General features: G+C 32.2%; 1 protein-coding gene across 2 annotated transcripts; it reads left to right on the top strand.

Annotated features, from left to right (window-relative positions):
• Positions 1 to 6,347: 6,347 nt before the first annotated feature.
• LOC127709662 (multiple epidermal growth factor-like domains protein 10) lies at positions 6,348 to 44,918 on the top strand. 2 transcript variants are annotated; one of them, XM_052215279.1, is made up of 14 exons: positions 6,348 to 6,438; positions 15,374 to 15,479; positions 25,538 to 25,747; positions 27,693 to 27,923; positions 30,126 to 30,326; positions 30,824 to 30,997; positions 34,599 to 34,796; positions 37,000 to 37,134; positions 37,773 to 37,910; positions 38,547 to 38,690; positions 40,098 to 40,235; positions 40,573 to 40,713; positions 42,731 to 42,761; positions 43,640 to 44,918. In XM_052215279.1, the coding sequence occupies exons 2-14, from the start codon at positions 15,404 to 15,406 to the stop codon at positions 43,758 to 43,760; spliced, it is 1,938 nt and encodes a 645-aa protein (XP_052071239.1). In that variant the 5' UTR covers positions 6,348 to 6,438; positions 15,374 to 15,403; the 3' UTR covers positions 43,761 to 44,918. The 2 variants fall into 2 exon arrangements, with proteins under 2 accessions (XP_052071239.1, XP_052071238.1); XM_052215278.1 differs by lacking the exon at positions 15,374 to 15,479.
• The last annotated feature ends 21,999 nt before the right edge of the window (positions 44,919 to 66,917 follow it).

Raw genomic sequence — 66,917 nt, 5'->3', positions numbered from 1 at the left:
CCTGACCCAGGTCTGCCAAACATCATACAAACTATTCCTTGTAATCAACTTGGAAAATATGTCATATATTACGATAATAAAGGATCCGAGGAGAGAGTACGAAATTCCACTCGCTACGATGGACTGTAGTTGAACTGTTCTACGTTTCCATTAATGGTAGGTTATTGTCATTGTGTAAGGTGCTTTCATTTTCATTATGCAAGCTTCAGTCTTAATGTGCCAATAACTAAACCTTTAAATTGCTTTGTTGCTTAGGTTCGATCTTGTATAAAGAAATATTCAAAACAACAATCTAACAGACTATTTTGACCACAATATGTACAGCGTTTTTGATTCAAAACTTAGTGTTTTGTTACTTTCTTGGCATCTGACATTATGTTTACATAATGTGGTTTATTTCATGAACAAAAAAAATGTACATACGCAAAGAAATTGCTTCAATAACATCACATTTGTTGTATTTAATCATTTATAATAATAAAAAAGAAACTAATTTTTTAAACCGTTAAAATATTCGAAATTCGCGAATTTTATATAACAAAAATGTTTTTAAGTGAAATGAAGCTTAATTTTGAAGTTTAAACTGAATGTGTTGTAAGACTGTAAAATTCTAAACGTAATTGGTCGTTTTTGCAACCTTCAACTGGAGACAAATGCTGAATCCACGTGTCAAGGCCAACAATTTTGTTATGTTGAATTGTTTAAATCTGAAACAACCTATATCTTTACTCGACTGCACTAATTTTTACTCGACCAGTCTTTCCAGAGCATCTGAGTTCACTTATTGTTTTTGTAGGGTCCGTCTTGCTCAAACTTTAGTTTTATATATTGGGTTTTGTAGACAGTTGGTTGTTTTTCAGTCGTGTTTGATTTCTTGTCATGGCTTTGAAGTTAATAATCGACTAATGAATATTCCCTGTTATCTTCTGCCTGTCTTTTACGCTGCGGGTCATTAAGAGTATAACATAGCAAAACAATGAGTGTTGGTATAATTGCCAATGAAACAACCAACCACAATACACCAACATGCATTGCTGTGGGCAACAATAGGTCAAGACATTGCCTTTAATAATGAACAAATACGATACAGTATAGTTGGCTATAAACGATCAGGCATTATAAAATGTGATACAATTCAAATCAGAAAACAACTGAAATACTGGGTCCAGATTTTAGACAAGCACATAAAAAATAGCATGAATATGGCATCGTTTAACCTATGTGTCAGCACTCATGGATCAGTTTGTGTAACAGCACAAAAAGGAAGACACAGGATATCAAGGAGACAAACTTCAAGCGACGAAAAGTCAAAACACTAATTATAACTTATAAATCAATCATTAAAAACTTAACAAAAAACAAACCTTTTTAATGACTATTTTACATAAAAGGAATTATTAGACAATAGGAAAAAAAACCCCAACAAAATCCTTTGTTTTCGAAAATATTTAGATACACGAAATGCGTACTATATAGGCAACGGTCTCACTACTATAATTGTGTAACAAGAACCCTAAATAAAATAACAAGTTTTCTTTGTTTTGTTTTTTTTTTCAGGTTGCCATACGAGCTTTTGGTGTAGTAACTGTGACAAGAACTGCTCCGAAAATTCATAGCCCAACATTGCTACCCTCGAAATGGTTCTTGTATTTGGGGTTGTAACACTAAAAATTGCTTAAATGATATTTGTGATTAATATACTGCAGTTTGCACTGATGGCTGTAAGCAAGGACGAACTGGAAACTATTGTAACAAGTGTAAGTAATTGTGCATATAATTACTTTGTAATGACATAAGATTTCCTTCTGCAACAATAGTAATTGATATTTAAAAGGTGATACAAAAATCTTTCTTCTGTGGGACGACATGACACACATAAGATAATATGTTAAAATCAATTAAATAAAAATCGAACCGTATCCAATCAAATTGGTTAATGACGTAATGGGTATTTTTTGCTGAACCTCATCCGTCGTGAAGAAAAACTACGAATTATTTATAGAATTAACTGTGCGTGGTCATTCTCAAAAGGGTGATATTTGTCTGTTTAACAATACGCAGTATAATATTTGATCGTTCTTGTGAAGGTGTATTATTTGCATGAATATATTACCTTATCAACTGCTGTATTTGACAAAACCTTTCAGAATTTTGGGTCCGCATTATCTTCAACTGCTTTATTTGGCATTTGTGACTTTTTTTATTCGAGCGTCACTGATGAGTCTTTTCTAGATGAAACGCGCGTAATACTTTTTATAATTCTATAATTTTTAAAAAGGATCAGATCTTAAAAAATCACAAGTTCTTCATGAATTCATTAAATATTCCATTGAGGAACAAATCTCAGGACATACAACTGTATTAGATATAACTCAACATAATAATAACCCCAATACCGTCCTTCTTTCCACGAATGTTACCTACCGTGTTAGAATTATCACTGGGCTTGTACTTACATGAGCAACACGGAGGATGCCTTATGCGTAGCAGGATCTACTTCATCTCCCGAAGCACTGAAATCAACTCTGTTTTGTTGGGGTTAATGTTGCTCAGTTTTTAGCTGTATATGTTGTTTTTGGTGTACTGTTGTTTGTCTTTACGTCGTTTTTCGTTTTTCGTCATGGCATTGTCAGTTTGAATATCTCTGTTGTATCTTTTGTCATTCTTTTCTTTTATCATGTTTATAATACAAATACGCATAACATTGAAGCAGAACATTGTTAATCTTTAAACGGTCAGTGTGCAAATGTTTGATAAGGTCTAGGAAATATATTTGAATTACAAACAAACTATATGCATACTACTATCTTAATGACACATGTTTTGTTTGGTTTTTTTTACTTCTAAATTTTGATGGTCGTTTTGGTATCTTCCGACTATTTGTCTAAACATTGGAAAACTGTGGAAATAATCAAAATATTCCCAAGATATAGGCAATCACTTTTCAAATTGGAACAATGTTGCAGAAAAGCTCCGCAATTACACATGACGAAACAGGATTAAGAGAGTTAAGCGGTTATGTACTTGGAATCGTCTATATTCATGAAGGTAAAACGTATGATGCAAATAATGATGTTCTCTGCTACTTCTGTTTTGTTCTTTCCTTTAAAAGTTAACACTACTTAGGCGATGACGTATGGAAAAAGTTTTCAAAAAGACGTTGATTGCTTCCCAAACTGTTTGCTTCGGTCGTTTTCAATAAGTGATTTTCTTTTCAGAAACATCTGTTGACGGTTTTGACATTTATACTGATGGTGGATTCGCATAAAGGTTGATAAATGCATTGCAGGAGACTTTTACCCAGTCGAAGGAATTCACGCGATTCCTACAGTTTTTTTTTTATCTTGATGTGCATTTGTTCTTTATAGATTTATGAGATTAAGAGTTCACCGTTCAACATTTTCAGATGAAATAAACACATATTATAATTAATCTGTATTAACAAAAAATATGTGTAGACAATTAATATCAATAATCTAATTGATATTTTACAGTCATGGTCATAAATATCATAACGATGAAAGAATGGAAAATATATCTACATTTTAGGATCTCATAAAAGTATCAACATCTAATGCAAATGTATTTACATATCAGGATCTCACTAGGGATTCTGTATCAAATGACTATGAACAGATACATACAACATACGTCAATAATTAAACAATTGACATATAACTCGTTTTAAAAATACAACTCTATATAAAAATAAGGAAATGTGGTATGATTGCCAATGAGACAACTATCCACCAAAGTTCAAATGAAGTGGATGTAAACAATTATAGGCAACCGTACGGCCTTCAACAATGGGAAAAACTCATACCGTATGGTCGGCTATAAAAGGCCTCGACATGAACAATATGAAACAATTCAATTGAGACAATTAACGGCCTAATTTATTACAAAACAATTTACGAAAAACAAATATGACAGACATGAACCAACGACAACCACTGAACTACAGGCTCCTATCTTGGGACAGACACATAAAGAATGTGGCGGGGTTAATATGAAAATAAGGAGATGTGGTGTGGTATCTAATGAGACAACTAACCACCAAAGTTCAAATGAAGTAGATGTAAACATGTTTATGAGCGCTCAAGCCTCCCCTAACCCTGGGACGTTGGTGTAACAGTACAACATATGAACAAACAATTAAGATCAGTTAAAAAAAGGCTTAACTCATCAGATGGATACAAATAGAAACACATCTAACGTAAACACAGAGTGGACGTGGACGGGTACGTATACATCCCCAAAGCCAATGACAACTAATAAACCAATCATGTATCTAAGACTAAAAAACAAATCAGTACACATCCAACATTCAATGGATTTAGTAGAAAGACGTCATTAACAGTCAGAGATAAACATGATCGTGTGCAATGCCAAACTATAGATATTGACATATTGTAGTACCGTGAAAGTACAAATGTGTAACATCTACATGATCTAGTATATATGGTTTTAATTTACTGATAACAAAATAAATGTGTATACCAATAAAAACAATATTCAAAGATTTAATTTCAGCGTTGAATAGGTAACTTTTCAGAATAAGTTTATCTAAAGGATTGATAAGTTTACCCGGATTGTATCTAAATTTCCGGACTAGGTTTACAACATCACCGTACGTTGTGCTATTCTGTTTGAAATGAGGTTTCTAGTTCATATCTTCAATTTTTTTATATACATGTATCTGTATAAAAAATTTAATAAGGATAGTGTATTTTTGTATTCAAGCATGATCATATCGTAGCTTGTACCTGTTGTCTTCGAGGGTATCACCAGCTCACTAGTGAATGGTTTCGCCATAACATGATTTATAATAATCCGTTCTCAAGAATATACTCAGGTCAGATTTATGAATGTTTATGAGATGTTTTTTCCTACAATACAGGGTAATATATTTTGCCCCCATATCACCCACTTTTCTTTTCATAGAAGACTTCAATAGCTCACAAAAAGGTCATTACCAACATTTAAGCAGATTCTAGATTTTTTTTCTTACGATTTGAGACCCAAAAAATGCTAATGCTAAATATAAGGTAAAAGTCTGAGTCAGCCTTTTCTCGCCATTTTTAAAGAATCAAAATTGCAAAAAGGAGTTCCATAACCCATCAGTATGTTTAGCTTATGTTGTTCCTTTACTAAATCTTAAAGTATCAAATTTAAATTCTATATTTTTTAAATTTCACCTAACCACATCCTTAAAGCTTTCCTTGATCAATTTATGAATGATTAAGAAACTGATATGCGAACAATAATTATAACGAGTACACTAAATACAGGCCGTGTAAAAAATATATTGATCAAATCACCAATTTACAGTGAAAAGTATGAATACGTGCCATGCAAGTTCCAAACAGGTATATGTATATAAAGGTAGATGATTGCCAATGAGACAACTATCACTAGTAAACAAATGTAAGCAACAATGCAAGCAGATTACCGAACATCAATGTTAAAATCCCTTATCAAATAGTCAGCTATTAAAAGCACAATAAAAGCAGAAGCGGACTTATTCAAATGAAAAATAAAAAACCTACGACTTCATTTCTATTGTCTCCGTTCGGTATTCTTTGCCCCTCTTTTGTATGACTACTGTGATTCTATCATTGTCCATTATTGACCGATACTTCACAGAACATCAAACATTATTCCATAATTTGAAGCACAGTTGTCTTTGCTTCGAATTATATATCACTCTTTCAAAAACATGCTACGATTTGATTATAATATGAAAAAATGAAAACAACACGTTATAAATTTGATGCGTCCGAAGCACTTTTCTGGATTTACCTTCATCAGGAACGTTCAAAGCCGAATATTTGAAAGTCAAGGATGTATAAAGACCGAAAACGTTGCAGAGCATAAACCAAAATGGATCTGAAAAATAGCCAAATCCATCCAAGGCCAACTTTGCTTGAGATAGAATAGAAATTAAAATAGAATTAAATAAAATGAAACGTTAATCTAAACATTGTTTTCATTTGAGAGATTCACTGAATACATCACTTTGATATACAATAAATAGATTATTTACCTAAATCGACAAGTGAAAAAGTGTAAAAGTTTAATTTGATGACAGGTAGACAATATTAAAAGATCCATATTCGTTTTAAAATAAGTTTTACGTCAACATAATTATCATTTTTTTCCATGGTGCTGTTTTTGGTGGTTTTTGTAGAGGAGACTCATGCTTAGATTTCTAACTTTATTTTAATTTGATAATAGCCCTATCCTAGTTCTCCTTCACACTTATGATGAATTTAGTGAAGTTTTAAAGGTGATATAAAAATGTATACGTGTTAGTAATGTATGAGTGACTAGGTTCCGGTTATACATTGATGCACTTTAACCGATTAAACTACGCATTAAACGTACAGATGCACTGCCTACTAATTTTGAATTGTGTTCATACAACATGTGCACAAGGTATGTCTTATTTTCCTTCTTTTGTTGCATTTAGCATATATTCAAACTTATACTATTTATTTGAATTCATCATGCCTGTAAACAACATATTTTGTATAGGTACATTGTATGTGTATAAATAGAAAAAGTAAATGAAAAATCATAATTACATATTGCTCTATAATTGTTGACATTGTCTGTTCTATACTTTCGGAAATACAAACGTCGGATTCAGTTGTCGTAAACACCTTCCTTTTCACCATCAATTTTATAATGTGTTATCATATCCTCGTTTTAATTGAAAAATATATTCGAACAGTTCATTATAAAAATGACGAGAAAAATATCAGTAATATTCAGTGATTATTGCTTATAATGGGATTATTGTCAACATGCGAGCAATAATTACACATCAACATCAAGATTCCTCACAGAATTAAAAAAAAATATATCAATTTCGTGCTGCCGAAAAGCTTTTGTGACTTTACTTTCACAAGGAACGTTCAAATCCAAAATTTAAAGTCTTAAATGTTAAAGGCCTCAACACGAAGAGCCATATGATCAAAAGTGACACACACATAGCCAAAATCATAAATATTGAACGATTGATAAAACTGAGAGAGTTATCAATATAACGATTTCACAAACAAATAATTTTATCAAAATCTAAAATCGTAAGTTTTTTTTGTGAAATCGTCTTAATTTTTGCGAAAAAAATGTATCGCATAAATGTGACCGTGACTGAAAAATGGATTCAGATGAGCTATATACATATTTTCAGTTTTTTTTTGCATTTTTTCAATGCTACTATTGTGCTTACCAAGAATTAAAAATTTGATGATGGTTTCTCAACTGGTATTGAAAATACAGCATGGTCTAATTCTGCATACATTTGCGTACACAATATTTGAACAGAAATATATAGAAATTCAAACAAAATTCTGACTTAATATTTTCTTTGGCAATTGGAATGCTTTAAACGAGTGTCACCTCAAAATTGTATTATCTATTAATAATCCAGATCCGAATATCTTTCTTGTTTTTTGTGGAATACATATGTGTTAAATACTTGGTTTCCATGGAAACAAAAGCAAGAAATATTCTAGAATGGCGGGTTTTTTTTCTTTCTCGAGATGTCTTAATTTTTACAGATTTTTTTCTGTGCTGTTTCTGGTGGTAATGTACTGTCTGTATGTCATTATTCCTTAATCTGCATTTTATCACATTGTAACTTTGAAATGAAGTGTCTTTTTTGAAGTTTTGGTTGGTTTTCTATGAGTTGCTTTTCGCTATCATGTTTATGGTATGTTTTGTTTTTATATGATATTAAAAAAAAAAGTATCAAAACTTCCATTTGATTTTTTTCCTCAAATAAAACGAAATAAAACCTTGAACTTAAGGGCATTATAACTGAATATACCAAGTGCAGGATATGCCAGTTTTCTGCCGTGTGGTCAATTTAGTTTCAATTGAAAAAGTTTTTAATTTTGTTGGTGACAATAACCTTGAGAATTTGATATTTTCAAATTAGTATTTCAAATTAGAATAGTAGACAAAAACAACTTTGGTATTTTATTTCATAAAACATATAAAAGGCTCCGTTCCTAATGGACATTATTGGTCATTGGATTCTCCTTCATCGGTCAAGTCAACAACAGTTTTGGCAATGGTTGGCTTTGGACAGACTATATCCTTATTAGTTTCATTTTAACACTATTCCCTGCTTTTTGTCATAGAGATACCATGGTCTTGCTGCATTTAAACCTTTGGGTGTTAAGGTATTTGGCATAATAGACAGTGAAATTATATTGTTCTTCTTTTTAAACATATTGATGATAAGATTCGGACTTCAGAGTCACATAATTCTTCACATATAACACATATGTGTTTTGATGAATCAATAATGAAGTGGTTATATGTGCTTATATGCTGCAGTATTCTAAAATACTGCTGAAGGTATTTCTTCCAATCATAATATAAGGCAGGTTTCTCCATATCCTGGACTAGTTAGGCAATAGTATGGCTATTCCTACTTGACTTAATGACACTATCTGCAAAATATATACCAAATAAATGATATTACACCACCAATAAATAATGTACATGCAGTATGTTTTAAATGTAGCCAGAGGAGACAACAAATTTCAAAAGGGTTAAGCATGTTTTTTTTCCTGCAATGGATATCGGATGCGTACATGTACAATCTTTGAATTGACTAATTATATTTCTATGGGTAATAAGTGCCACAGTGGTCAGACGCAGTGACGAATCAAGGGGTGTAGGGGGAGTGTGACCCTCACCTTAAGTGGTATTTAGGAACAGGGTCCGCCCCTGAAACTTAAAGTAGTCTGTAAAAGCAAGCACACTTGGGAATAAGATATGTTGTGATGATAAGAGAAAATAACCTTTCTTATCCTTGATCTATCTTCTTTTAATTCATTATTGTATTATCGTGATCATGCAAAAATATTTAAATATGTTTTTTTTCTAATGTACATGAGTTTTGACATTTTTGCATTTTTAAGTGTGTTGAAACCGTTAAGTTCTAGTACTTTTTATCAAAAAAAAAATGTCAATACAAAAATTAAACAAAAAGATTATCATGATGATATGAAATCTTAAACTTATAAGAAAACTTATGCGAATGTTAATTATTCGTAATATACATGTATGGACTCATTCTGGTTTTTATTAAGTATCTATATTGAAATCAAATTTTTTTATGAAAATAGAATTCTTGAAACTACAGGGAGCCTTATCTATATATATATAAACAATTGGCATAAAATCAACAAAAATGTTATATTTTGAATTTATATGCATAATATTATTATCATCTACACGTTCTTATAAAATGTACAAATTTATAAAATTCACTTTGCATTTTAGCTCACAAAATTTTATCTTATTAAACTCGACCTACATTTTCCTTTTAACTCAGTTGAGAAGGAAAAAAAAACACAAAAAAACACACAATTTAACAGAAGTTTGAAATTAATATCATTAAATTCATTTAGGCGAAAATGTCTTTAAACAGCTTTCCTGATAACACAAACAATATACCTTATATAAAAATGAGGATATGTGATATAAATGCCAATGCGACAAGCATCAAATAAGTTAAAATGAAGTGATCTAAAGCAATTAAAGGCACTGTACGGCCTTCAAAAATGAGGAAAACCCATACTGTATAGCAGTAATACCACCATTGTTTTTCCCCTATTAGTGTTTGTTAAATTTACACTTTTCCAAAAAATGTGCAGAATTTATCTTAATTTTAAATAAAGAAATACTTGGCATGAGTAAAGATTTACCCTGTCCAGTACTACAGACAAAAATTTTACATAACATTACATTGAAGTTAACCAATCAAATGTTCATCCCTTTATTTCCTGTGTACACACTTTAGTAACCATGTAGCCTGAAGATTCCAAAATATTCTATAGAAACACCCAATAAAAAAAATGGTGCTTTGAAACACCCGAGATACATGTTTATGACTCAGAATTTTTTTTACTGCAAATAGAATTTCAATAGCAATTGGCTTAACTCTCAACAGATCTGTAGGATGCACAAAATCACTAACATAAGAACTAAAGAAGAATAGAGTCAACATATATATCAAATTGGTTTTTTTCTCACTTAAATGTTACTTCTAGACTGAGTTAAAAGGACAATTTATAGGTTGAATTAAACAAGATGAAATTCTGTGAGTTAAAATACAAAGCGACTTCATAAATGTGTGCATCTTATAAGGACATGTATTATGACATAATGGTTTACTTTTATAAATTTGGACTTGGATGGAGAGTTGTCTCATTGGCACTTATACCACATCTTCTTATATCTATGAAGATGCTGGTATAATATGCATATGTAGATATACATATGATAGTCATGCTAATGTAATGTGTATATTCAGACTATAACATAAAGATGTAGTTTTCAGATTGGTGCTGTCGGTATAAACTGTCTATTAATTAAGTTCATAGGTGTTGTTAATTTAACGTTAAACATGTTGCTAAACATCTAGTGCAGCAATTTTCAGGAATATATTTATGATTGATCAATTTCAGAGTAAACTAGCTAACATCCTATTTTTAATATTAATACTAAACTACAATTTTTTGGTTTCATCATAAAAAGTCAATATGTACATGTTAAAAAATCATTTTGCAGTATGGTAAAAAGAAGTGCATTAAATTTATAAATGATTTAGAGTAAATAAAATTTCAATGTGTACATAGATTTTAGAAATATTTAACAAAATGAAAGTACATTTTAAATACATGTTATCAGAAGTCCATACTAGTAATGGACTTTTGATGTTATATACATGTCTTACATGTCTATGATGCATACATTGTAGTTCTAAATGAGTACATTTGTAAGTTGTCAGTCACATTTTGTATTTACTTAAGCGGTTTAGAGGGATACACAGCCTGGTTTATCACAAGATTTATTTTTTTACTATTTTAATATATAAACATGATAAACAAGATATATATAAACAGCGAATGTTGATATTCAAATAAGTAATTTTGTTGCTCACTTATCAGTTTGTTTTAATCTGATTTTAATTAATATTTCATATTATTACCTGTATCTTGGCTGTCACCTGGGAGTTTGGTATACTTTTTTTTACTCGAGGAGAATTAGTCCCTTTATTTTGTTGCTACCTGAACATGTACATATGTACTGTATTTTTTTAATAAATCATCAATTTAAAGTATTTCACTTCTGCGGCTTATGTTTCACACATTCACAAGTTTCTTCATTTCACGGATCAACTTGTATAAGCATACCATCTTGCTCTGACTTAATTGGAATCATCAGATTCACAACAGCTCTATCATCATCGTTGAGATTATCAAGTTGAGAACTTTCTATTTGGGCAAAATATAATTCATCAACAATCCATAGCTCCTCGATAAACTCTCAACCTGTTTATCTGTTAGTTCTGATGGGATACTTATGCAAAATGAAACAAAACAACAAAACTAGCTTTAGACTATTTCACTTTGCCAACTATCTTTTTCGGTAAGGGAATTAACTTATAATATGAATAGGCTAAAATACGGAATTGTGTTAAAAATAATTATTGCGGACTTTAAATATACAAGGATATTACAAAAAACGCCCACATGGTAAGCTGTATATGTGATATAGTTAGTGAAGTAATATTGTTTTTAGGCGGCGAACAAATATTTTGCACGTGCTCATCGACTTTATCTTTGCAACATCATAGTCAAATATACGTTTTACCGCTTCTGGGCCCATTTTGTCGGACGCCGTCACAAACTTCCATGACCACTAGTGTATGCTGAACAAAGTTGTTGAATCCATAAACACTTTTGAAACGACAGTATATCCATAGTCGCTTTTTATATACCGTTGCAATTATTCAACGATTACAAGTGAAAATGATGCGGTCGTATCATGCTGCTCTCAACTTAAACCATTATTTCCTCAAAAGATAAAACATATATGTTCCTCAGGTAGTATCTTATCTATACTTTCTATTTATGAAGATAAAAAGTTATTGTATGATTGCAAATGACACAACTCTCCACCACAGACCAAATGCAATAGAAGTTAACAATTAAAGGTCACACTAATGCCTTTAACAATGCGTGAAATTCATATCGCACATTACGCTATAAAAGGTTCCGAAATAACAAATGTTAAACATTCAAACGAGAAAACTAACGAAGTATGTACACAACAATAAGCGAAAAACAAATATGATATCCAGCAACACACGTGAACCACTGAATTACAGGCTTCGGACTTGGAATATTTCCGGGTTAAGCATGTTTGCTGGCACCAAACCTTCCTCCTAACATGGGACAGTGGTGTAACAGTCCACATCATAAGAACAACTATAAGAATCTGTCGAAATCGGCTTAACTCATCAGATCGATACAAAGCCCATTAAAACCCCAACAAAAACTCAGAAGACACTAAGTGTAGATCTGAGAATTGTCGCAGGTACTGAAAGCTAGTTCAAAGCAAATAACAAGTAAATAACAATTTTTTTTCTAAGACTAAAATATTAATCAGTACACATTCAACATCCAATCATGTATTCACCGTGTTCACAGAGTTATAAAATCATCTGCCTTCATTCATTATATGAACAACTAAGTATTGACTGCGGCTAATAAAGCTTTATCCGTTAAGTGTAGACCTGTTCCTGAGTACGAAGAAAGGAGTGAGTTAAAGCTTTTCCAAACAAATAACAAAAAAAAAAAATAAATAAAACAACACTAAACGATAACGTATAGAAAATGGTGAATGGCATGATGCAGTCCAATGCTCTAATATTGACAAAACAAAAGTCATAATTTTATATTACAATATGATACCTAGATAAGTACCATGTTTCCTTTCCATTTAAAATGAAATACATACTTGAATACGTTTCAAAAAAATTAAAGCAACTCTTGCAGTATACAAATATAAGAGGGCCTAAAAATACAATTTTTCATAGTTGCAAGAAATAGTTCATTTTTGGAGAAATATAACATTTACGTTCATCAAATCTACAGCATGGTACTATGGATCAAACAACTGATACTTTGTTTAACATTAACTATTATATCCACCAATATAGGCCATTGTATGACTATATCGGCATTTATGTTCACCGATTCATTCGACAGATCGTGTATAAATCTCAACGAGAGTTGAAACTTTTAACTGTTACTTATTAGATCCTTAATTTACCAAAAATGTATATATATATCAATGTAATTTGCACAAAATTCTCTTTCTTTCGATCGGTATATTTAGATTGAGATGTGGATTAAGTTTAGTCGCATTAAAAAATTGACTATTTGAAATTTTTTTCTTTTGGGTTTCTCCAATACAATCTATGTTATTTAATTGAAGGGTAATTCAGATACAGTGAAATGTTATGAGAGTGAGTTAAGCTTTAATGTCGACACTTTGCATACAATTGTCTTTCAATCGATTGTTTTAATTTTAGATTCGGATAAGGTTTAGTCGTGTCAAAGTTTAATTCAAAGTTGACTATTGTCAATCATTTTGAAAAACTTTTCTCTGTTTTTTTTTCAAGTATTTCTATAATTAATCACTATGCAAATTCTTTTTTTTTTCCAAAACAATCTATGTAATTTTAATTGAGGCTTCCCCAATCATGTACACAGTTTACGAGAGCCAGTGAACATTCTGAAAACTGTTGGCTTCAAGATTCACTTTCATATCTTTTTGACTTTATATCTCGTCCGTATGTATTCGAATTCTTTGTTGTTTGATTCTCTAGCTGCATTTTGTATCCATAATTTAATTCTTGCACTTAATCCGTTGGTTACCTAATTTGTTACTTACATCTATAAATTGACAATGTGGGTCGGTTTAGAATAAAAACTTTACAACAAAAGAGATGATTTCAGCTTCCTTATCGTGAAATTCTATGTAACAACATTCCAGCAGCGCCTGTACATGGAGTATATAACTCCCAGCTGATACGTTATTCCAGAGCTTGAATTTCCTATCAAAATGTTCCTGGTAGATGGTTGCTGCTTACAATGAATTTAGTAAAACAAAGAGTTTCAAGTTGTGAAGTAATCTCTACGAACATTTTACGAACGCCATTACGAGTTAGTTCAACGTAATGGAATATATGTTTTACAAATGACGACAAGTATGTTCCAATTGTAGTAACCACAACCCTGTCCTCTTTCCTCGAATGTGATATATCGAACTATACATTTCATCGGGTGTGTTCTTACATGAGCAACACAACGGGTGCCACATGTGGAACAGGATTTGAATACCCTCCCTGAGGACTTGAGAAAACAAACTGTTTTGGTTGGGTTCGTGTTGCCTAGCCTTAAGTTTTCTAGGTTGTGTTTTGTATACTTCTTTGTCTTCAGCTTTCGATTGATGAGTTTGGGCATCTATTTTTTATCTCTTACCTCTTTTCATGTGAAATATCCATTGAAATACTATGATATTTCAATTTTAAATAAATAAGTGTATTCATTTTCAAAACGCTTATGACAAAACCTGAGTTTAACTTTCTCGGATTAAATACGCTTGAAAATTGTTAATTTCCAATTCTTCTGTTCAATCAAAAGTTATATCGTTCTTTTTGCAAGTTCCCATATGATTAAAAATTGTTTATCGTAATGAGAAATACCTTGTCATTTCAGGTTAGTATATCCAATTGATATTTTTTCTGGCAGATGGTCATTCATACGATTGATTAACCAATGAAATATTGCGGAAAAGGACAGTGTAACAAGCAAAAAAAAAACCAAAACGAAAACAACTAACAAACAGCAAACAACAACCAAGAGAACAGTGTCAAACTTTGATTTTCAATATTTTGCTCTATATGTTTCTTTCTTTTTGTTGTATTTTATTTGTGAAAGGTTTAGCTAGCCATAAAACCAGGTTTAATCCACCATTTTCTAGATAAGGAAATGCCTGTACCACGTCAGGAATATGACAGTTGTTTTCCATTCGTTTGATGTGTTTGAGAGTTTGATTTTACCTTTTTGATAAGGGACTTTCCGATTTGAATTTTCATTGAAGTGCGGTATTTTTTAATTTTTTTATCCAGTGTTAAATATAATTTTAACTGTTCGTTTTTAATAATCACTAAATTCTTGTTCCTACTGGTAACTGTACAACCGTTTATAGTAAAAAATAACATTACATGCAGACAATATGTCGCCCGCAGTTACTACCTCGTTATTATATATTATATTGATGACTATATTTGGACGTTACAACAGTCAACAGTTTACATGTGAAAAATGTTGATGCAGAAGCAACATGCTGTCCTTAGATTGATACTGTATTACATCAAAAAAAAAAAATTATATCAGATTCTATATCAGTCCAGTGTTGACTTCTGACGTTTACGTTTAAATTTGAGTGAACAATTTTAATCCCTATAATTTCCCTTTAACATACATTTTAGAAAAGCTTAATTGTTGACTGTACCTGTTTGATGTACATAGTTAAAGAGGCTGAAATGTTATTACTGTTATCAATTTCCACTGTTCTGTTGAGTGTTTCAGCACAACGTAAGTTAATAATGTTAATATCTCTAAGTAAAATGTTTGTTCACTTTCAAGATTAAGCATATATATTTTCTTGTTGAATTATAAGGCAACAACAGTTTACAAATGTTCAAATCTCATTAACCATTGAGAACAAATAACATCAAGGTAACAAACCAGAGGGATTTGCTTGAACGTCATACCTAGCGTTACATAGTGTATCTTTAGGATAAGCGACTCCTTCTATGAATACAAGCATCACCCGTCATGCAAATTCAAACTAAAAAAAAAAAAGAATCGAAAAAGTTACAAATCAGACTACTATATTCTGATATCTAAAGATCTTAAACCGCAAACACGTGTCGCTGGTGAAACAGTAATATTGTATGGGTCAACCAATTTCTGATGGTGTAGTAATTATGTAGTACCGATTTCATTCAAACGATATATAACGTGCAACATACAGTCCTCTACAATAGACAGGTGTCTGAACAATGTCCAAACTAAGATTTCATTCAATTTTTCTTTCGAAAAGTCTTCTATATTCATAAGAATCAGACATCATTTGAATTAAAACATTTTATATTCAGTAAAATATGTGTGAAATTACAATACGTGTTTAGTAAGTTTCCTTGGGAGATAATCAATTTTTCTTTCAAAAAGTCTTCTACATTCAAAAGAATAATGTTTTAGGTTATCTCCCATGGAAACTTATTAACAACGTATTGTAATTTCACATATATTTTTCTGAATGTAAGATGTTTTAATTCAAATGATGTCTAATTCTTATGAATATAGAAGACTTTTCAAAAGAAAAATTGTATGAAAGCTTAGTTTGGACAATTTTATAGTAATTCAAAATTACTACCCATCACCTTTAGCATGACAATAACAATAAAATTTCTATACAAACTGTTAGACTGAATTTTCATAATAACATTGATGTGGAATTAAAGTCTTATAGGATTGTAAGTATGCTTTATTTTATCACCGTGCACTTTCACAACTTGACCGTGGTTTTCTACAGCAGTTTGTTCAAATTTCTGACCAGTTGAACAGTTTGGTTTTATAAAACAAATTGCAATTTGGTCAGAATTTTGAATAAATTGCAATTGGTGGATAGCAACACGAACAGTCAAGTCACAGTATGAAAAATCAGTCTAACAGTTTGTATAGAATTTTTATTGTTATTGTCATGCTAAAGGTGATGAATAGAAATTTTGAATTGCTATAAAAATGTCCAAACTAAGCTTTCATACAATTTTTCTTTCGAACAGTCTTCTATATTCATAAGAATCAGACATCATTTGAATTAAAACATTTTATATTCAGGAAAATATATGTGAAATTACAATACGTTGTTAGGAAGTTTCCATGGGAGATAATCAATTTTTCCTTCGAAAAGTCTTCTATATTCAAAGATAATGTTTTAGGTTATCTCCCATGGAAACTTATTAACAACGTATTGTAATTTCACATATATTTTACTGAATATGAGATGTTTTAATTCAAATGATGTCTGATTCTTATAAACATAGAAGACTTTTCGAAAGAAAAATTGTATTAAAGCTTAGTTTGGACATTTTTATAGCAATTCAAAATTTCTATCCATCACCTTTAGCATGACAATAACAATGAAATTTCTATACAAACTGTTAGACTGATTTTTCATAATAACCTTGAACTGGAATTAAAGTCTTATATGATTGTAAGTATGCTTTATTTTATCACCTTGAACTTTCACGACTTGACTGCGGTTTTCTTCAGCAGTTTGTTCAAATTTCTGACCAGTTGAACAGTTTGGTTTTATAAAACAAATTACAGTTTGGTCAGAATTTTAAATAAGTTGCAATAGGTGGAGAGCAACACTAACAGTCAAGTCAGAGTAATAAGATCTAGATGAAAAATCTGTAATTACATTATCCTTACCTTTGATATGTTTTACAATAATATCATATTCCTGTACCATCAAACTCCACCTAGTCAACCTCTAGTTCCTGTTTCTTATGTTTTGTATGAAGGTGAGAGGATTATGATCAGTATAAACAAGAATAGTATACATAGTGGGATTTAGATATACATCAAAATGTTGAAGTGCAGACAACAGTGCAAAACACTGTTTTTCAATAGTTGAATAATTTTTCTGATGTTTTATCCGATTTCTTGGAAAAATATGAAATAAATTTCTTAACATTAGCAACTGTCTCTTGGTATAAAACGGCTCCAACTCCTATATCACTTGCTTCGGCGGCAAGTTTGAATTGTTTTCAAAAGTCTGGAGTGATCAGAACAGGACTGTTACTTAAAAGTTATTTGCAGTTTTCAAAAGTATTTTAGCAATTATCACTCAAGATGAATTTAGAATCTTTCCGTGAAAGATGAGTCAATGGTTGAATGACAGTAGCAAAATTTGAACAAAATTCCCTGTAAAATCCAATCATGCCTAAATATCTCAAACGTTGTTTTTTATTTGTAGGAGGAAGAAATTTGGTAATTGCATCTACTTTAACCATAATAGGTTTCACTTGACCTTGGCCAACTGTATGCCCTAAATAGTAAACAGTGGACTGACAAAATTCACTTTTACCAAGATTTATAGTCAAATTTGATTGTGACATTCTATCAAAAGTATCATATAAATGTGTTAATTCCTCTTTCCAGCAATCACTACATACAAGTTGATCATAGATATAAGCGTACCAACAGTCTAAATTTTTTATAACATAATTGATCATTCTTTGAAATGTAGCTGGAGCACTTTTTATACCAAACGGCATTACAGTATACTGAAATAACCCGTCTGGTGTGACAACAGCTTATATTTCACGAGCTCACTGTGTCAATAGTACCTGCAGTAACTCTTCAATAAATCAAATTTCCTACACATTTTGCTTGCCCAATGTTGTCAATACAGTCGTCTATCCTTGGAATCGGATAGGAATCAGATTTTGAAACTGAATTTACTATTCTGAAATCAGTCACGAAACGAAAGTTTTTATCTGGTTTTATCTGGTGCCAGGAGACAAGGATAGCTCCATACACTGTTACTCGGTTCAATAATATCATTGTCAAGCATATATTCAATTTCTTGTCTCATAAAATCAAGTTTAAGTGGATTGAGCCGGTAAGGATGTTGCTTAATTGGAGAAGTATCGCCTACATCAACATCATGACAAACAGCAGTGGTTTTGTAAAAACGAATTTAAAAAGAAAATACCAAGGTTTTTAATTTTTCTTTACGATCAAAAGTCAGATGTGCAAGTTTTGAGTCTAAATTTGACAAAATATTTGAATTTTTCAATCTACCAGTTTGTTCCATAGTCTTAGAATCAAAAGGTAGTTCAATTATATTCGTGATGGTGTCCATAAAATATACGGAGTGTCATTTTTAATCTGTCCTCCTCATAACTTTGTTGGAGCAGTTTCTGCGTTAGTAGCACACTCCTGTATATAAACTCCGTATTTTTCTATCCAAAATCCATGTATTTAGTGTTGATGTTATATTTGTTATTTTCATCGGATTTTGTCAAATATTTTATCGTTTGTAGTTGTAAATCATATTTTTTTCGGTTCTATTCGTGTGTTACGGTAAAGAAAATTAATCACCCAGTTCGTTTATAAGATTTTAGTTTGGGCCAACTAAATTTATACGATGTATTTGGTTTACAGTTTGATTTAGAAGAAATACCGATATAGCTTGATTATATAATTAATTATCTAATTACTACCACAATTTTATATTAATAAGTATTGTAATTTTCATTGTTATTAATACATGTTTTATCAGTATTACAGACCTAAGCTTTAACTCTATCGTATTTTTTGGAAATTTATAGAAATTTAAATGTGACGTCACATTGTCCGTCGATTTCTTCGGCTAACACATAATACGTTGTTCGGCTGTGTCTTTCTTATGTGCTGATTTAGGTTGTTTTATGTATTCGTTTTTATTCTGTAGTAAGTCACCACACCGGTGTTAACATGTATATCTATTATAAATTTACTGTTTGCAAAAGTATGAATTATTCTAAATACTAAGCATTTTCTTATCCCAGGCATATAACCTTAGCCGTATTTGGCACAACTTTTTGGAACTTTTGGTCCTCAATGCTCTTCAACTTTGTGTTTGGTTTGGCTTTCGTGCTTTTTTGATCTGAGCGTCACTGGTGGGTCTTATGTAGACGAAACGCGCGTCTGGCGTATTAAATTATAAGCCTGGTACCTTTTGATAGCTCTTATTTGTGTGTGTCTCTGTCCTGTATGTTCTCCCATTTATTTGTAGTGTAGTCCTATCATGTAATCGTGTCATTTTAATGTTATATTTAACATTGCCATAAAAGCGGGAGGTTTGGATAGCCACAAAACCAGGTTCAACCCACCATTTTTAATTAAAATGTCCTGTACCAAGTCAGGAAAATGGCCATTGTTATATTATAGTTCGTTTCTGTTTGTGTTACATTTTAAGTTTGTGTTTCTGTTGTGTCGTAGTTCTCCTCTTATATTTGATGTGTTTCCCTCAGTTTTAGTTTGTAACCCAGATATGTTTTTTTCTCAATCGATTTATGAATTTTGAATAGCGCTATTCTACTGATGGCTTTATTTGTCATGATCGTTCTCCAAGTTAACCATGGCTAAAGTGGCAACTGGTTTAATCCCACCTTCATTAGTACGCTAAAAATATGGTTTTAACATATAGATATGACACACAATATTTTGTTTACGCCGACCTGGTGTTTTTAAAATATATCTCAACTCATTAGTTTTACTCTTTAATGTATAAGGAACACAATATTTAGCCTGTAAAGGATGTCCAGGGACTGGCGAAAATGCAAATACATTACAATTATCACCAGGCTAAACAAAATCTGCCCCTGGCATCTTTATCATACTATATTTTCATTTTATTCTTTAACATGTTTTAAATTGTTCTGAGCAATTCGACAAGCAGTATACCATTTTTCTTTGAATCTAGATACATAGTCTAGAAGATTCAAGTCAGTGTGTTCAGTAAGCTGTTTTTCTTTGATCAATTTCAAAGATCCCCTTACAGTATGACCAAATACCAAATCAAAGGGAGTAAAACCAAGAGATGCTTGAACAGCCTCTCGGACCGCAAAAAGTAGAAAGTGGACACCATCATCCTAGTCTCTGTCAAATTGAAGACAAAAAGTTCTAATCATGTTCTTCAATGTATGATGAAAACGTTATAAGGCATCTTGAGATTCTGGATGATAAGCACTGGACATATACTTCGCAATCCCTAACTGGTAAACGACCTGCTGAAATAAACCTGACATAAAATTTGAACCCTGGTCGGACTGTATAGACTTCGGAAGTCCTACTAGCGTGAAAAATTTGTTTAGAACTTTGACAATAGTTGGTGTCTTGGTATTCCTTAGCTGAATAGCCTCAGGAAAACAAGAGGATGTACACATGATCGTCAATAAATACGCATTTTCAGTCTTGGTCTTCGGTAAAAGTCCAACGTAATCAATGGTTACTCGACTGAAAGGTTCTTCAAAGACTGGAATTGGTAAAAGTGGTGCTGGTGGTATTTTCTGGTTAAGCTTACCAACAATCTTGCATTTATGGGATAATTTACAATATTCTGTGACATCATTTCAAAGTCTGGGCCAGTAGAAATATTGCAAGATCTTAAGGCAAGTCTTCCTGATACCTAAATGTCCAGCCAAGTGTGTGTCATGAGCAAGACCAATAGTGTCTAACCTATAGACTTTAGGCACCACCACGCGGTATACCACTCTCTATTCCTCCTCTGAGATAGCATCAGGGAGCCTCCACTTCCTCATTAAAATGCCGTCTTGATGGTAGCAACATTCGGCCACGTTGTCTGCTTCCTCCTGTGGTTGAGCCCTCTTACATTCTTGTTAGTACTGTTATGGCCTTTTCTGAGCTACCGGAACCTTTAAAGTCGGCAAGGAAATTGTCAAAAAGGTCGCTGTAATCAAACTGGTCTTCTTGTAAATCCTCATTTTGTTGTTTTCTAGCCATCGCCCTACTAACAATAAAAGATGGATACAGTTCAGCATCATCTTCAGGTGAGTTAACATCCACCACCGGTTCACTGGTAACAATTGGTTCAGCAACCACTTTGTTCCTGGCTGGACCATTTCCTAGCAATAATGAAACAACTGCATCAGGGAGATTATGACGAACACTCAAAAAACTGGTCCAGTAATCAAATCTGACTTCAGATAAATACGATGGAGGTGAACATCTTTTTTCTTACAATAAGCACAAGTTAGTGACTTCTCTCAAAAGTATCAAGTTTTGAACTAGACATATTATAACTAGACTGAATCTTATTCTGTGTAACAGGCTTACTCATCAGTACGTTCAGTACTTTGATTTTTGTCATTTCCGCTCGAAGTATTTAAATTTTGACCTTTGAAACTTCTCTTATGTGAAAAAGTATAATTATAGGAAATAACAGCTGCACCTTGCAATGTCTCAATAGTTTTGTCATCTAAATGTGTTTTTAAGTCTAAATGAACACACTGCTTGAAGACTTCTAATAACATTAAATGTCTTATTTTATCAAAATTGTTATCTATTTTCTTTCACGTAGGCCATTTATCAAATAGATGTTCTTTTTCCCTAGAAAAAGTTCAACATAGATTTGTGAATCAAACTTTTTGACAAGACGTAATTTCTGTCTATACGCTTCTAGCACTAGCTCATAAGCTTTCAAAACTTTCTGTTTTACAGTGTCATAATCAGAACTTTTTTCTGATGAAAGTGCTGAGTAAATTTCAGCGGCGTTGCCCTCAAAAACACTTTGCAGCATTGTAGTCCAAAAAGGCTTTGGCTATTTCAAGCTTTGAGCAATTTTCTCAAACTGTAGAAAAAAATTATCAACTATTTTTTCACAAAATTTGGGAACCAAATGTATATATTTTGCTGCATCAAAATGTTCTGATTTTGACTCTACTTTAGTGTTGCTTTCTACTTTGACCATTTCTATCTTAATTTTCTCCATCTGTAACCTCATTGCACGTTCTGTCTGTCTTTCTTCTTTGTTTTAATTTAAATTCATGTTTTAATTCAAGCTGTTTTAATTTGATTGCATCTACATTTTCTACCTCGAGTTCAAGAGCCTCTTCACCACAAATGTCTAAGTCAATTAAATTATCTATTACCAAATGTTTTATAATTTGTTTTCTCATAGATACTCTAAAATCTACTTTCAGATGTTTAGCAAGCACCACTAATTCTTCTTTCTTTAGTTTATCAAACCCTTTCAGGTCTGGTTTTTTTAAAACTTTACTAGCATCAAATACAATATTGTTGAATTTTGTTGGCTAATTCTAATTCAATAAAAATACTGAAAAAAATATAACCTGATATTAACGTTATCCCGGACGAGCCCCAAATTTCTGGTCGGCCAAAAAGCACCTTTAAATTGTGGCTTACAATAGACACAAATCAATAAAAAGATTTAACAAGATTTATTATACACAAGTTTACAAGAATATTATACAAATTGAAATGTCAACTTAACTGTTAAATATATGTCCGATCCTTTTGTCTTTTGTTTATCTGGAATTCCTCTCTTCACTGTTGCGGGAATCCAAACATAATATTATGTCCAATAAGTCACAATCTAATATGATGTAGTTAACGTAAATAAAAGTGTTAATCCAACATCTGAGAACACAAGAATGTTAATGTCTAATATGAAAGTCTAACTTTAGTGTCTGTATATATGAATAGTTGTCACGGAAATCTCTAGAACACTGTAGAAGCGAACTTCTGGAAAATTGTAGAACGGAAACTTCTAGAAAACGGTCGAAGTTTTAATTACACATCTTAGATTATGATCATTCCAGAATTATTATGTAAGTCAAATAGAAAGTTCTAATCATTTCATCAGTATCTATGATTGTTCCAGATAGCGGATTGGGAGTCCAAGATCACGGATTGGGAGTCCAAGATCACGGATTATCAATCCTAGATTACGGATTATTAATCCGGGATCTCGGATTATTAATCCGGGATCTCGAATTATTAATCCGGGATCTCGGATTATTAATCCGAGATTACGGATTGGGAATAAAAAATCACAGATTATTTATCCTTTATCTCGGATTGGAAATCCAAGATCGTGGATTAATATTATTTTCTTAGTGTCCCTTTAAGCCTTCCGTATCTCCAGTTATAACATAATCAACGGAACTATATTTGTATCGGGAAAATCAACCACATCAATCGGAATGATTGAAACTTACCTCGTTGGCTGTAAATGTCTATGACTACGTCTTAAAATAAGATGTTACAATATGATGTAAGCTTAATTATTTGTTCCTTTCAATGAAATCGCTAAACAATATATAAATCTGGTATTTAAGTAAAATATAGATCAATCATTTTCAGCTTTTTTCAAACCTATAAATAATTGAGTCCCCCGGTCTACTTTTACAGGACAACATATGCTTCTAAATACAATGTATAGGCGTGTCAAATGTCTTAAAATGTATAATCCATAAATGATGGTTTTCATTATGACATCTCAAATAAGTAGTTTATTACGCTGTTGTCAAAAGACATATAAAGAGGAGTCACTACCAAAGGTTTAATATAAATGTTTTGCAATGAGACATATCGATCGCATCAACAACGAAATCACCGTGTCGAATAGGTGGACATCTATAAAGCAAACAGAGGGCCTCTGTAGACTAGTGGTTTAAGTAGTTGAACTACTATATCACTTACTTGTCAACACTGAGGTTGTGAGTTTGAATCACGCACGGGGCAAGTGTACTCCAATCCAATCTTAATTGACTAGGATTGTCAGTTTTCCTACCGATGGTCGGTGATTCTTTCTTGGCACTCCGTTATCCTCAACAACTAATAACTGACCGCAACGAAAGAGCACAATAATCCTGAAATTCGCCTGAAACTCTAATCAATCAATATTAGGCAAACAAGCTGATACATGTGTTATATAAAAGGTTGTTTCTTAGCTTAGTGAATTATTTCTATTTCTATCATTATACAAATATTAAACAAAACTTACTTTTTCAAAATGTTTGATATAAAGAAAGGAGAAAATATATATTTGTCTAGCCCTATGTCATAGCATGGATTTATATCACAGTATCTTAAATACGACTAAATCAAGTGAAGCATGACATGATTTATTGAACCACATCTAGAAATAGCGTGAATATTTTTTGTGATTCTGTTTGCTTTAAGCTGGGCACCATTGCGTTGAGTTTTACCCCGGTAAATCTGGTCGGAATGTCACGAATGGACTGTTGTTATAAAAAAAAGCTGCAGAATGTGACCTACATGGATTAATATGTTCCAGCTTTCAACTACGTTATTTTGTTTCTCAACAAACTCGTTTTTGGAAATGACAATAACCAAAAGATTGTGATTTTTTAATCTGATCTGTTTTATGTTTTGTAAAAAATGAAAACAACAATTTATGAATTGCATGTGTCCGAAGCGATTTTCAAGTTTCACCTTCATAAAAAAACTCAAAGCCAAGGATGTATAAGATCCGAAACAGTTGAAGAGCTATATAACCAAAACGGACATAATACTAATAGCTAAATCCACCTTAGTTCAACTTTGTCTGAGAGAGTTGAAATCTTAGTTACTTAATAATTATTATATTCATAAATGGACAATTGTAACTTCTGATGACAAACCGTATGACCTTGTCTTGATCAATGAAAGACTATTCCAAAAAAAAAATTCTTTGAGTTGATGCCACTGCTGGGTGACGATTCGTACGCGAGGATACATGTACATTGTCGTTGATTTATCTGTAAATTTACTGTTTATAAAGTGTAGACTTATTCGAACCACTACCGTTTTTCTACCTTAGGTATATGTTGTCTGGCCTTATTTGGCACATTATTTTAGAACTTCTGGGTTTTGATTCGACCACCACTGATGAGTTCTCTAATGACAAATCAACTGATGCGTTTTATGACAAATCATATCTTTTTAGATTATTGTGTTTTTATCATCAATTGTGTTTTAATCTATTGGAAAACATGCATAAATTGACAGATATATTTTTTCATTTGTATTTGCTACTTGTTTTGTAGATAACCTTACACCGTTTGGCAAAGCTAGTCAAAGTTCTCAATTCATTACAGCAAGACCTACAAATGCCATACATACACCTATATCAAATACATTTTCCTTTTCTCACTGTTCCCACACGAATATTGAGAAAACAGCGGCTTGGTGGATGTTTCAATTGTCTTTCGGAACTGCTTACATTACAGATATAACAATCTACTACAGGGAAAAATGTAAGTATCCCCAAGACATATAAAATTATGAATATCAACTTAATATGTTAATATATTTACATGTAAAGTTGTCGAGCTACTGAGCACAATACTGTGTAATATAATACAATATACATGGAATGTGTGGTAGTATCTCTAGAGCAACATCGTAGATGTCAAATCACAACAAACTTTTCTTATAGGGGCGAAGGGACGATCGAAATAATATGTCGAAGAGACAATTCAATCGCAGAAAAAGAATAACAAAGACAAAAATAAAAACAGTAGTATAAACACACTGCATGGAAATTTAAGGACTAAGCAACACGAACCTAAACTAAACGTTTAAGCAATGAATAAGACCGGCATTAGAAAAAGGACAGATTTCGATATACATGACTAAATTGAGACTAAATTAAGAAATTTCATTTTCGTGACTGTAATAGAACTTGACCGAAAAGGAAATTGTTGTAGTTTAAAACCAATTATTTTAAGATTGAAACTTGATAAATAACATGTTATAAATAATGGTCTGTTTTGTTTGAGATACTTATGTGTTGTTCGAAATTCCTCACAGCATCATAACACAGTACTGTTATTGAATCCGCTTGCTTATTATGTGGGTGTTCCAACCAAAATATTCAGAAACGTTTATCCCTTTTCTCTTTTTTTTCGTCTTTTCTTTCTTAACAATGAATTCTCCTACCCTTATTTTGGGAACAGCAAAAGATGGCAACTCTATACTCGACATAGTGTTCGGTCAATAACCATGATACCGTAAGTTGTTTATTTTAACATGTTTTATTGAAGCAGGAGGCCAACTAGGCACAATTTCATTGACCCAGACAAAAATGATGGAAATTGTTTTAAATCTATTTTAGCATATGGCTTCTACAGGTAACACAAAACAAGAGACCAATGGGTTATTTGTTGCTTGGAGTTTACTGGTTTTATTCTAACATATAATTGCATGAATTTCTTCATAGAAAAAAAAGTGGTCAGGGCAATAGACCACTTCATACTTAGCTAAGCATTCATGTGCGTTATCTGTAATCATAAGATTTATTTTCTAGCACTGGGTCGAAACCGCAACAGGTATAGTATTAGTTCCCAAATGTATCTGCAGATCGGTTGTCAGTGCTTCGGTAATTACCTTATCTATAACAAACCTTAAGTAAATTCTTCGTTCATAAATAAAGATGATTTTTTAAATTAAGTCTGGATCTCTAATGGATTTCATTATGATGTCAGGCTCGTTTTGTCATGTAGCTATCATATTTTACGGTCCTAATACATCATTTGCTATCAAATGATTGCTTTTTAACGTTCCTGATGAAGATAAATCTAGACTTGTAGAACAGCGCGTCGGACGAGTACAATTTATAAAGAGTTATTTTCATTTATTATTGTTTCCATATGTGGATCAAGATGGATTAGCCACCATTTAAAACCCTCTCTTTCCTCGTTTTGCAAACCCCGTTATCTTAGTGAATTATCTTCTCACCCTATTAATTGTTTTATCCGCGTCTGTTTCTCATTCATTTTTTTTTTATTTTTGAAGAGATATTCAGCTAAAGGTTGAAGGCCGTACGGTGACCTATAGTTGTTAATTTCTGCGTCATTTGGTCTCTAGGGAGAGTTGTCTCATTGGCAATCATACCACATCTTCTTTTTTATACACAATTATACAAAATACCTGTTGTTTCTACTTATAGCAAAAAGTTCATCACAAAACACAGGATTTATTAAAATGCAATAGGCAAGCGAAACGTGACCAATACAGTAGTTTTTCTTTAAAGTTATATTATTTAGCATGTCGTTGTGTTTAAATATAAGAATACGAATATATCGTTTCACTTGTTTCATTCCAATTTGGAATAAGTTGTACAAATATTCTCAAATACGATGATGGCCTTTCAGTCATCGGCTACGATTTAAACTAATACTGGTGTAATTTGTGTTACAGTTGCGCGTCGCATGGATGGATTTAAGTTATTTGTGACCAATACATCAACCATTCCACCTAATGGTTATCTTTGCTATGAGGATCCTGATCCAGGTCTGCCAAACATCACTCAGACTATTCCTTGTAATCAACTTGGGCAGTATGTCATTTATTTCGATAATAAAGGATCCCGGGAGAATGAAACTCGCTACGATGGACCTGTAGTTGAACTGTGTTATGTTGCCATTAATGGTGGGTTAAGCGCCATTGTGTAAGGTGCTTTCATTTTCATTATGCAAGCTTCAATCTCAATGCGCCAATGGCTAAATCTTTTAAATGGTTTGTTGTTTAGGTTCTATCTAACATGTATAATATGGAAACGCTAAAAAAAAACCAATAAAAACACAAACTATTTTTACCACAATATCTAGTTGCAGCGTTTATAGTTCAAAAATTGTTGTTTTTTTTAACTTTATTAAAAATGAATAAACGAACAAATGAAAAAAAATAATAACCACGAACGAATACAATATTACGCAGAACGAGGTATGCTTCAAGTAATCCCTGCATTCAGTATAAACGTTTTTTTTTTTAAACGGATCATATCCTGTATGCATCTTGCATTATGTTTGAAACATTGGTGCATGGTATGGACATCAGCAAGAAAAATGTTTCAATAACACCACATTTTTGTAATTACTCATCTATATCTATGTGTGTCGCTTCTCTTCCTTCCACAATGAATTAATCATCATGCCTCTGTGTCCAATAGGTACCATGCATAGTCTCATTTGTTATCCTCACTTATGATTTTCCCGTTTGGGTTTTTTTGGGAGGAAAACGAAACTAAAGGCGTCCGGGTATTGTTTACGTCATCGGACGGACTTTTAAGTCATAGACAAGACTTCCGTTTAGGACTGTTTAAAATTACACAGAATTTCGGTAAATTTACAAACATCAAAATAATTCATGCATTCTAAGATTTGTTTTCATTTTCACATAGCATGGGTCGTTATATTCGTTAATTGTATCCCTTGCTTACGCAAAATTCCAATATAACGACTCAGGCCATGTAAAAAAATTCAATAACTCTATGGCTTGCATGAATTATTTCTTAAATAAAACATGATTATATACCGGTTTCAGGGGTCCCAACAAATCGGATTTTTATCGCTTCCAGGGTCCAAAGGAATGTTTAATACCAGTTCCTGTAGCGCAGATACCCAAAACATTGTAAGTTATCAAGTTAGGAATTAAGGGTTTTTGTAAATTTACTAAAATTTGGTGTAATTTTAAACAGTGCAAAAAGTTGTGAGTTCATCTTACTACAAATAGTTGACCTTTTCGTTGACCTTCTTTAGATTTACATCCAATACATTGTATTTTGAACTGGTGAAAAATTCAAAATGTTATATTGACATCAGTTCATGTTTAAGATAATTTTGATACCTTTCCTGAAATTCTCCAGTCATAAAATATTTTACAAAAATTCAATCTACAACAGTTTACATACTTTCAATCACGCTCTAAATGCTCGCAATTTCGCGGGTGTGTTCTAGTTTATAATTAAAAACTAGAGAAACTAAATCTTCTAATATGTTTCAATAATAACAGGAGATATAATCTCGAGGGATAGTATAGCATCTACGTTTTCCTATTGATGATGGAATGCTATTTATTGGAAATTCACGAATTTAATATTACAAAAGTTGCTTAAATTGAAACTAAGCAGATTTATGTTTAGTTAAAATTGAATGTGTTCTCTGCTTTAAGTCTGTAAATTTTGATTAATACTAAAATGTTGAACGTTATTGGCCGTTTTTGCAATTTTCAACTGCAGATAAATGTTGTAGTTACAGGTCACTGCCAACATATTTGTATGAAAACAACTAAATTAATGATGGTGTCCAAAGATAAATAAAGCTTGCCTGAATTTCGTATCATGATTTCTTTGATAATGGGTTACTGCTTACAAAGAAAGTATTACACCAAATTTTCCAAGTAATGAAGGTGGTGTAATCTATCTGTCACGAATTGTTTGACCGTGATGGAATTTCTGTCTCATAGCTGACGACAGATATGTTTCAAATGTCGTAACCACACTACTGTCATCTGTTCCTCGAATGTGACATCACCCTTTAAGACTTTTAGATTGAATTTGTCCTTATATCAGCAGCACGAAGCTTACCCCATGTAGATCAGGATTTAATTACCTTTCAGAACATCTGCGACCACCCTGTTCCTTTGTGGTTCATGTTGCCCAAACTTTAAGTTGCTATGTTGTGTTTGTAGACATTTTTTTTTCTTTTGGTTGTTTTTCAATTTTTCCATGAAAAACGAACAAAACCTTTGTTTTCAAAGTCGTTCGGTTAGATAAACGTAGAACGTATTATATGGTCAACGCTCTCGTTATCATATTTTTGTTACAAGAAGCTTTTGTTTGTTTTTTTTCAGGTTGTCAAAAGAGCTTTTGGGGTAATAACTGTGGTAACAAATGTTCCAAAAATTGCATAGGGCGACTTTGCCACCCCACAAATGGTTCTTGTGTTTGGGGTTGTAACACTAAACATTGTTTAAATGATATTTGCGATATACAAACTGCAGTTTGCACTGATGGTTGCAAGGAAAGACGAACCGGAAACTATTGTAACAAGTGTAAGTAATTGTGCGTATAATAACTTTGAAATAGCATTACATTTCCTCCTGCAACAATTATAATTGATAACGAAAAGTTTAAAGAAAAACCTTCCCTTTGTTGGCTTATAAAAGAAACACATAACATACAATGTGTTTTTTTTTAGTTTTTAATGATGATTGTATGGAACGACTAACCGGAAACGATGTGTCATATATCTGTATGTACTCGCATTAAATTTTAGAAACAGCACTATGTTTTCTAGTGCAATAACCGTAATTTAAAAAAAGTTTGTTTACATGCTATAAATAACTTTGTTACCTTCTTAAGCTTACGGAGGATATTTAGTTTACATCCAGTAGCCAAAAGTTTGCTCTTTGCTATTTTTACAATTCAAACCTGCATGTATATATCGCCAGATTAATCACGAATAAGTATATGTCTAATAAAAGCATATGTTTTAAGTTGGCCTTCAATATATCTAAATACAAATAATTCTAGATACATCTTGTTATAGATAACATTGCTTCTGACGGTTTAATCGTGCAGACTCCAAGTGGTAGTCAGCGGGCAAGTCTAGCAAATGATGGCAACAACAAATCATGTTCTAAAACAAAGGGACTAACCGTAACATTTCAAGTTGACCTTCAGAAAGAAAGCATTGTAACTGGAGTGCATATAAACTTTGGTGGTATGTAACTTAAATGTTTACAATTTAATCTCTATTTCAAAAGTGCATATAAACCGTTTTATTACTTTCATGGTAACAACTTAAAAACATAACCGGTACCAATTTTACTGCACAGAAGTCCATTTCAATTATAAATTCATTGAGGCCCAAATACTTTAAAATCCAAACTTTATTAAAAAAAATCGGAGAGCTAATAACCAAAAGGAATTAAAAGTTTAGCAAAGTATAGTACATGTTTAACCCCGCCGCATTGTTGTGTCTGTCCCAAGTCAGAAAACTCTGGCCTTTGTAAGTCTTGTTTGTGTTTTTTAATTTTGGTTCATTTATATGTTTTGGAGTTTAGTATGCCGTCCAGTGTCGCTGAACTAGTATACATTATTGTTTAGGGGCCAGATGAAGCCCGAGTGCGGAATTTTTTCGCTGTGTTGAAGACCCATTGGTTGTCTCGGGCTGTTTTCTGCTCTTTGGTCGGTTAATTGTCTCTTTGGCACATTCTCTATTTCCATTCTCAATTTTATTAACTTTGCAATGAAATGTTGCAAGCCAAATGATATATAATCAAATTGTTTTCAGTACCAAAAACTCGTTCTCAATTAAACCTGCTCTATTAGTGTTTTATTGAACAATGTTTATTACACAGTGAAATGATCAAAGTTGCTATAAATCCATTAAATTCTCATTTGAGAACAGATTTTGTCTCGTCTAAAGTCACCAAACATCAGATGATTTGTTCAAATTGCTATAACGCAAAAAAAAAAAAAAGTGAAAACCGTATTCATTTTATTACTTCCGTTCCCATTTGAATTAAAAAATAAATTACATAATAATTGCCACAGATTTTATCTGTTTGTAAAATAAAGTCAAAACGTTCATTACCGATGTTAAAATCTCATAAATCCATGAGGAAAACATATCAAGGTTACAAACACAAACTGTAGAAATTGCATCCAAAAGGAGGGAGTCAACGTTTTTTTTATGCATGCACATCTGCCATGTCAAAATGTCAAAATGTTACACCCGGTATTAAAACTAATTACAGCGCCTGGAATATAGTTTCCAACTATGTCGCTGCTCTTTCAATGGCCACCATCAATAATCATACACACAAAAAATGTCTATATCGTCATTCCAACAATTTGCGGTTTTTTTTATTACTCTGAAATTGTAAGCATTGTTAAAGGTTGTCAATAGACATTTGATTCTATGTTGAGAACACAATATCAAAAACAAAAAAATATATGTTTCCAACGGTAAAACACATCATCTGTTGTTCATACAGTATTTACACATTCCCTTTTTCAAGGGCAAAAACAAAATATCGATGTATTTTTATTAGGAGATTTGCAATAATCAAGGTTATTACGTATTTATTTAATGATCGCAGAGAAGCGGCAAATAACGATTAAATTATTCGGATTAACTGTTGGTCATAAAAACTAACCAAAGACAACTACGTTAAAAAATATTGCATACGTTTGTAACGTAGAAATCACCAAAAAAAGATTAAATGTTATCCGTTCTAGAAATACTATCAGCCAAATTTTTAATTTAAAGGGCGCTGACTAATATGATCGTTTCTATTGTAGATTGTTATTTTTTTCTTTCTGATGTGCAATGAGCACACAGGTTATTGACCTTTTCAAGGCGCCCGAATTTGATGATGCTTTATCCCCTATTCATTGCAAATATGTTGTTGTTCTAAACAACAAAGCCTCAAACAATATTGTTTTATATGCCAAAATAATTATTTTGAATGTCTCAATAAAGAACTTGGCATTCATAACAAATTTGGAATCCCACTTAAACCCTTACATTAACTATGAAAGAGTAAATGTTGAAAATTCCGAAATTTAGTATTATCATTAAACAGGACTACGATCATATGACATCGGTATACCATATACCTAAACCAAACAACTATCCTTATAAAGAACACAATTCCTTCTACAGTAACGTATAACCTTTAGACATATTGGCATGAGGTATATTCGACCAGCGGTGTCAAATCAGATTTAAATTGCTTGAAATTATAATAATTTATACACAATAATTATAATATTATATTTCATTCAAAACAAAACCTTTGATTTGTTATCGCTTTACACTATCTTAACAGCTGAATTGAAAGACCGAATAGATCCTCTCTTTCAACAGAGCTTTTTCTATAAAAATGGGAAACATTGGTACAATTTTCTTGTTTAAGGTCATAATTCATAAAACAAATACATTTTGTTCTTAGTTTGGTTGATTGATATATTTCAGCACGCAGTCGATATTCAAATGAGTACTTATTGTGCATTACTATTGGTTTTTGTACACATGAAGCACAATTCGATTATAGAGAATCTTCCCTTAGACAAAAAAAAACACAAAAAGCATCTTGCAAAGTTCTTTAATTTCACTTGCATATATATTGATGATTTCCTGGCACTCATTAATCCAAATTTCAGTGAGTGTTTACATCTCATATATATCAAAATGAACTAAATATTAAGGATTCTTCTGACAGTAGAAGTTTTTCATTATATATTGATCTTTTCTGCGATATTGACACAGATGGACGACTTTAAACTATAATCTATGAACATGTGATTATTTCAATTTTTCAGTTGTCAACTTTTAATTTCACAACAGCATCATACCCTCTGTTCCATCGTATGGCCTTTACATATCGTAGTTTATACGTTATGCATGTTCATGTTTACATTTTACGGACTTTGTTAACAGATGTGCGCTCTTTGCACAATAGTTACTCCAACAGAGCTAGAAGGAAGATCGACTAACATCGGCACTGCATAAGTTTTACGGTTACCATTACTATTTAGTTGACCGATACGATGTGTCGGTGTTTCAACATCCTGGCGATTTGTTTTTGCTAGATACCAGTATGGTCGTCTGATATGTAATTTTGAGTTCATGCGATTCACTCATTTTTTGATTCTTAAATTGCTTTGTTTTTTTCTTACCAAACTTTGACATCAGTAAACTACTGCCACCTTAATTATAAAATACAAAACCTTTAGCTATCAAATTCGAGTTTACCCCTATTTCATGTCATGGTAGTCTATTTATTTGATACATATCAAAGTACGTTATAAACGACTCATTGGTTCTTTTTCTATTAAAATGAATTATGTTCTTCCTTGTGCTGTTTGAGGATTTTATTTTTCAAAGCAGACTAGTATACTACATTAACTAAAAATAAATAAACCTTTACATTTGCACAACATACTCTGCATAATCTACCATGTAATCCTCTCCAAGTACAGTAGTGACAAGTAATAATGGCTGATGTTCCCGGTATCTTAGTTATCGTAAATATGCATGAATGTCCATTTAAACTATTTTTACTCCAATTAAAACAAGGAAATATAAAGAAATAAGAAAAATTTAAATTAATATTTATGCTAACATTACAGAATATTGAAACCAATCAGTATAGAAAAAATCAGACAGAATACATCAATAGTGATACAAATATTATATCAATCTGTTTTGAGACATTACTGAACAAAATCAGAAAGAATAATTTGTAGTGTACTCGTAATGAATATTGTTATTACTAAGTTGAGAGTCTGACGTCATTTTGCTTTATTTTCAGAAAGTACTACACGGGAGGGAAATCATACTCTTTACGCTTCAAATACAAGCACTTCCTGGAAATGTGGAACCATTTTATATAAAGAAACCTCTTTGCCTACTGAGATCCACTTTTATGCCGTTTTTAGATACCTGACTTATGTACCCCCAGTCAAGAAAGCAATATCTGAACTCGAAGTATGTGAAATTGGAATTGTTGGTGAGTGTTTTTATCGAAAAAAGAGAAATATTTATATGTTTAGAGTTGACATGGATCTGTGTGAAGTATATCTTACCATAACAGAATTAAGAGACTATTGTAAACTTCTATATCGGTATTGCATTTGAAAAGGGAGCACACAATTTGTCTTATATACTGATTATGGTTAGTGTAAGAAACCGTTTCCGCACTGAATTCAGAGTAGAAAACACCAATATTCTTTTTGAGGTCGTCACCACGAAAATAATAATTATTTTTTGTCTAAGTTTAAGTCAACCCTGATTTACACTCATTTCCATTAAAAAAGAAAAAAAAAGTTATAGCGGCATATTAAATGGATCATTATACTTTTTTTATTAATTTTTCTTTTTCATTTGAATTCCTTGACCTCGGGGTCAAGACAGCTTAAATAGACTCGATACAAATATTGTACCTGACAAAGTTGGGGATATTGGACATTCACCTTGCCGTCCATCTTTTTGTCTTACCGTCCGGCTGTCCGTTCATCAAATATTTCATCTACAACTTTATTACACAATTTATACAAAACAGAATGTTCATCTGTTGGTTTCAAAATATATCAGGTCTGTCAATCACCTACTTTATGTTTGCCTATACATAATGTTGTTCTCAATATGCTAAAAGTGCTTTGTCACTGTTTTCGCCTGTAACAATTAACGGAAATACTTTGTACTTAGTCAGCAACTTTGCAGTGATGACTTGTAATGTATGAGTCGACTATGAATTCTCCATGTATACCAAACCTTCTGGTTTCCGATACCTTGGTGGACTAGTAAAAGTATCACGAGAGCGCATTCATTATTTTTTAACTTGTAATACGTAGAATAAATAGTAGCGAATCGAATGCAAAGTTTTCTCAAGAAATAGGATCGTAATAAGTCGAACCATGTTTGCAGCTTATTTATTTATAACAGTGCGTTATAATCTTATATCGATTTAGTAGCAAGTGGTAACCTCAGTAATAAAATAAGTGCGAACCTTGTGCCGAAAAGGCTCTCCTAGTTAAAAATCGGCCAAATGATTATACTTCTTTCAAAATGCACGTGATGCTATACAATTGTATGTATCAGTCACGTTGCTTTGTACATTAAAACAGTCACAAATCTAGATAGTATGACAGTAAAATTAAAAGCCTCGAATATTAAGTCTATTGTATCAAAATAATAAATGTTTCAAGTTGATGAAGAGACACGTAAGGACGTGAAATAGAACTATTTTTGTATAGATTGTCCAATAAATCGTCAAAATTTAAAACTCAAATAGGCAATTAGTAGAGATTTTGCTGAAATCGTCTTGACGTCTACAAAATTAAAGCCCGGAAAAAGAAGAGGGCAGGTCTTCGACAAGCTAAATATTCAAGTAGAATATCTTAAATGTTATAACACACACTCCATTAAAAGATTTGTTATCGACGCATGCATGTTTCCGGTAAAACACATTAATGAAAGTCTAACTGTTTTTATTGACTTTTCGTGGAAAATCAAAATGAGTGAAAATAGTGACGTCATGAAATCAACGCAAATATTTCCAATTCGATCATTGTTTTAGCTATAATTCATTGTGATATTGATTAATACATCATAATTTTAAATTCTAGCTAGAACTACGGGCCATTTATGAGCCTTATCGAACCTAGTCCTCTGGGATGTGCTTGTTTCAAATTACAAGAATAGTGTGTCTCACTCGAATGTGCAATTGTAAATAGTACACTTCCTCATTTACGAAACATCAGTTAAACTATGTGTTATTGTACGTTTCTTATTGCCTTATTGTTTATTTCAGGTGACGCGTTGTGGCTCCCTTGTATTTCTTATTTTGTCGGGAATACTGTTCTCTGCTTTTCTTCAATTTACGTTTCTAACTGCCATTCTAATGCCCTTTTTAATTAGAACTACCAAACATCTTGTAATTTAGAAAAAAGAACGGCATTCTGTATGGATTGTTGAGGAGAAAAGTGATGTTGCTAGCAAAGACATATTGTTGACAGTTATCCTCAAGCAAAATTAAACCTAAAACGGAATTGACATATAGTAAATATATATAACTCTATTTGAAAGGGTGTTTTGCAGTATTTCATACCCGTCGCTTTGGTTTAAGAACAGTCACTGACATGAGAAAATGTTATAGAAATAAAGTACTTGAGTTAGTAATATGTTTATCCTCCAAACATTTTAATGTTTAGGTTGTCCTCCTTCTCTTTACGGTCCTCTCTGTAATCAGTCGTGCCAAGGGAACTGTCGTGGACCATGTGATCTAACCACCGGGCAATGTATATTTGGTTGTTCAAGCGGATGGAGTGGAGATAATTGTAAACAAGGTATTAAAATCCATATGTATCAAATTATATTTTAATTTATTCATGTTAAAGATAATGAAAGTTGAAATGACGAGCACTGGTGTTTCCTTGCTTTAGGGTCCAGTGTCATGAGTAATTACACCATATACATTATTTTTCGTGGTATTTTATTACAAAAAAGTGTATCATACCCTTTTTTTATTTGATCGGTAGCAGCAAAAGCTTGTACTAATTCATTAGCTGTTTAAATGATTAGAATGTACACCGCATATCATTATATGTACAAAATGCAAATTTACTTTATACAGGAAAAGACATAAGAAGACTGTTGACTGCGCTATTCAGATCCTTTTTGGTTTGAACGATATACATTTGTAATTTTATATGTTTCTTGTGTCGGTGTTGTGATATTTGCATTTAAATCATTAGTTGACGTATATGTAATTCTTCATTCTTGCAGAACACCATCTGTAGTTCAGAAAAACAAAATAATCTAAGGAATTCATTGTGTGGACATCTGTAGGTATTCGTGAATGATTAAGATCTGTATTGTTGGTCAAACAAAACAGAGTATGATATTGATTCCTCTTATGAAAGTATATTTTTTGCATGTCAATATATTTATGATAATCAGCTTTTCCACTGTAAAATTTTAACAGCATGCCAAGCTGGTACATACGGTAAAAATTGTCTTGAGACATGTTCATCAAACTGTTTGAATCTACAATGCAATGCAGGGAATGGAGAATGCTTTGAGGGATGTAATGACGGATGGCATGGGTCCGATTGCAAACAAAGTTTGTTTCTTGTTTTTCATTTTAATTAATAAACATGATGTATTTATATGTTAAGAAAGTAACACCTCATTAACTCAAAATTGCATTGGAAAACATGTCCCGATCATCAAATAAGAGCAACATCAACGAGACTATTTTAAGGATTCAAACTGTTCGCACTGTGGTTAAACAATTTTTTCAAATAATTAAGAAGGCCTGGAATTTGCACAAACAAATCGCACTGGGGTTATTCTAAGTGACTGATCAGTAAAAGATGGTACTGAATAAATTCTTAAAAAAATAAGACAGTTGTCACTCGGGATACGGATCCACTGAGTAATATCCATCTGGAGAACCTGAAACCACACCAAATTTTTGTTGAGTTCGCTTTGTTCATTCGTAAGTTTTCTGTGAAGTGTTATCAGTACATTGCTATTGCTATGTTGCTTTATTTTTCGTTTCAGTAATGGCGTTTGTCTTTTTTTCTGAAATCGATTGATCGTGTTTGCATTTTAGAATAATCTGTCAGTATTTAAACAACATTAATATTGGATATTGAAGTCAAATATAAAATGTAAAAGCCAATACTGATCGATTATTTTCAGATTTTGACTTCTGTGTATGTTCAGATGTATCTCTCTAACATATTTTTTTCAGAATGCCCTACAGGTCAATTTGGGAGAAATTGTTCTGAGTTTTGTGAGGGCTGTATTTCAAGAACGTGTGATCCTAGAAATGGAGTATGTGATAACAAAACTGTATGTAACACTGGTTATGTATACGGAAAATACTGTAACATAAGTAAGTAAAGTGTGGTTTTAAATTTTATTAATACCAGTGTAAGCGTTACGAGAAAAAAATGTAATACTAGTGTGCGTTAAAAAAAACGAAACAGTAATAAAAGGAAAGACCTTGAATTAATCTCTGGATGTTTCACATCATTAATAAGTTCATAAAAGAAAGGTGAAAGTTACTAAAGGGACATTCAAGCTCATTAGTCGAAAAAAAATGACAATGCCATGGCAGAAAATAAAAAAAATAAGCAGAAGACAAACAACAGTATATACAATACAACATAAAAAATACTTAACAACATGAACCCTACCAAGTACCGGTGTTAATCTCATTTGCTCCGTTAGGATAAGTAGATCTTTCGTACGTATGGCATAGATGTGTAGCTCGTGTAAAATCAAACTGGGTGATTTATCTGATTCGGTAGGTCACATTCGAGGAACAAAAGGCGTGATTGTAGTTTGGACAATTGAAACACATCCGTCGTTATCTTTGAAACAAATAGCCAATAAAGGTTTACCAACTCGTAATTGCGTCAGTAATATTTTCGAAGGAAAAATGTCATTACTAAGTGATTTTACAAATTGTAAATGATAAAAAAAACTGCAACATTTTAAGAGTGAGTATAAAAAACGAAATAATGACAACATGGCATCGTTTGTGATGGATGATATACAGTTGTCATATGGTTTTTGTTTATCTTGAATCCGTTAGGACATGAGGATGTAATTCAAACACTAGTCAGCGTATACAGTATAAATAGTTCCACAGAGCTGGTTCAAATTAGTCTTGTCCGTCAGAATACTCTGACAATTATAAATAATGTTTACTCTAATCTGTCTTGTATGAATATTATTGATGAAATTAACATGTTATCAAACAGTAGATATTTCAGGAGATGTGAGTTATAAACAAAAAAAGACAGAAATCGAAATATATCTAGAAGTCAAAACACAGAATTTAACATGTTTAATAGAAGACAAATGTGACCACAATATTTCATTCCCTAAACAGTTCTACGTATTTTGTTATTAGGATTAGAATTAACAAAGAAAATAAAAAAAATCTAGCTTCATTCATTTCTCTAAACGACGGACTAAGTTGTTGACGACGGATATGTCTTTTTTATTAATAATATTTTAATATAATGTCATATATCCTTTGGAAGCGTGCTCGTTCTTATGCCTGAATGTTTTGTTTACACATCATTAGTGTATTATAATTGTGAAGCGCATTATGGGTATTGGCCCACCTAGAATAATTCACTGCAGAATAAAAAAAAAAGAATTCATTTGAAAATACCTCTCTATTTAAGTTTTCGCCAAATGTAGCTACATTCATACAACGAAACACTAATCCGGGTTAGCTATGATGATATATGTATGCTTACATTCTAATAAAAACTTCATTTTACAGCATGTAATGATGGTTTTTACGGTAGTAATTGTCTGAAGTTATGCTCATCATTTTGCTTGTATCAACCTTGTAATTACGGAACAGGAGAATGCATTGGTGGATGCGTAAGTGGATTAGAAGGATTCAACTGCACACAAGGTAGATTTCTCTCTCTCATCCTATAAATTTTTTTTATTATTAATTTCATGTTAAAATAGGAAGATTCCTTTTTTTCATTCTGTTCATTTCTAATCATTATTTAAATGTGTTTGTTCATACAATATTTTGATGTATACGGAACGTGTATCGGCGTGGTCATTAATGATTCTGACATATTCAATGATTTTTAACCACTGAGCGGTAGACGCTTTGTCCAGATGGTATCACCAACTGAGAGGTCATTTAGTGCTGATATGTATTATAAAGTCATCGTGTTGTAAATAAACAGAAAGTCCTCAAATTGAGCATAACTATATCTTAATTTTATTTTTATTAGTTTCTGCAAATAAAGAAGACGACAGTTTCATATTATCGACTCAGATTGGTCTTTTCAGTGGAGGTTTTCTGTTAGGTGCTCTGGTTGTAACTGTTGTATGTATTTTAGTTCTGAAAAAACGACAAATCCGTAAAAAACGAGGTAAGGAATATTATATACTTTTTAAGCTCACCTGGCCCAAAGGGCCAAGTGAGCTTTTCTCATCACTTGGCGTCCGTCGTCCGTCGTCGTCATCCGTCGTCGTTTACTTTTACAAAAATCTTCTCCTCTGAAACTACTTTGCCAAATTTAACCAAACTTGGCCACAATCATCATTGGGGTATCTAGTTTAAAAAATGTGTCCGGTGACCCGGCCAACTAACAAAAATAGAACATAGGGGTAAAATGTAGATTTTGGCTTATATCTCTGAAACCAAAACATTTAGAGCAAATCTTACATGGGGTTAAAATTGGTTATTAGGTCAAGATCTATCTGCCCTGAAATTTTCAGATGACTCGGACAACCCGTTGTTGGGTTGCTGCCCCTGAATTGGCAATTTAAAGGAAATTTTGCCGTTTTTGGTTATTATCTTGAATATTATTATAGATATAGATAAACTATAAACAGCAATAATGTTCAGCAAAGTAAGATCTACAAATAAGTCAACTTGACCAAAATGGTCAGTTGATCCCTTAAGGAGTTATTGCCCTTTATAGGCAATTTTTAACCATTTTTCGTAAACTTTTGTAATCTTTTACAAAAAACTTCTCCTCTGAAACTACTTGGCCAAATTTACCCAAACTTGTTCACAATCATCATTGGGGTATCTAGTTTAAAAAATGTGTCCGGTGACCCGGCCAACTAACCAAGATGGCCGCCATAGCTAAACATAGAACATAGGGGTAAAATGTAGATTTTGGCTTATATCTCTGAAACCAAAGCATGTAGAGCAAATCTGACGATGATTTAATTGTTCATTAGGTCAAGATCTATCTGCCCTGAAATTTTTAGATGAATCGGACAACCCGTTGTTGGGTTTCTGCCCCTGAATTGGTAATTTAAAGGAAATTTTGCTGTTTTTGGGTATTATCTTGAATATTATTATAGATATAGATAAACTGTAAACAGCAATAATGTTCAGCAAAGTAAGATCTACAAATCAGTTAATTGACCAAAATGGTCAGTTGACCCCTTAAGGAGTTATTGCCCTTTATAGTCAATTTTTAACCATTTTTCGTAAATTTTTGTAATCTTTTACAAAAATCTTCTCCTCTGAAACTACAAAGACAAATTTAACCAAACTTGTCCACAATCATCATTAGGGTATCTAGTTTAAAAAATGTGTCCGATGACCCCGCCCCCGAACCAAGATGGCCGACATGGCTAGAAAATAGTACATAGGGTAAAATGCAGTTTTTGGCTCATATCTCTAAAAGCAAAGCATTTAGAGCAAATCTGACGATGATTTAATTGTTCATTAGGTCAAGATCTATCTGCCCTGAAATTTTCAGACCAATCAGGCAACACGTTGTTGGGTTGCTGCCCCTGAATTGGTAATTTTAAGAAAATTTTGCAGCTTTTGGTTATTATCTTGAATATTATTATAGATAGAGATAAACTGTAAACAGCAATAATGTACAGCGAAGTAAGATCTACAAATAAGTCAACATGACCAAAATTGTCAATTGATCTCTTAAGGAGTTATCGGCCTTTATAGTCAATTTTTTACAATTTTCATAAATTTTGTAAATTTTTGTAAATTTTTACAAAATATTTTCAACTGTAACTACTGGGCCAAGTTCATTATAGATAGAGATAATTGTAAGCAGCAAGAATGTTCAGTAAAGTAAGATCTACAAACACATCACCATCACCAAAACACAATTTTGTCATGAATCCATCTATGTCCTTTGTTTAATATGCACATAGACCAAGGTGAGCGACACAGGCTCTTTAGAGCCTCTGTTTTTATTTCTTGCGATGTGTAAATTTAAAACATCCACGGAATACTAACTTATACATGTAATACATAATAAGGGATCTCAGTGTATATGTTCATGAATACGCTTTATCAAGTTATAGGTATTGAACAAGGAATGTTCATAAATTAGCTTTAAGAATTCTGAATTACTAACTTCATATATTTCCATAGTTTAAAACAATAGTTTGTTTTCATAGGCAAAAAGAATGCAACGAAGAAAGCACAAAGGTATGTATGATATTTCTAATTCTAATATGACGTTCTTAATGCTTTGATTACACACCATTGCTACAATATGAGTATATTGATATGTTGGCTGATCGTCAACGCCATGGATTTTTTTGGCTGTTCCAACTACTTCCATGTCGTTTGAATTTTCTTTGTCTTTTACGTCAACTTTAATAGTGTGTTCAATTACGTGAACAGCAAACATATCCCTTCACTTGGAGTGCTTCGAATCAATCATACGATAGTTGAAAAATACGTATATATACGTGACCTGATGATACTGCAAATTTATCGGGAATCTTGAAAATCACGATTAAAAATACTTGATTTCTATCATGTTTCATCACCAATATATTATATGATACTGACAAAAATTCCAGTGTATTTCTTAAGTCCTGAAATTCCTAGTTTAAAAATGATCGACGAGTTTAAAAAAAAATCTCAATTTGACAACAAAACCCATTGAGTCGTTAAGATTCCTACGTCGAACTTCGTAGGTATGTCATTTTATTAGAAATTTCTAGTAGCACATGTAGTACAGATATCGCATATCATTACGCAAATTAAAAGTATAATGCTTTTTGTTTTCTGTGATATTTTTGTTCGATGTTTGTCTTTACAGTCATTCTTAATACATGCAATAGTGCAGACAACAAGATTTTAACGTTGAATTAAAAAAAAACCAGTTTTATTCCAAAGCATTTTATCACGTGTGTCGTATGATTTTTTTTTTCTTCGGAGCATGTGTTTTGGTCACTGAAATCGGAACCTCGTGAGGAAACGACAGATAAGAATCGTATAAAGTAATCTTACCAGTAATTATACATTATAAATTTGTATAGACATATAATATTTATGAACTAGTTTATATGTTGTAGTGATGAAAAACAACAATATGACGATGTTAGAATGGAAAATGTATCTACATATCAGGATCTTACGGAGGATTCCACGTCAAATGAATATGACCAGATAAACACTGCATACATCAATCACTAAGCAATAGATATATAATTCATCAGAGAAAACTCAATAGACTCAATTAGAATTTATATTGATTAACGGATATTCAGAGAACAGATTAAGACAGCGCAAACTCTATATACATAACTATATGTAAGCTATGTCAGTAATGAAACAGAAATGACTAAATATCCTATACACTTGAATATATTCACTTTTTTTCTGTTCTACTCAACCTAGTTTGGTTGTGATGAATGATTATTATAACTGTTCCTGCATAATACATACGCGTGTGTGTTCATATGTGTTTGTGTTTATGAGAGATACAGAGAGTTGAAAGAAATCTCATAACAAACTCGTAGTTAAATCCAAAAAGGTGTCAATTTCCAACGGGTTTGAATTATATTTTCTGTGGATACACTCGCGGCCGATTATCTGAATCTCCTTTTTAGAAAAAAGTTTATCTTGTATCTCATGCCATTCCAGTTTCGTCAGTTTCTTTCGTAATGCTTCCTATTTGTATAATAGTCTGGAGCATGTTTATAGATTGAAGAATAATAGGCAAAACTGATTATACATAGAGAAATAGTGGGTACTCAGAATATAGCTAAATGTGCAACGGAAATAAAGAAAAGAGGCAATGGCCTAAAATTCAAGCATACTGAAATAAGGAAACACCAAAAAGACCCTTATATTTAACAATCATTGCATTTCTGGTATACTTAAAGAACATTGTAAATCTTTTTCAATTGAAACCACGGTAAATGAGAAAATAAATATATGTATTTAATCCGAGTACACTAGAAATTCTTTTTTCTTATAAAATTTACTGTACCGAACTGGATATGTGCTACTTTGGTTCTAAAATCATCTAATGATGTGTAACAGTACATTCATACATACCCCTTTCCTCATAACTTGAGTTCTTTACACGTGTATTTTACATTCAGTAATCTTTTCAGTGTTTTTGAGACTTTATCCAATCAGAATATTTCATGTTTGCCATATTTCAGTGAAATAGCATGAAATTTAAAAAAATGAGAGTACACACTAGGTCATTGGGGCGTGTGCAAATTCCCTATTGATAAAGAAGACATTTTGTTGAATAAATTGGATGTGATTATTTTTCAGAGAAATACTTGTTATTTTTAAGCTTTACTGTCAAGTTTTATTAAAATCAGTTCAATAGTTGGAGAGAGATTTAGTATAATTAATGGAAGACGACATCTTCATCGATTTGAGGAAAATTTCTTCGAAAAATCAAAATCACGCCGCATCATGATATAATATAGTCTGAACCAATAAATTCACCAATAAATGATCTCAAATAGGCATCTAATCTGCATAAAAACAGTTGAATATGATACAAAAGATGACTCTTAGATGATAGTGTACATGTACCTCTTTGTCCCCACTAAAATGTACCTTTTTGACTATTTATACCTCTCATACCCTCAAAATTTTAACTTTTTAGGCTAATAAATTAAAATTTTGGGGTACTATCACGCATTCACGACGGTACTTATATCAATTATCTTTACCCCTTTTTATAGCAAAGGTATATCGTATGCAAGATGTATGTCCTTCCTCATATTTCTCTTATCAACGAATCCTCATTAACAACATCGATCAGTCACTTCAGTGGTCGTCAACGACGGCATCACCCAAACCAAACAAAGTGAGATGAGGCCAAGCTTAAAATATATTTTGTTTGCTGTTCCCCTACCGATAGATAATGAAAATGAGTAGGTAGGTATGAAAATATTTTGACAAAAACAGCATGAACAGTACATACATAACACCACCTAAATAAACATACACACATAAAACAGGTACAACCACAGAACATTGTATCCTGGCCTCAGACAGAAACATGCGAATATGGTGTGATTAAGTTACTTCATCGAGCCATGTGGCAAAATTATAAATAACAAACAATAAACATCAAATCAGAAAAGGCTAACATGTGTTACATTTATACAAAAATAATTTAATTTTGGATGTAACGCGTCTTCTGATTGGCTGACGTTGTTTTGTTTATCAGCTCATAGACATAATGTTGTCATGTGACTGACGTCATAAACGTTTTTTCATGGTTTACTCCGATTTAAAATGGAATTTAGAATTAAATTATAAGAAATGACTGTAATATTTTTTCTGTCCATTCGAAATGACATAAAAAATGTGGTGCACACTTTAAAATAACACGCTACGCGGGTTATTCAGTGTGTACCACATTTTTGATGTTATTTCTTCATAGACAGAAAATATATTACAGTCATTCCTTAAAGAAAATTGTTAGATTTAAGAAAAGTAAAAGTATAATCTTCGAAGTGCTCATAATATCTGTCTATGAGCTCGGGAACCTTATCTATAATATAACAACGTATAAAAAAAGTTATGACATTATCAATAGTTGTTCCAATGAAATACATATGGCAAAGATTATATGAGAACATTATAGCTACACATGTATATAGTTATAAACCAAACCAAAATTATAGACTGAAATAGGCATTTGGGGCAAACAAAGGGGAGCACAACTATCTTTAACTTGCTATAATTTATTGTTCGGCTACGAATTTCCTGATTAAATCAACTGCATATAAATATTTAGCTAAGGGGTTAATTCTTTTGGTAACATTTTGAAATCTTGGATGAATATTTAAAACAAGACCATATCAGTCCTTTACAATGAGACAACCGAATGAAGGTCAACAGTTAACAACCTTTCCATTACATAACTAGGGCCCTTGGAATTATAAAATGTCATAAATATGGTGCATGCCTGATGTGTCGCCATGCCTACAGATATTGAGCTAAAATTTGACTTGTAGGATTAAAATCATAAGTTACAGACTATTTTTTTGTATCATTTCGGTTTACTAACTATTAAGAGAATCATGGTCCTTGGACTTACGCTCAAATGTGTTGTGCAAGTGTATAATGATGAGTTACAAATAGAGATAAAGTTTCCATCCAAATGAACTACTGCTAACGGAATTACTGCCCTCAGATCCTGGACATGGACATAGACAATTTCATGACAATGGTGTTATAATTGTGTTGGTTTCTATATATATATTATATATGGATCTATATACCTGCAGCGGATTGAAATCATAGTAGTTGCAGGTCCAGGCCGTATCAAACATTGTGTATGTATCAGATAAGTATTAATTGGACAGTTTTCGTGACAAGCAAAGGTAACACTACCCAAGTGAAACTCCCTCTTTTGTGGATTGTATCTGGTGTAGTGGTTACAACCTCCGTCTTTAAATGCTAGGCTCATCGTTATCGAAGGATGTGAAAAATTGTTGTGATTTCTTCTATCGAGAGATGATGACTTTAAAATCTGTGTGTACAGACAATTTTGAGGGTATAATTTACTATGACATAGTTTTGTTAAACTATTAAGCCTCTATATATATTTATGTCATCGTTTATTCTGATAAATGTAAACCGAATAAATCTATACTTCATAGATAATGATAAGTATTAGAAGTTGGAAAATAGGAGTAGGTACAGACCTAATCAGAAAATTGTTCGGTCAAATAAGGATAATTAGCTCCCAAGTTTTTGTTTTTTTTCAAAGCTGGTGATAATGGACACTTTAAGCAACGTTTTATTTCAATTTTATGTCGCACTACAGCTGATTCATTTAAACTTGCATCTATTGCATTAAAAAAACTAGATAACTCTTTAATATTGTAAAAATATGATACAAATAGAAAAAGAGTACTAAATTAAATAACAGCGAAGTATAACGTTTTAAGAAATCTTACTTTCAAATTAAAACTAAAAATTTCGAAAAGATTACATAAACAACTTCCTTTTAGCATCAACATAGGGTTGCAATATATCAATTGTTTATTCTGTTTGTTTCTATCAATTGTTTTTACATTTCTTTATATTTGAGAGTTGGGTTTAGAAATATTTTCCAAACCCTCTTCTTTTATGGAATTCATTTGATCTTTTAATGAACATTTATCAATATATAAAGCTGTCGGTTGAATTTTTGCCTTTCTTTTCGTTGTAGGGCAGAACATATTGAAAATTTTCTCGGATAGCCGTTAAACGAAAGATCTATTCATCATTGTAAACGGAAGTTTATTTATTAATCTCTTTAATAATGTATACTTCAATTATCCTGTTGTTTTTATTTGTTATTTTGGTTTTAATGATAATTCTTGGATATTGAGAAAGACTGCAAATAATTTTGCACCGGTTTTTAACCTACAAATAATTTGACCGTTTTTCCCAAGTGTGTTGGACAGGGAAACCGGCGTCTGTAAGTTCAGCAGCAGGCTGAATATTTCTTCTGAGATCGCCCCCAGTTTTTGGTGGGGTTCGTGTTGTTCAGTCTTTAGTTTTCCATGTTGTGTCTTGTGTACTGTTGTTTGTCTGTTGGCCTTTTCCTTTTTTAACCATGGCGTTTTCAGTTTATTTTCGACTTATGAGTCTGAAGGTCTCTTTGGTATCTTTCGCCTGTCTTTTACTAATACATATAACATTTATGCGAGAGGTAAAAAAAACATTCTTAGGAATGTTTGGTTATTTTTGAGTGTGAATATAAAAATATAACAACACTGGCGCACATCTCCTTTAGAGGTATTCGTTAATTCAATGAAATTGAGATAACAGTCCTGTTTGGCATGTCTAGAAATACTGTATTTCTGTGAAGAAACATGTTTATACAGAAGTTAAAATCAATGGGAAATCATTTTAAAGCATTTTCATGAAACCTATTTACACAAGAAGATTGAAAAGCTGTAAGTCATATTAGTCTAACAGTGAATAATGACCTAAATGAAAATCTAGTATTTAACTTTTTTACCAAATGCTAGCATGGAAAAAAAAAGAACGTTGAGGTGCTAACAAGCACATACTGATCTACCACATTGCCTACATGCTTGCGATTCTTAATAACCAACTTAGTTCCAAAAACGGCAACCTAAACAGAACAAAACCAAAGATTACCTGTTCAATTTGCAGGAGCTCAGCTATATACACTTGTTCTTAGCAGCAGAAAGCATACGATTAAAGAACAGCGTGTCATCCTCAACTGTTGCCTGCAACTCAATCTATACTTTCAAGAGTAAGTTGCAAAGACATGCATGACAAAGCTGCGATTAGAACTGACTGCGATATTTAAATGTGAATAATGCTTTTTTACTGCACTTTACATAAATCATTTGTTTACACAACGCTCAACACAACAAGTTCGATTATACGTCTGTTGGTGAAGTGGACTGTTTATTTTGGAAGGAAGAAGTAGAAGATGATGAAGTGCATTTACTGTACATTGAGGAAGAGTTGATTTGAATATAGAAAAGTTTGAAGTTTTAGTTTAACTTTTGAAAAATTGTGTTTACCAGTACAATAAAGTCGTTCAAGAGAAAAAAAAAAAACGGATAGAACTATCCTAACATGTTTCATAAAGTCTCATTATAATCATTTTCAATCGGCTGTTTTTAGAGTGCAGTTAAATCGTCAGATTATGGGGAAAAAGGGAATAATTTTATAACTGAATGAATGCGTATATTGAGCCTGTGGCAAAATAATTCTATTTATTAAGGAATTACTTTTCTAGTTTTTACTTTATTAAATACCTCAATGCAATGCTACTAAACACGCGAACGATAGGATCGGAAGCATAAGTTTTTTTTACTTCCACTGAAACAGTAGTGCCGCAGATAGACTGCCAGTCATTCATTGGCGGTTATACAGAACGAAGCAAATTATTAATGCAAAGGCATTTTTAAAAATCATTTATAAACCGGTTCTTAAGGGTACTATCCGACCATGGCAAGTAGCAAGTGGTTAGGGGTGTCTGCAGAATTTAGATAACACTACAATTATCCAGTTAATCTATTGTGAATGCAGTAACACTTAGCTCGTACATCACTCAGCTAATTTCAGGGGGCTGTCTACAAACTTTAGAACTCTTTTTTTTAAGTTGAAGCTCTCAAATTGTTGATATGTTTTGCCCTCAAAGAACCTTAGTCTCGAGAGATTTAATGTTGCGATTTCAGGAAAATCTGCATACAGATACATGTATAAGATGTCAGAATGTGAGTTTTTATTATTGCAATAATCACCTAGCCGTATTATTAGAATTCATAAAAACTCGCAACAATTTCTGAATTTACAGTATATAAATTCTGAGCCATGGCATGTTTGTAGAGGATTTTTCTTCTTGTTTATCTGAATAAAGTCTAATCCATTCTACACATTTATCGAATGTCTTATTTCAAAACAAGACAACTCACCACAGAGCAACTGCGAACTTGATTTAATTTAAAGCCTCAGGTTGATTAATTTTGGTTTTCTTCTGTTTATTATATGCTCTTAATTCAATGGTCTTCTGAAACTGTTGCGAGAGGAAAATAACCAATTGAAGGTATCAATTATCTTATATAAATATTTGAAATCGATTAGATATGGTTTTAATTTGCTGTTCCTAAGACGAGACATTTATTTTGTAGCTTTTCAAATATCTTTAGCATGCGATTTAGTTTCAGAACTTAAAGATGACTGTTTAAATCACCTCGATAAGATAAAGTTATTGCTTGCATGAAATTGCGGTTAAATAATGTACCAACTTGATATCAATTACACAACAAATTAATCATTAGGTTGTAGTTGTGGTTATTTTATTCAAACTTAAAAAATGACACATTCTGATATTGTAGAGACTTTTATTCAAACCAATGGTCAGAAAAAAGAAACAATAAGCATTAGTCGTCTTCCTCCTTTTCTCTCAATCAAAATTATTGCTATGCTCGTTCTGAACTAGTTCTATACATCTACAATAAATTGTTCTAATATTCTGAAAGTCATTTGTCTCAAGTGATTACAAGTTTATTTTACAGTGATTCTACCGATGTGATCATTTAAATGATATAAGTGTCCATTACAGCATTTTTTATGTAATCCGGAATATAAACATCGTTTTGGATCATCATCAGGATTTGATATTTGATATTATATATCCTCATCTAAAAGATATATTTTAGTTCCTAGTTTTATAGTTATAAATATATTATGATGTGTTTCCATTATTTGTATGTTCATGCAGATCAAAGGTACAAAATGTTTTGGTAATAATGGTGTACGCCAGAGGCGCTTTCCATCTACAAATGACTCATCAATGACGGTCAAATGAAACAAATATGTAAAGGCAATACCGTAAAGCGGGTTATTTTCACGGGGTGTAAATTTTCGCTTATTTTCGTGGGGTGTAAATTTTCGCTTATTTTCGCGGATAGAACGAAATCGCCAAAATAAATTCCGCCAATTTAAAAGTGTACATGCAATTGTATTGTATAAAAGTTTTTTGAATCCACCAAAATAATAACCGCCAAAATGTTTTCTTTACCTTATTCAATGAAAATCGTGAAATTTTACACCCGCGAAAATAACTCGCTATACGGTTTCAAGTACGAAGTGAAAGAGCATTGACAAACTTATTTCTGAAAGGTTTAGCCAAATATAGCCAAGGTAATTTATTCCTTGATTAGACAATTTTTAGGATTTCGAATATTCAAAGTTTTGCAAACAGATTATTTATATATGTGACCATATCAATGATATTTCATGTCAAGACAGAATATCTGACTACTGGATTGGTGATAACCTCGGAGCGGAAACCTCCATCAGCAGTTTCATTGACACAATGATATAGTAAAACAATATCATTAAAGATACAGTTTACGCTCGAAGCGCGTTTCGTCTACAAAAGACTCATCAGTGACACTCGAATAAAAAAGTTAATAGGCCAAATCAAGTACGAAATCAGCATTTGATGCACAGGTATCAAATTAAGCAAAACCGATACAAAATCTCTACAACCTTTCCCACTGTACTTAATAATTTACAATTTGGTACTAAGTTAATAGAAAATAACTGGATGCAATGTTACCAATGATTTCCATACAACTAGTTAGTTTTTAATCAGAGTTTGAAATTAAGAACAAGTAAACAAGAAAAGGCCATTTTCAAATACAAGTTTCAATATGCGTTTAGTTTTAGTGACTCATCATGAGAATTTTTAGATCATAAACATAGTTTAACTCTTTGAATAAGAAATGATAGCATAATATGGACAAACAAGTTTGTAGTCTATATCAAAATGATGTAGAGCAAATCTTTGTTATACAGTATGTTGCTTTCATGTAAAATTCTTGTTTCTTATTTAAAAAGCTACGAAATCATAAATATCAGTACTGTGAATGATATGTCCTCATGCGTTTAAAATGATATGTCTGTTTTATTAACCTTTCAACTGTTTTGATGTCGTTGCACTTTGAAATTCAAATTTAAGCCCTTAAAAGGGGGTCCTAAATCTTAAGTTCATTACTGTGATCGAGATAGAGTAAATCGAAATTCTTAATGTTGAAAACGGAAACATATCAAATATATCAGACTTATAGACTTGTGTATGCCCGTTGTGCGTTTCGTTTATACAACGTGTTGTTTTCTATTTTTTTTATACAAACGTCACGCAGGCATGATTATTCTCTCGATTATATATAATCAAAGGGTAGATTTATAGGTAGAAGCTACCTATCATTGATATACAAATCATATATCAAATATATCTAATGTGAAATTACTATGGAACGTCATATAGATGAAATATATCTCCATTACACAGTTATATGTTCATGATCAAGGTAATAAAACTATTCGTATTGTTTTACAGATCAGTTATAAATTCAAGTAAACAACAAATCACATGTATTGGACATGTTGAATCAAAAGACAATTACTTGTTTCGTTAAATGATAAAAACCATCAAGTTGAACAATAACTTTTTGTTTTTTGAAAAACAAAACAAGAACAGTGATTTTGTTAATGATACAGCCTCAAAACGTAAGAGGGGAATCGTACATGTATATGTTTTAAGTAAAGAGCCATTTATAATTGTCAAAATCCAGAATATACCTACAAAGTCTTTCGGAAATAAAAAAAGACGTAGAATTAAAAGTGCAAGTTCAAAACGACCTCTACATTCGCAATCGGCAAATATCTGGTGACTTTTCTACGCTTCGTTTCTTTATTTGCATGCTTTCTGTTTTATGTTATACATATGTTATTCATTTCTAAAAAATATCTCAAGACTTTGTTTCGTATTGCTATATATAAACTAAATCAAAATTAAAATTCATATTTGTTTCCATGCAATCACGTTAGAATGTAAGGAACGAGTTTCCCAAGGAGTTCCGAATGCGGATGTGTATGACATGTAATAACACCAAACATAGTACATCTCATCCCGAAACGTTGTGTGAAATCTTCAATGTATTACTATGAAGGACCTTACTTTATTCAGGCAAATATAACAATAAGAAGATGTGGTATGCTTGCAAAATAGACAACTCTTCACCAGAGACCAAATGACGTTAAAGTTAACAACTATAGGTCACTGTAAGACCTTGAAAAATGTTAAAAAATAAAGACCTTGAAAAATGAGAAAAACCCATATCGCATAGTAAGCAATAAAATGCCCCGAAATGACAAATGTAACACAATACAATCGAGAAAAAAACTAACGGCCTGATTTATGTATAAATCAATAAACGTAAAATAAATATGATATACAGTGACAAACGACAACCACCGAATTACAGGCTCCTGAATTAATTGTAGCAAGCACATACAGAATGTGGCGGGGTTAAACATGTTTGCTGGCGCCAAACCCTCCCCTAAACCAGGGACAGTGGTGTTACATTATAACATAGAAACAGACTATAAAAATCAGTTGAAACAGCTTAACTCATCAGATCAATACAAAGTAAAAACAACTTACCAAAATACAAAAGACACAAAGTACTGATCTGAGAGTACTCGCAGTTACTGAAAGCTAGTTCAAAGCCAATAGTAACTAATACAAAAATCATGCAAGTTATACTAAAATATCAATCAGTACACATCCAACATCCAATGGATTCAGTGTAATGACGCCATTAACAGTCCGGGAAAATATGACCTTGTGCAATACCAAAATTTAGGTATCGACATATTCACGGTACAATATGTATTACCCATGTAAGGAACGAGCTATATGAGGAGATCAGAGATTAACACGAGAGACATTTCAGACTAAGCACATTCATTCCCAATTTTCATAATCGTTTTTAAATAGTTAGAATTATCAGGAATACTTCAACCTACTGCTGAACTTCTGGAAGTAGAATTGAATGTTCAACAGAATACATCTCTCCACTGGGGAAAATGTGTAGTTTTTTCGTAAATTTAAAAGATAATTTTTTTCTGCATGTTTTCAGTTACTTCATCAGAAAAAAAATATAAAGGGCAGGAAAATCTATTGTCATTAACGCCAGTGTACTTATTACCTTTATATGTGGTGATGGCAATGCCATTATTGCTATGTTCATACTAAATGCAGTTTGAACAGGTACAAACAATTTCCTACTATAAAATACAATAATTCATCAGCATTTTAGTGATTTTATGGATAAAACACTACTTTGAAAAGTTATCGAAAGCGTGCCCATGGTATGACACAACTCAACTATTCATTTTTTCACGGAAAAAAAGGTTCGTTTAGAATTGTTTTGTTTTGTGCTAGTTGTAAACATATTTTCATCACAATATACAATGATTGCAATTGAGCTGCATTTTGTAAAATTTATTTAATATATGACAGCGAGTTCATGATTGTAATTCCGATTTATTCTCACAAATAAATTTCAAATATGACTTCAATATAATGGTTCTAGTTGGGAGATTAATAACCATCTTCTTTTTTATACCAAGTGGAACGGTTTCAATATTATCAATGTTTTCACTTTCAGCAATTTGTTGTCAGAAATAGTTGATCTTTTCTTGTCTATACTTTATTTGATATATAGAAAGAAAAATGAGAGTTTTTTTTTATCTAAAGCACACATTATTTCTAAATAATGCATCAATAATATCAGTGTCATTTGATAAAACATTGTCAAATAAAATTTTATAACCTTAAAGGTATTCTTAAATTACCATTTTGTTTATCAGTTATTTTCACAGAGAGTTTCGAATACATGTAGCCATGATAATGAGTAAAGGGAGTTCTGCCTATAGGTACATTTTTATAATTTGTAATATGACAGTCTGTAAAATACGCACTATTGCTGCCAAAACGTTAGACTGTATACCAATGCACTTATATTCAAATAATATTGAGAATGGAAATGGGAAATATGTCAAAGAGACAACAACCCGACCAAAGAGCAGACAACAGCCAAAGGCCACCAATGGGTTTTCAACACAGCGAGAAAATCCCGCACCTGGAGGTGGTCCTCAGCTGGCCCCTAAATAAAAGTGTGTACTAGTTCAGTGAAAATGGACGTCACACTAAACTCCAAAACATATAAATGAACTAAAATTTAAGAAAAACATACAGAACTAACAGAGGCCAGAGGCTCCTGACTGTGACAGGCGCAAAAATGCGGCGGGATTAAACATGTTTTGTGAGATCTCAGCCCTCCCTTATACCTCTAGCCAATGTAGAATAAAGAAACACATAGCAATACGCACAGTAAAACTCAGTTCAAAAGAAGTCCGAGTCCGATGTCAGAATAGGTAACTAAAGAAACTAAGCAAAATGACAATGATACATAATTGAACAAAAGACTACTAGCAGTTACTGGCATGCCAGCTCCAGACCTCAATTAAACTGATAGAAAGATTATGTCTTCATCATATGAAAATCAAGAACAATCCCTCCCGTAAGGGGTTTAGTATCATACCATCATAAAATATATAAGAAGAACATAACCCGTATCATGCCAATAACTGGTTTTAGAATAAATGTGTTTATTTCCGATGCAAAGACCCTATGAATGAATCAATGTTAATACCAAAATATGCAATCCTTGATGACTTGACAACAGTATCGTAACTATATCCTTTCGAAATAAGTCTGTTTAAAAGTTTGGATAGCTTTTGAGGTGAATGCCGACATTTTTGTGCTTTGTAAAGAATATTACCATAAAATATTGGATGTGAAATACTCGAACGTATAAGATGTCTGCATGTTGATTTATATTTACGAATGATGTCCTTGTACCGATGATAAAATTTAGTAAATGTTTTGACTAGTTTGTGATATCGAAAACCCTGGAGTAATTATTTTTCAGTAATACAGAGATTTCTTTCGTTGAAATCAAATACGTTGTTACATACACGAGCGAATTGAACAGGTTGAGATATATAAACACCATAAGGTGGTGACAAGGGAACGTCACCGTCTAAAAATAGATAATTAACAATAGGAAATAAAAATCATCTCTTTTATCGTAAGTTTTTGGTATCAAGCTTCCCGTTAAATATATAGATATCAAGATACAGGAAAGGGCAGTGTTCATTGTTAGTATTAGCTTTATTTAAAGTCAGTTCGGCAGGATAAATCTCTGTAGTGTACATACTGAAGTTGTCATTATTGAGGGCCAATATATCATCTAAATATCTAAAAGTGTTATTAAATTTTTGAATCCGATGTTGTTTCGATGGGTCTTTGCTGATTTTAGTCATAAATTGTAACTCATAGCAATGCAGAAACAGGTCCGCCATTAGTGGTGCACAGTTAGCCCCCATGCGAATTCCGATAACCTGACGATATACGGCATCACCATAGCGAACAAAAATGTTATCAAGTAAAAATTCAAGGGAAGTTATAGTATCAAAGCAGGTCCAATTGACATAGTTCTTTTATTTGTTGTTACTAAAAAATGACCTAAAAGAATTTGAACGTATATATTCGCATTCCGACTTTTTAGATGCCCTTTTAATCAGGTGTGTGAATATTTTCTTAGTAAGATTATGAGGCAAAGTGGTTTATAGGGTAGAAAAATCAAAACTTTGAACAGATTCGAAATCACCAATATAAGCATGCAATTTATCAAGTACTTCCAACGAATATTTGACACTCCAAAAGTTATTAATTCCACTATTTGCAAAGGCCTTATTTGAAAAATATATTACCAGGTTTTTTATTTTACCAAGTGTACTAGTAAGTATAATATATATTTTAGAAGTGGAGCAATGGCTTGAAGACGAAATAATCTATATTTGTAAGGAGTTTTGTGCAGCTTCGGAAGCCAGTACATAGTTGGAACTTTCATTGTATTTGGTTCTGCTTGTAAAGGTAGCTAACAGTTTATGTTTGTTACAGATGTCATTTTCCGAAAATGAAGTCAGTTGGAATGTTGGTGAATTGGTGATTTCCTTTTGTAGAACTTCAATGTAAAATTTACGTCAAACAATAATGATATTGTTAGCAGCCTTATCATCCTGGACAAAAACGTATTCCTTGGCGAGTTCTTTAAGCTTATGGTTGTTATGAGAAATTTGGCTATTATGGTTGTTGTTAGGAGTAAAATGATCTTTGAAATGTTGAATACGTATATCAGCTATGTTCATTTCCGAATTAAATTTGTCAACTTTTTCTCGTTTTATCAATTTAGAGCAGTAAGTACGGAGTGAGTCGTGGATGATGTTACGACACTCATTCCAATTAATAATTGACGGGGGACGATATTTAGGTACTTTACGGAGGAATGATTTTAACTCTCGGTTTTAAAAACGTTTTCACAGCAAATTTTAATAAAACAATATTTTTATTTTAATGCCGTACCGAATAACTTGCTACTGGGTTGATGAAATCCTCAAGGACTAACATAGTCATAATCATCGTCTTTATACATCAGCTACTCTCCATGATGTCTATATTTATGACCTTCTGCCATTTATACAAAAGCCTATGGATGTTTATTACATTCACAAGAAGCTTTATTCACTACCCCTTTCAGAACTGCCTTATCTGTACAACTTATGTTTGGAAACCACTGTTACAAACTCCCATTCAAACCAATAAAAACGTCCAGCTATCATCTCAGATATTGCCAGTCAAAGTCTATTCAAACCAGTTCGAATTGGAAAAGATGAAAAAGACGAAAATATCGTTTCAAAAACTTTCCTCTGCCAAAAACAGGTCTCGTTGCCATCAACTTGGGCAACATCCTTAATCAAAAGTTAGTTCACTCGAAAATACCTCCCTATTTTAAAGATCAGTTTATATCTTTCATTTCTTATACCTTTATCAAACCAATCGCAACAATAATTTTAACACGCGTTACAGGATCTCAATATTGACCACTTCAAGACTAAAGTTCCCGATCCCGATTCATATATAATAAAACTGGTCAAGTTATTACGAAATGTGTTATTCAAATGCCTGAAATATCGTTTGCCTCAATCCATAAATTGGAAACACAACTTTAAAATACTGATTGGTTCAGTCGAGGATTATGCCAGATAATTGGTTAAACGCGTGAAAGAAGATGTAGATACTCTTTCTGAATGGACCAAGGCTACGAGGTCGTTGATACAAATCAGAAATTAAAAAACTGAATTGGTCTCTGAATACACATGTTACATCAATCTTTAAAGACCCAAATGTTGCAAAACACCTGTCCTACATCCATGACAAATGTGTTGTTGTCCCAGCATATAAACCCCCTAACATCTTTTTTTCGTGTAAATCACATTACATAAACTGCTTCATAAATGAATTAGGTATTGACAATTCACTTCGAAACATATACCCTCACAACACTTACCAAGGAGGATTTCTTGGTTAATCATTGGTCTGTTCTATGTTCCTTATGAATTTCATTCAGAGACAAAGAACTAGATGTTCCTTCACTGTATTGGATAATTACATAAATAATGTCCTTACAAACAACGTTATATTGCTGGGTCTTCCAAATACTCTACGAACTTCTTTCTAAATTATTAACATCAATTGTATCAGCAATCAAAGCCGGGTTTTAAAGTTATTTGAAACTACATATTCTATAGGCGACCGGAGCACATGCAATCAACCCCGGTTTTTGGTTGGTAAGTCTTTAGTTTAGTGTATGTTGTGTTTTATACACTGTTCTCTGTCTTTTGTTCTTTTCCCTTTTTGCCATGGCGTTGTCATTTAATTTTCAAATTACGGGTTTGAATGCCTTTATTGTATCTTTCGACTCTCTTTTTCAGTAAGTTCGATGACTCTCAGAATTTTTCTATACTTTTTGGGTCAGACTTTTTTTTTTTTTTTTTTTGTGCTACGTACAAAACTAGTGAAACAAGCGTTTTCCAAATAAATTTTCATAGTTTGTTCTTATGTTGTGCTGTTACGCCACTGTCTGAGGCTAGACAGAGGATGAAACGATTACAAGTATGTTTAACGCCACCACAATATTTATGTGTCAGTCCCAAGTCAGGAACATGTAATTCAGTGAATTCCGTATATCGCTGTCTGTCATATTCGCTTTTCGTTTCTTTGTTTTTGTATAAATCTAAGAGATTCTTTTGATTGATTCACCTTTTGACATGTCGGAGGCTTTTATGACTTACAATATGGTATATGTTTTGTTCCTTGCTGAAAGTCGTACAGAGCCGGATATTTTTTTTTATCGCGCTTCCCTTCGCCCATATCACCCTGCTCAATTATCCGTAATTGTCGAATCAGGCTTTAAGATGTAAGCAGAACTTATCAGCGAAGTCAAAATGTCTGAGTATACGTTATCAAGCTTACTTTCGTCAAGCGTAATATTGTCTACAGAAGGAGGGAAAAGACCAGATATAACACGATAAACAGATTTTCGGTTTTTCTGCGTATCGATATCGTAAAATATCAGCCGTTAGACAAAATGTGGAGCTTTGTTGCTCGTTCACAACGCTCACTTTCCATAAAGTTTCACATTGGGGCTCGCGGCTGATATTTTACGATATCAATGCGTAGAAAACCCGATAATCGATACATATCCTTGTTCTTTGGTCTTTGGTGGATAATTGTTTCATTGACAATAATACCATATCTAGTTATTTTTTATATTCGCATCAATAATTCAATCACTACGTCCAACATAACGACGAATATTTACTAAAATACTTCTATTTGTTTTTCTTTGTTATAGATTGAAAGATATTTTGTCACGTGATTTCATACTAGAAACAAATGGGCACTCGCATATAAGATCACTTCGTTTGCAACCCTAGCAGGCTAATATTTAGTTGGATTCCGTATACTATTTTATTTGTTTACTTCTTTTTAAAAAAAAGTAAATACCAAATTTAAGATATCAAAAAACACATCATGGCATATTTCATCAGTAACGCAACGGGCTCGATTTCAACTGAAATGAAAAACATCACAACAGGGACTTCACTAAACATTACAGCAAGAAATGATGATGGACTTTATGTAATGTATAAGTTTTTATACTTTGCTTACTTTATTATAGCAAGTAGTGTCTGCATATGCTTGTTAGTAATAATCTTCTCGTTTAGAAAAAACGAACAAAAATTTTTCAAATGGAAGATTTCTCAACGTTTCGTCGTTGTCTCGTCATTTTGCAATATTATGTTTTACGGTGTGCAGATTATATTTGCAATAAATGTCGGAATAACGAGAATTGTTCCTTCGCCCGAACATTGTACAGTGTATGCCTTTTTTCTACTTTTGTCCGCTTATGCGCAGTGCCGTTTGAGTTTAGTCGTTGAAATCACAGCATGCATCTATATTCTGAAACAAAAACAATTGAATTTGGGAAGCTACGATTGGAAGATGTTTGTGTTCATGTTTTTTGATACATCAATGATACTAGGTACAGCAGCTTTCTTTGAAGGAATGGATTTTAATGGTATCTAGTAAGTGAATTTAATATATATCTCTTCAAATCACGAGTAACACTGACCATGTCTAGAAAGCAAAAAACTTCTGACAGATTTATTAAAAATTTTATTTTATAAGTACGTGCAAGCTTTTTTCAAATACAGTTATAGTGCTCTTTGGTCGGGTTGTTGTCTCTGACATATTCCCCATTTCCATTCTCAATTTTATAGTGACTTTTGAAATATTGAAAACTGTATTAAGATTTCATAAACTGACATACTGGTGTATATTTGCATAACAAATAAAAAACAGAGGTTAGAAAACAATGTCTAGAAAATTTCCATCCGTACAAAGCTTGTACGTAATTAGAAGATTTCGTTAAGTTTATATTTAGATGTTAGTCTTAGTCAATGGTAGGCACCGGAAGATATTTGTTGACGTAGCTCAGTATATTGACACAATTGTGTGACCTTTGACCATATATATATATATATATATATATATATATACGATACCACACAACCATCCCATTGTACACCATTCCCAACTTTTAAAAGAAACACCAATTGACATCTGCAACCAAGGGCCGTGATAACCATGTGCTTGATGCGAAGTGTTGAAAACCTCAGAATGTAAACCATACATGACGCCTATATTAAGCATAATAACATGCTTCTACAAATCAGCTGTAACAAAATACAACTGGTGCTGATACTGGGATTAGCTCAGCTCAGATACTTAGTTGCCCTTTTCTGATGAGAAAAAGTATTAACAAAAAACTCTGAACTCCAAGTCCATAAAAGCTGACAAAACCAAACGCTTGACTATATCGAACAACGGAACGAATGGAAAACAACTGTCTATTAAATCGATATAGAATTTTACTGAATTTATGGCGGCTTAACTATCTAAAAGAGAATAAACGACACACAAGACGAAAAGACATATATGGTAGTTTTTCGCGGAAGTTAAAAAAAAAGGCGCAGATAACATACAAATCTTGGCACAATCTGAAACATCTTCACCGTCGTCGTCGTCATCGTAATAATAATACTAATAATAGTAATAATAATGATGATTAATTTAACAGATCTTCAGATTTAAGCATTTTTCCATATTCACAACATAATTAACTTGAATTTCTTTCTGGTATTACAAAAATATGATATATTTCAAACAAGTGATTGTATCTAATGAAAGGATGGGGATTGATGATTCTTTCTAAAAATTGTTTGAAGAAAATTCGCATTTCACTGGTCGAGCTCAAAAGTAGACAAATGTAGATATTAATTTTTACTCGCATCATCTTTTGATTTATTTTACTGGATATGTAAACATTACTGTTACACATTTTGTTAAAGTCCCCCAGGCAACAAGTTTTTTTCACTTCATCATAATCTGTATTATAAGCATTTAAGTGACATGTCAACTGAAGAAAAATTTCTTAAATCTTTGCGGCCTGAATCAGTGGAAACAAGGAGCATATACCCAAGATAGTTCAATGATATTTTGGCAAAGATTGAAGAACTTTTACCTCTTAGAATCCCCAGAAAAGACGGCAACTATAGACCAATACAATTAAAAAATGCATTTTTAGCATTGGAGGATTTTGAAATGTAAAAAAAAGTAAGGTAATCGAGAATGATGAGGAAAATTAAAAAAACAAATAGAAAATGTGTCCATGGGACACAGATGATGCCCCCGCTTGCATATAACATTATGTAGGGACATAACTCAAGAACAATAAAGTGACGCCATCCAAATTCAAACTTCATCTGTATTTTGGAGTAATAAGCATTGTGTATAATTTTCATAATATTTGGTTGAGACAAACTAAAGTTAGAGAACGGAAACCAATTTTGGGACATACGTACCTACGTACGGATTTACAGACGGACAAGGTAACACTTAATCATACAAATGTTTTTTTTTCAAGAGGGACTGTTCGGTACTTTGAAAAAGGCATATACACAGGTCATGGCGACAGAGACCGAATGCTTTAACCAACTTAATAATGCCTTGCAAATATTTTCCCTGATTCCTTTGATATGCAAATATTTATTGTGATTCTATGGAACTATTTCTTTTACTTTGTGAAAATTTTAATATGAAGAAAAAGTATTTAGGAAAGGGAGAAGTAGTGAAACCCATTTTATCCAAAGAGTTTAACTGTACAGGACAGTTTGATTTAAATGATTTCCTATCATACACTGATGGAAACTATAAAGTTCTATAAAATCACCTAACACAAGTTTGTTACGTTAGAACTGTCGCGTCAAAATGTGCTTCAGTGGTGAATTTCGATTTAATTGATGTTTTCACATTTTTTGGTGCGCCCCATGAACTGCAGAGTGAAAACGGTCGTGAATTAACAGCTTTGGTTATATCAGAGTTAAAACTTTAGGGCCAGAACTAGTGACTTTATTTCATGTAGTTGACATTTTTAACTTCAGTTCTTATCATGTTTATGTACCAAATGTATTTTTACTTTTAAAAAAATGTCTTTTTATTTACATTTTAGGCATTAAGATTAATGCCTGGACACATTTTTCAAGATTTAAGCTTAAATGATAGGATTTTAGAATAATGCTTAACATCATTTTAGGCAATAGACTTACTGCCTAGGCATTAGCTGATTGTCTAAGATTTAAGCTTAATGCCTAATTTCACTTATTGCCGCTAACATATACATATTATATAAAAGCACTTCTCCATCAAAGTAGCTACAACGTGACAGATATTTCATATTCTAAGCAAAAATAGTAATAATATTATTGTAATGTCTTACATAATATTTCCAGGAAAATAATTTTAGCAAAAGTTTTTTTTAATAATTCTATATTACAATATTTGCTTTATTGTGAACAGAAAATTCTACAATACTTTGATTGCAGAATCATGAAAAAATATTAGAATAAGTATTTGGATTTTGTGAAAAACTATATATCTATATCGTTATAATAGGCCGATGGTAAATTGCAGTGTTGAACAGAGATTTAACGAGGTATTGATCAAATTTCAATTACTTTGCTGATTTAATGCAGTTGATCACATTACAATTATAGCAAAATTCAAATGTAATTGATTACATTAGATTTTTTTCTCTTTAAAGTAATCTTGATGATTTTTAAAGACTCAGTCTTTGATAGAACCATGCAAAAGGCTTATAAGTGGTACCACATGACATGTCAACCAAATGTAATGATAATGAAATTTTGTACATATGTTATGATAGTCAAGAGAAAAAAAAATGTTAACTTTAAAATTTGATTTAAGGCTATTTTTAGATTTTGCAGCGCCATCTATTGGAAAAGGCTTAATTTCCCAAAATTTCTACAAAAATGTCGCAATTTTGTTACTCTGAATATGCTAGATATGGTTATGTTTAGCTGATATTTTGAGTTGATTTTTATAACAAGCATCATTCGTCCTTCGACACTTGACGAAATGTGTTTGCTTGAGTATAGCTATATTTTAAGGCTGACCGGTCTAAAAAGGGCATTTTGAACATTTTTTTGATACTTCATGAATAGATCAACAAAAAGACAAGAAATCTTGTAAAGTACAATGCATTTTTTAATGTCTTAAATATTTCTATAAAGGTTTACATGTGTGCTTCAAGTTTTATGATTTTTGAGCTGGGGTCTCCTACACCGTTACCATGGCAACAGAAAAAAATGAGTAATTTTCACATATTTTTCACAATAATCCGTGTATTTAATCATGAAAACTTATCTATCTTTTGACACTGGCTTATGATATTTGGTATGAAGGTGTATTACAATTATACAGTGTATCTCATGAAAAAAAATTATCAAATGACCTTGACCTTTGACCTCAAGGTCAAAATACTAGATTTTTTTACATTTTCTTATCTGGAGCGCACCTTTTTCTCTCCCTTGACAAAGTCTTTTAATACTTGACTCACAAGTGCAGCATCTCAATATCATGTGTCGCGTACCATGGATTATGACCTTGATCTTTGACCTTCAAGGTCAAATAAAAAGTCAAAGTCAAATGATAAATCTCTTATGTCACCCTAAAACCAAACATATTCTTTCTTGCCATGTTAATATGAAAATGAAGAGATGTGGACTGATTGCTTATGAGACAACTATCCACGTCAGTTAAAATGAAGTGGTAGTAAGCAATTTATAGGCCCCAGAACGTGCAAGACCATTGATGGTAAAATAGCTTGAAATATGTTCATATCCCTACTTCTAAATCATATATATAATCTCAATCAGCAAGACAACACATTTGAGTACATCATAAAGGTTTTTCCTGTGGTTCGTGCCCTTTATATATCTGTTCAGATACCCACTCCTAATCCATGTATTCTAATAAAAATATCATGACTACACCAATTAAGTGTAACATATATGTTGTCCCTCATGCCCTACCCCCTCGTTTCATCAATTGGTGAATATATATATATATGGAATACAGTACATATTTCCACGCATAATCCATACCTTCTTAATTACAATGACAATCTTGTTTTTACCAGAATGACTTCTACACGGGAGCCATTCGTTTTAATTCACTAAAACGGTTCTATCTAGTTGTAATTAAATTCAAAGACAATTTTGAAGAATTCTGACTTTATGCAGAGAAATTTTAAATACTGTGAATTCAGAACGTAATGTGCGTAATATTATTATTGCATATTCATGGTGACAGTTAAAAAATGTGAGATTAATTAAAGCAAATTTAAATTATATTGAATATTGTACAAAAAAATTAAATGTAACTTAGGTCATGTCACAGTCTGGGCCATATAGGGCCAACTACATGGTGTGGGTTTTCCTGTTTGTTGCAGAGTGTGTGGCGACCTCTGGGTGTACAATTTTGGTTAGTTAACTTCTGAGATGAAATATTGTCTCCTTGACATATACCCCATGTCTGTTCGTGGTGTTGTTTCCCTCAGCATCACATTTCTTCGACCGAGAATATATAAATGCTGTTCGTTCGTCTGTCCGTCCGAGCATCGGTCCGGATTGTAAACTTTCTAGCATAATTAATCGTTATCTAATTTGGATAAAATTTATGCAGAAGCTTTCTACAGACAACCGGTCAAGTTTGAAAATGAGCCTTGTACAAAGATTTAGTAGACGGGTAACATTGAAAATCTGTTGTGTTATTCACATTGCAATGATTTTTAAATTTACAGAAATATATTCAGAAAGGTTCGACATACATTGTACATGTAAACGTCAGCTTGTTAGATTTCCTAAATAAAATAAGAAAGTCACGAAGATTTGATAATTAACGGCTGGGTTTTGAAAAGGCCCAAAAAGTTGTAAAATTTCCCTACAATTGTAAGAGACGTTATTATAATACAACATCTTTTTATTTTTATTTTGTTTGCTTTTTTGAGCAAGGAGAAAAAAAACCTGGAAAAGACCTCGTTATGACGGCATTTTCGATCGCCCTAAAAAAACCTCCATATAAAGTGTTTCCACCAAAAGAATTGGTTAATATCATATTAGACCAGAAGCTTATTTGGAAACTTTACTTTAAGGAAAACAAATGAATTAGTGGACAATTAAAATAGAGTGGAAACAATTGATGAAGCAGATGTAGGACACGATTCGGACTTCATTGAAGTACTACTGTCAAATATTGAATATATTGGATCAGAAGAGGACATTATAACGAGAAATTATTGTTCCTTCTTCTGTCTAATATATGTATTTATATATCAGAAATATTTGTGAATGTATCATGACATGCATCTGTTGCATAACAATTTGGTAGTAAAATGATTTTTCTTGAGTGATTGGTCCTTGGATCCAGCATGAACTGTACATTCAAGTATGGCAGTTGGATTCTTAAATTCTACATTTTGAAAGTCTAAGAATCATGTCTATATAAAAAATAAGGAGATGTGGTAAAAAATGTAACAATTCAATTGAAAAAAACTTTATAAGAAAACAGTTTACGAAATACAAGCATGACAGACTTGAAACAACGACAACCACTGAACTACAGGTTACTAACTTGAGACAGGCACATAAAGAATGTGGCGGCGTTAAACATGTTTGTGAGCGTTCACATCTACCCCTAACCTGGGATAGTGGTGTAACAGTACAGCATAAGATCAAACTATAAAAATCAGTTGAAAAAGGGCTTAACTCATCTGATGGAGGCAAATAGAAATGATGCAAATAGAAATACATCTAACAAAAACACAAAGTGGACGTGGACAGGTACTTATACATCCCAAAAACAAAACGACACTAATTACAGATTTGAGAGTACTCGTAGTTACTGACAGCTAGTTCAAAGCCAATAACAACTGATTAAAAAAATCATGTATCTAAGACAAAAATATCAATCAGTACACATCCAACATCCAAGGGATTTAGTGTAAAGACGTCATTAACAGTCAGAGAAAAACATGACCTTGTGAAATGCCAAAATATAAGTATCGACAGATTGTAGTGCCGTTAAAGTACGTAAATGTAATATTTAGTATGGTTTTAATTTACTGATAACAAAATCAATATCCACAC

The sequence above is a fragment of the Mytilus californianus genome, unplaced genomic scaffold, assembly GCF_021869535.1.
Source record: "Mytilus californianus isolate M0D057914Y unplaced genomic scaffold, xbMytCali1.0.p SCAF_7, whole genome shotgun sequence".
In the NCBI taxonomy this organism is placed as follows: domain Eukaryota; kingdom Metazoa; phylum Mollusca; class Bivalvia; order Mytilida; family Mytilidae; genus Mytilus; species Mytilus californianus.
The sequence above is the reverse complement of the archived record's forward strand: the minus strand, read 5'-3'. Positions and strand labels throughout refer to the sequence as shown.

Bases quoted from the DNA above. Each gene is read 5' to 3' on its own strand.
- LOC127709662 (XM_052215278.1), top strand. From the start codon at position 6,351: ATGCACTTTAACCGATTAAACTACGCATTAAACGTACAGATGCACTGC. The intron at 37,911-38,546 runs GTTTGTTTCTTG...TATTTTTTTCAG, and splicing joins TGGGTCCGATTGCAAACAAA to AATGCCCTACAGGTCAATTT. The intron at 40,236-40,572 runs GTAGATTTCTCT...TATTTTTATTAG, and splicing joins AGGATTCAACTGCACACAAG to TTTCTGCAAATAAAGAAGAC.